Source organism: Tachysurus fulvidraco, chromosome 5 (assembly GCF_022655615.1).
Source record: "Tachysurus fulvidraco isolate hzauxx_2018 chromosome 5, HZAU_PFXX_2.0, whole genome shotgun sequence".
In the NCBI taxonomy this organism is placed as follows: Eukaryota; Metazoa; Chordata; class Actinopteri; order Siluriformes; family Bagridae; genus Tachysurus; species Tachysurus fulvidraco.
Genome location: NC_062522.1, coordinates 22400391 through 22472479, shown reverse-complemented (window position 1 = coordinate 22472479; position 72089 = coordinate 22400391). Strand labels below are relative to the sequence as shown.

At 37.3% G+C, this 72089-nt stretch overlaps 4 protein-coding genes across 5 annotated transcripts in view; 3 read left to right on the top strand and 1 right to left on the bottom strand.

Moving 5' to 3' along the window:
- The window catches only part of arl8ba (ADP-ribosylation factor-like 8Ba), a 15431-nt gene extending 8091 nt beyond the window's left edge, over positions 1-7340 (top strand). The window contains exons 2-7 of the mRNA XM_027146977.2: positions 745-825; positions 945-1018; positions 3359-3452; positions 3530-3597; positions 5420-5490; positions 6176-7340. Of these exons, the coding sequence (XP_027002778.1) occupies positions 745-825; positions 945-1018; positions 3359-3452; positions 3530-3597; positions 5420-5490; positions 6176-6225 (438 nt within the window). The 3' untranslated portion in view covers positions 6226-7340. The remainder of the gene's footprint in view (positions 1-744; positions 826-944; positions 1019-3358; positions 3453-3529; positions 3598-5419; positions 5491-6175) is intronic.
- Positions 7341-11439: 4099 nt separating this feature from the next.
- edem1 (ER degradation enhancer, mannosidase alpha-like 1) lies at positions 11440-25918 on the top strand. Its single transcript, XM_027147036.2, has 12 exons — positions 11440-12057; positions 13840-13912; positions 14175-14278; positions 15819-15990; positions 16504-16687; positions 17781-17955; positions 18607-18727; positions 19318-19488; positions 20391-20464; positions 20589-20685; positions 21207-21362; positions 23229-25918. The coding sequence occupies exons 1-12, from the start codon at positions 11597-11599 to the stop codon at positions 23316-23318; spliced, it is 1878 nt and encodes a 625-aa protein (XP_027002837.1). The 5' UTR covers positions 11440-11596; the 3' UTR covers positions 23319-25918.
- A 737-nt stretch (positions 25919-26655) lies between these two features.
- On the bottom strand, positions 26656-32541 carry gnat1 (guanine nucleotide binding protein (G protein), alpha transducing activity polypeptide 1). The gene is made up of 9 exons (XM_027147004.2): positions 32329-32541; positions 31011-31053; positions 30768-30909; positions 30476-30633; positions 29722-29850; positions 29412-29541; positions 29169-29322; positions 28631-28843; positions 26656-27554 (listed from the first exon to the last, which is right to left on the bottom strand). The coding sequence occupies exons 1-8, from the start codon at positions 32432-32434 to the stop codon at positions 28653-28655; spliced, it is 1053 nt and encodes a 350-aa protein (XP_027002805.1). The 5' UTR covers positions 32435-32541; the 3' UTR covers positions 26656-27554; positions 28631-28652.
- Positions 32542-37023: 4482 nt separating this feature from the next.
- On the top strand, positions 37024-58138 carry mst1ra (macrophage stimulating 1 receptor a). Of its 2 annotated transcripts, none has more exons than XM_047813312.1 (21): positions 37024-37423; positions 41577-42847; positions 45041-45211; positions 45306-45431; positions 45861-46037; positions 47360-47520; positions 47595-47730; positions 48063-48199; positions 48284-48460; positions 49336-49429; positions 49507-49716; positions 49851-49997; positions 50624-50777; positions 51018-51095; positions 51427-51633; positions 51785-51865; positions 52144-52325; positions 55046-55155; positions 55901-56066; positions 56222-56358; positions 56709-58138. In XM_047813312.1, exons 2-21 carry the CDS (start codon positions 41657-41659, stop codon positions 56953-56955), a joined length of 4089 nt encoding a protein of 1362 aa, XP_047669268.1. In that variant the 5' UTR covers positions 37024-37423; positions 41577-41656; the 3' UTR covers positions 56956-58138. The 2 variants fall into 2 exon arrangements, with proteins under 2 accessions (XP_047669268.1, XP_027002804.2); XM_027147003.2 differs by having other exon boundaries at positions 51015-51095.
- Positions 58139-72089: the final 13951 nt, after the last annotated feature.

Sequence of the window (72089 nt, the reverse complement as noted above, 5' to 3'; positions counted from 1 at the left end):
AGGCCCAAACATGTTCCAGCATGACGCTGCACAAAGCAGGCTCCATGAAGATATGAGTTGCCAAGGTTACTGTTTACAACCTAGAGTAGTCTACATACAATGAGCTGAAACTCCCGTGGCTTCATTGGCAAAAATCCCCAGAGCAATGTTTCAAAATTCAGTTTAAATCCTTTCTAGACGAGTGGAGGCTGTTACGGCAACTAAAATGGGACCAGCTAGTGTATGAACATATGCATGTATAGTGTTTGTGTACAAGGCAATGATTGTAATATATTGTGATACATACACATCAGGATTGAAACTAACTTCCCAATGATATATATGGCTTATAAAACATTTATTGTAGTCTAAAGACAATAAAAACTGTCTAAATAGCATCCTTAAAAACAATGTGGTGTAAAGTTTTGGATTATTGCTTATTCCCATCAGTTAAAATGCAGAGAAACACTCTGTCATGTGTACCGCTGTGCTAACAGGATATAGATAAGATCATGGTTATTCATCTTCAAAAAGAGATCAAGTAAATCAGAATTGTGATACTTTATATTCCTATTTGAGGTTAAATTTGGCAGCTGGAAAAACATTTGACAACTAATTGAGAATACCAATGTCATTATTTCTCTTGCAGTTGTTAGTATGTTTAATCATAAAAATAAGTCAACAGAGAAATACAAGAAAATACAGTGTTGAGGCTAATGGAACCTGTAATCAGAAGCCTTTTTCCCCCCTCCGTTTAATTTTTAGTCTGGACAATTCAGCGAAGACATGATTCCAACAGTTGGATTCAACATGCGGAAGGTCACAAAAGGAAATGTCACAATTAAGGTACGGTTTCCCACTTCATGTCTTCTGTAGCAAATCTCTATTGTAATGCATGCACAGGACTAGGACTTAAAAGATGATATGTATGCTTCAGTCTAATCTGATGTGGTCATTCTCTCAAGATTTGGGATATAGGAGGACAACCCAGGTTTAGGAGCATGTGGGAACGGTACTGTCGAGGAGTAAACGCCATCGTGTGAGTGTCTGGTTTTCTTCCATATTGCTTATGAATATACTATTGAAAATACAGCTCAGATTCTTAATGTACAGTACCAGTTAATTGAGTAAATAGTCATTTAGAAAATTTACAAAAATATTTACATTTACAAAAATATCTACAGACACTTATGTCATATTGCTGGGGGTAAAAAAACAACAGTTCTAAGAATACCTTGTTGCAGGTTTTTATTGGTACTGTACACTGTGTAGTGCTACCCAGAAGATGAAGTATTCACAGAAAAACGCTTGCTAGTTCCTGTTCTAATACCAAATTGCCTGGTGTGTGACTGGCAGTGATGCAGTAAGGGACACCTGAAAAAAGAAATACCTAGAATGCCTTGTAAAACTGTTCAACCCACAGATTTAGATATCAGTCATTCGTCACAAAACATCATGCTCTTAAAATTCAATTATTTGCCAGCAGATATAAGGAAAAGAGAGAGAAAAAATTAATACAAAATGATGTTTGCATCTGTTCAACCCCTTCATCATGTTTTTCCATCTATTTTAAATGACAGATTTAATCCAGATTCTGCAGGTTGGTTGGATGTTGTTTGGTGGCTGTAGTTTTCAAATGGAGCCACATATCTGGACTTTGCCTTGGCTCCTGTAAAGCATTCATCTTTTTGTTTTTCTACATTGATTTAGCTGTGTGGATGGAACCGGTATTCTGTGGAAAGGTGGAGATCCTCCCAAGCTTTAGTTTTTTTTTTTTTGTTTCCTTTGTCTTGGTCTCAGCACAAAATCTTGAACACCGGTACTTTCCAGGACCGTATGCTCAATCCTTTGCTGACTCATGACTGTGTTGCAAAGTGCAGTTCAAAGGATATTTTGCTGTAGACACCACAGGTGTGGGTCTCATCAGAATGGAGTGAAGGTGAATCATCCCACAGCCTGTAAGACACAGACAATAATCTGTCTCTACGTTTACATTCATAGCATTGGCCAAAGACTACCAGGCTGCCATTGTTTGGCCCTTGATAAAGGCCCTTAACTGCCCATTTGCACAAATGAGAATTAGCTTATAAGGTTGTCTGCCATATGATGTAAATGTTAGTGTACAGAGGAGAGAAAATAAAAGCTCCAAGTCTCTTTGTGTTCACATGAATGATGACAGCAATTGGATTCTCACGACTACCTGCCTAGTGAAAAAATAGCCAGCAGCTTCTCTAATTCATACAAAGGTTGAAGAAAGTTCATTCCTCCCATCCTCCTCACCTTCTACAGAGGGCTGATAGAGAGCATTCTTACTAGATTTCTCAGCATGTGGTAGGGAAACTGCAAATTGCCTGAACACAAGGCCCTTTACGAACAACTGTAAAAAAAAAAAAAAAAAAAGTCAAGTAGCTTTTATTGTCATTTCTACCATATATAGCTGACACAGTACATAGTGAATAAACAATACAATACATAATATAGAATACACAAAAACTGTTTTCTGTCCAGTGTACATATCGTTTCTCTATAAGGGTCTCTCTACCTATCATCATATTGAAAATGACCCCTCTCCTATGCTCTGTCATCTGGTAGAAGATACAGGAGTTTTTTTTTTTTTTTTTTTTTTTTTTTAATTTATTGACACCAGAAGACTCTGCAACAGTTTCCTCCTTGAGGAAATAAGTTCCTCCTTAGTTTATTCAGCACCCTGCTGGTAAATATGACTGCACACTGTACTTTACAGAGCACGTACATCATACACTTTTTATTACAGAACTTATTTTTGCGGTGGTTTAGAGTTTACAGCCCTGTGTATTGTCCTGAACTCATCTCACACATTTCTGAAGCCTTCTGTACTGTAATGTACTGAAGTCCTGTAAATTCGTTTCACCCTGGTACAGAGAAAATACTTTTTTCATTCCATTGTATATAGCTAAATAGAGGAATGACAATAAAAACCCACTTGATTTTTTTTTTTTTAAGCTTACATTTATATTTAGCCAGCAATTATAGAGCTGGTGATTGGTGCACCTCCACTGTACTGTCTAACCACTTCAGGGTGATTATCGGTCACTGTGATTTCTCTCACCGGGCTCTGTCTAGATTATGGGCTGAGTTTTGAGGGACATAATTGTCTAGGTGGTGCTTAGATGTTGTGAGACAGTTTCTACTTCTCACTATTAACCTAACAGTGCTTACTTTTATATCCAACCCCTTAGATAGAATTTTATGCCCGATTCCTGCATTTATAATTTGTTATAAAGACGAATCTGAAGTTTTAGGGGGGGTTGAATACTGTAGGATTACTTTAGTGTACTTGCATGCTATTGTAATTTGACACTTTGTCATATTTTTGACACTGTTTATTCTCCCACTAAAGGTACATGGTGGATGCAGCGGATCGAGACAAAGTAGAAGCTTCCAGGAACGAGCTGCATAATCTGTTAGACAAGCCACAGTTACAAGGAATCCCTGTAAGTCTCACAACTGTAACACTGTTGAAGATTCTGCCTCCTGCCAAGCCATTAATCTTTAAAACATTGTATTTCAGGTATTGGTACTTGGTAACAAGAGGGATCTACCTAATGCACTGGATGAGAAACAGCTTATTGAAAAAATGTAAGTTCAAAATCGATTTATATAAACCAGCTTTAACGTTGGCTTTATGTATAAATTCAGTGGACACTTTTATTAGTTTCTCACAAAACTACAAAATACAAAATTGAGGATACAAAATATATGCCCTTTGTAGGTATTAGACACTGAGTGTGTAGTCTGTAGTTATGAGCAGTGTGTCTGTACCACTGTGATTCTGGGGTTATTAAAAAACAGTGTCACTGCTTAGGTGAGAACAAGCTTTGAACCAGATATTATCTACAGTAGAATTCTAGATAACTACAGTGATGTACAATAAAAAGAATAAGGTGGACTAATAATATCTTGTATCTTAATACCATAATACATTTATATTATGTTTATGCTCTGTAAAGCTGCTGTGAGACAAAGTGCTATACATGTAAATTTTGAATTAGAATAAATAAGGAGCATTAACGTTGGCATTAAGAATAGACCAATATTTTGAACCATGGTTGATGAGGTGATTGGCATATATTCCAGTGAATCACACTTTCAGTAAGAGAGAAAGAAGAAGAGCAATGACAATGACTAGTGAACAGAGGTTTAAGCTGGGTTTATCTAATGCCGTCAACTAACTGTATGTAGATGTGTGTTTTGTATTTATGTATGTATGTATGTATATTTATTTTCTAGAAACACGGACAGGCTTGCTCATTGGGGATAAATACCAACCAATTAAAATCTAATATTAAATCGTGAATATTTTGTTCTATAAAGCTGCTTTGAGACAACGTCCATTTTTAAAAGCGTTATAGAAGTAAATTGAGTTTTGTTGGTTTTCACAACTGTAAATGCATTACTTACTATGCATTTATGCTTGTTGTGGGACTCAACTCTAAATTCCCACATCAAGAAATGTAGGCCTGTAGGTTTCACATCTTTCCTTTTCATTGTTTTGTCATTGACATTTAAGTAATGGTGAGTGGTGATTCAGATCACAGCACCATGATGCAGATTGAGGTGACTCTCAGCCTCTGGGTACTGTGTATCTACTGCATACATCTTTTAGCACAGAAAGAGAAAAAGTCTTGTTTTGAAAGGAAGCATTGCCATCTTTGGTTGTATGTAATATTTAAATATATAACTCTGCTGGGGGTTTTTAAACTACTATATATATATATATATATATACATATATATGTATATATATATATATATATATATATATAATAGGTTTGGATTGTTCTTTGGGTCTACATTGTCCGTGTTTAAACCAAAACACACTGTCCACTATGATGATGAAAGAAATTTGTGTCATGTGTATCTGGGAAGGTCTGCATGTAATTCTGGGATTCATCTATGGCTTGTGGTTGGAAATTTTCAGAAGCTCACAAGCAATATTCAGTACAAGAATACTGGTAGCCAACACTAATTGTGTTTTATATATATTTTTTTAGAGCAAATATGCTTTGAATACTTGCTCATGTACATGGGTCACACACTACAGAAGAATAAAAATGAAAATACATTTAGAGTTGCTTTAGAAACCTTATTTGTATCTTATTGATAGTGACATTTTTGCTAAATGTCCGCATGCTACAGGACAAACCCTTGTTGTGTGTAGACTGCTCAGAATGTTTTGCAGGGATGATTTTTCTTTCTTTTTTTTTGTGTGTAGAAATAATAGGCAAATAATTTCATTCATGAAAACATTGCATAATAATTAGGAAGAGTATGGTGTATTGTATATGCTGTGAATTCAGGCAGCTAAAACAAATTTATATCAACTGAAGAATACTGGCCCAAGTGATCCTACAAATATACATACTAATGGATTTTCTGTCATTTATTTTTTTTCCCACCAGGAATTTGTCTGCTATTCAAGACAGGGAGATCTGCTGTTACTCCATTTCCTGCAAAGAGAAAGATAACATTGGTAAGCAACAGTCAGCTTTAGTGTTAATGCTACCATTTAAGAAACTGGATAGGATGTTTGGAGAAATGTCTTAAGAATAGCTTGGATTACTATAGAGAGCCAATTGCTTTAAGCAGTTATCATTTCTCTCGGTTGCTTGTCAGAATCTTTATATACATTATACACTGACTGAGAGCAGTTCATTAAACCCTAACCACAGGCACGAACGAAGTTTGAGTACTGAGCTCAATATGTTGTTATGAAATGTTCTACCAGAATAGTATGTAAAAGGATTTTGTAACCAGAGATGGTGACATTTGAATTTGTTTTATCCAGCAGCCATAAGTCATTGTATTTAGTCTAAAAAATCTGGTTAAAAAGCAACATTTAATGAAATAAATGTAGAAAAATTGTCATCCAGTCACTTTTTGTAAGCTCTTATTTAATTGACAAAATACAGCTCCTGAAGATAAACAGCCCTCATTCAAACGACAAGAGGAAATCTTGTATTGGTGTTAGACGTTTGGTGATGCACAACCGTAGCATGGTTGTGGAAAACGGCCCTTGTGCAACTGTAAAATACAGTGCTGGATTATTCATGCTTTATGTTCATTATTGTAAATAAAGCATGAATTATCATTATCATGTTGGCTATTAAGCCTTTGTTTCTATCTATTGTAACTGTTCTTTCTCCTGTTCCTCCTAGACATCACACTGCAGTGGCTAATCCAGCATTCGAAAACGCGGAGAAGTTGAAAGCCGTGTTTAAGATTCACGTGCTGACACGTTCCTCTCACACCCATCCTGCTTACTCTGTGAAACTGTACAGTCGTCGCATCACACTATTTCCACCACAGTTGGTCGCAGATATCCATATCACACCCATCATTGCCAAGAGCCAGCCTTCTGAACCTATCGCTAAATGATGTAAGCCTGCAGTTTTCAGCCAACTCCTCCTCCTTTTTGAGAAGATCTCCCACCTGCTAAAACAAAAGCTCGGCTTTCTCTATTCTACAAACTAGCTTCATTTTCTTAAGGGATTTAAACCTCCAGTCAGTCCTATTTCCAAATCATGGGAAATTAAAGACATTTCTGTTTTTTCCTCCCCTCACTAAAGTATACCAGGTCTTGCTCATGTGAGAATGTAATTGTGTATGACTGTTGCCTCTCTCTGTCTTGCTCTCTCTTCTTCTGGCCAAAAGATTTCTCCAGAGAAAGCAGTTTATTATATTTAATTAAGGAGTGATTTGAGAAGTCAGCAAAAATATCTTGACACGTATGTACAAATATTGATCACGTAACTATTTTTTACTATGTTGAGCAGAAATATATTTAAGTGAATGTATTAAAGGGTTAGGTGTAGTCTTTCATTCAACTCAATGATGTCTTGCTGTGGGTAAGCTGGAAGAGAGAGGCAGCAAAGTTCAAAGTGCCTTGTGCAGCAGACGTCACCCTGAAGAGTAACAGTATGCTAGGTGGGTCTGCCTAGAACCCCATTCACCTATAAAGAAATCAAAACCAATATAATCGGCATGCTTTTAAGGTAGATCGTTGTACCAGTTGCTAATCTGAACATCTCTGTGAAGAGAAAAATATTTGAAGCCCTCACTATCAATGCACTTTTGTAAATATATACCAATAAATAATTCTTGACATCTGAAAGAAAAGCATATTTTGTAAATTAACTCAACCTAAGTAAATCTCTTACACAACCAAATTAACAAAGTTAAAGATGTGTTTCTTGGAGATTGTTAAAAATGTTAATTGTTATTTTAATAGTCCAACACCTGTTGATGAAGTGTCTCGCATAACTCTAATAATTTCAAATGTTGAATCCCAAAGTACATATGAATAAAGAAAAAGGCACATGAGACGGGTACTACTTTTTCATGCTGTTTATAGCACTTCTTCACCAAACGGCACAGCTTTCCAAGGCTTGGCAACATATGTGAGCTTGGGACTGTAGGTATACTGGCCGAGCATGTTGCTATAACATTAAACATAAATCTGCTTGTAAAAGTATGATTTCTTCTCAAGGGTAGTGACTTGATGTGCACAAGTACTAAAATAATGCATTGGAAATTGAAACCAGGCATCTCAGTTGATGTATACAATAGATGGGGCAAAAATGCGTACAAAAATCCACTAAGGGACCACTAAGTTGAGGGGAAGCCCACACAGACTCAACACATGCAAACATGCAGTTGTGTGTAATTTGTGGCTGAATTCTAAAAAAATTTTTATATACTCTGTCAGAGGTAACATTAGACATCACATTAGATCTGACTTGCTCCAACTAGTGAGATTTTACTAGGACTGTGGGGAAAATGTAAAATCATGCTACATAGCATATAAAAAAAATTTATATGCTACATAGCATATACATTTTTTATTGTAAATAAATATAATGAATAAAATATTGAATTGCTGTTTCAAACTGTACATTTTTGAAGAGTGAGATGCTTTGATGGATACCACACTAGCCTGCTATTGAAGGTATTTTGCCTGTGAGAAGCAGAGAACATTGTTCACATTCACTATATTTTGTTGAAGAGCAATGCAGGTGAGCTTCAACTAGTGTCATGAAAACAATCCAGTAATCCAACATTCGAAGTAATGCAGAAAACAGTAATTAAGCAATCCAAAATCAGTTACACAGGCAGACACGGTGCCAGTGTGCAGGCTTGGACAGGTTTGAGTCTGGCCACATGAAAGGTAGGATGAATCCGTAAGACCCTGCGGAACCTGAGATGAACTGCCACAGGATTGAACACTTTGGAGATAGGGAATTGGCCAACAAACCAGGGTCAAGCTTTCTGCTGACCAGCTTCAGGGGGCGGTCTTTTGTGGAGAGTCACACTCGTCCAACACAGTAAAGAGGGGCTGGGCAGCCCTTGCAGTTGGTCCAGCATGCATAATTCTTGGAAGACGTAAGTAATGCGATGCCAGCTCTCCTCCAGACCCAGTGCCAACATCTGGCAAGCACCAAGGCAGAAGAAACTGAGGCTTCTAAAACTTGACCCAGACCAGGTTGGAAGACCAGGAAAAGGGATCCTTGGCACATAGGAGGCGAAGCCCAGTCTCTAGCTCCTGGTTGAGATGCTCAGTCTGCCCATTGGACTGGGAGTAAAGCCCTGAGGAGATGCCTAGGAACTGGCAAAACTCCCTCCAGAAGTTGGAAGTAAGCTGTGGAACACGGTCCTAGAAGATATCTCGAAGGATGCCATGGAGCCAAAAAATGCTGTAGGAGGAGCTGAGCCATCTCCTTGGCCGACATGAGTTTGGGGAGGGGCATAAAGTGGAGTAGCTTAGAAAAGTGATCAACAGAGAGTATATTGGAAAAGGCAATGCAGGGAGGTAGAAACTGGAAGAAAAGTTTCTGAAACCACGGCTGACAAAGGATAGGAAGAGGACGGAGGAAGCTGGATGGAGGAGTCCTGAAACTTTTGTGTTAAGCACACCGGGCAGGCGCCGACAAATTCGTGAGTGTCCCGTATAAGTGAGGGCCACCAAAAATGTTGCTACAGTATAGAGCCGCTGGGGTTTGAGGAAAACCAGCGTGGCAGAAGAGTCATAATGCAGCTCCATTTATTTAAGTATCATAAGGTAATACGTTTGGGAACTCTAATTGAATAAACTTGATTATATCGTTAGTATGGAGCAGCAGCAGGGCATCAAGTCCTGCCACTAACAAATGGTCTATGTGACCGTGATCACCATTTAAAGTGACCATTTGGGTGATAACTGTAACAATACCAAGCCAAGGTGTATGTGACCATGATTAACATTTAAAGACATCTGGCTAGTTAACAATGTGTATCCCACCCATTTAGGAGACAATCAGTTCTTATGCGCAATAAACATTTAAAGGGAAACCTCATTTAAACTACAAAGAGGAAAAACAGTATAAAATGCTTGAGCGGGATTTGTCCTGGGTTCTTCTTGACTCCGATGAACCCAAAGTACTTCATATATTTTGTCACTGCTATGCTGGAATAAACTTATTCTTCTTCATTAAGATCTTTTTTATCTTTATTTTATTTCTTACAGAGGGATAAATAAAAAGTTTCCAACTGCAACATAAACCAATTAGTTCTATATTAATGAGCTATTCAAATTTTAGCAATACTAAGTTAAAGCTGGTCTGTAAAGGTCATTTATTGTAGGTTAATTAAAACAGGAAAAAATAACATATCAACCCTAATTTCCTAATTGTAGTTTTACTCACACCTTCACTATATGCTAACTATGCATGGTGCTGCTCTTTGTAAACACACTATTCAACTCGACTTAAAAACCAGCGTTTATTGGATCATTTACTTGTTAATTAATGACCAAAGTAATTTTGATGTAATATAAATAAAAGTAAAATCAAATTTCCACCACATTGTAGTGGTCTGTATCTGGGGATCGCTAGATCTTCACGATATACTCTCAGTGCCACAGAAATTTTATCTGCGGTGGGGGCATGCACCCAATGATAGGTTCCAGAGTGGAGTTTCCCATGTTTGTTTAATCATGATATTAAATAAAATAATGGGACATTACCAGGTGAATGCAGTGGAAGCTGTGCTATTTTTAAATGCAATCTTTATGTCACTAAAACAAATTCCTCGCATGTGAAAACATGCCTGGCAATAAAGCTGATTTTGATTCTGATTTATTGTAGATTGATATCGAATGCTATTAGTGCATTGTGATAGTTTCTACAATTCGCAATAGTTAACCAAAATGTTTTAATAGATTTGTGTTTTTCTGAGTGAATTCATATTTATATATCATAAATAAATTGTTGGACTTATTACTTCCTATTTTAAGTGCATAAGCTGGGAAAATAGACTCTGATTGGTCAGTTTGAAATACCTGACCGATCACGGACAGCTTCAGGACAGTTTATGCCAATGTACGTTAATTTGCCTCATCTGACGGCAAGTGTGTGCATGCATTCGGACTTTTATTTAGAGGGCACTATGCAACACCCTTTGTGGGTGGGGTTCACACAAACTTCTTAATTAAATACAATTTGGGGAGATTTTCATTCTAGCATACATTTTTAGCCTCCCAGATGCTATTAGAAAGCTTAAAAAATTGGGGACCTGAGTTTTGGTCCCCATTTGCACAGAGGTCCCAATCAACTGATTTGTCCCCAGTATGAACCTTTGCACACACACACACACACACACACACACACACACACACACACACACACACACACACACACACACACACACACACACACACACAAAGATGCACACGAACATGCACACACATACACACAAACACAGACACACACAAACTCATATACATTACATTTAAGAGATTTATTGCTGTTATTTTCTTACCATTTAATTGAAATTGTTAAAGAAATCTCTTTAATTTAACGTTACCAATTCTACATCTTCGTATTTTAAAATGTTCTTTACATATGTGTACTTTCTTGTCATAAAGTCGCCCTCTAGTGACCGATTGTGATTAAATTTCGGGTTTGGCCACAATGTGTCCTGTGGACTACGTATTGTAAAGTTCATAAAAAAATGGGAGTTTGTATTCAGAACATATGGACCTTTTAATACATACATGCAATGATTTTTACTTAAAATAAATAAATAAATAAATAAATAAATAAATAAATAAATACTACTACTACTAGTACTACTAATAACAACGACGACAACAACAATATTATTATTATTATTAATAATAATAATAATAATAATAATAATAATAATAATAATAATAACAGTAATTATAATCTTTTTTTTTTTTAACTTTATTTCGGATCCAGCCTCACGTTCTTATGTAATCTCGCGAGACTTTGAGCCACTTGCTCCATTCTCTATGGCCCAAAATTGAGCAACGCCACGACACCCGTGATTTGGTTTCAATCTTGATTGACACTCAAATCGGCCAATCACCGCCGTCCCTCGTGATGGCTGAGGCTGTGCACCAATCAGCTCTGGTAGTCTAGGAGGGCTTGGTTTGTTGACAGGAAGTGTGACTGTGCGTTTGAAAAGCTCGAAGCGTAAAGTAAAACTAGGTTACGGTTCCTCAGTTAGCGCTTCGATACGTCGGAATAATCAACAACGTCAACGTGAATTATGATGTTGACAGCAACCGTCAAGCAAAGATGCAATGGAGGTCAATAGTAGTGGGTCTTCTTGTGCTCCGTGTGGCCCTGAACTGCATCCTGTGGCTCGCTTTCGGACTCGGACCCAGCTGGGGCTTCAACTTCCCGCTCCAGTTCAGCTTCAACCTGCACAAACACACAGAACCTCCGACAGACGGAGACCAGAGGGTCAACAGCTGGTCACAGCGTGTGTACGACAACAACAAGGACCATCCAGTAGGAACCTGCTCAAAGATCAACCATAACACGCCAAAGAAATCTTACCTCAGCGTCTTTAAAGCCAGTATAGACGACTATGATAGAAAGTACGGCTCTTTTCCTGACGCCCTCAGGATTAAAATGAAGGGAATGGCCAGGGACATGTTCTACTTCGGCTATGACAACTACATGAAATACGCTTTTCCTGAAGATGAGCTAAACCCCATCGACTGTGAGGGCAGAGGACCTGATGTACTAAACCCGTAAGTCACCAGTGTGAGGAGCAGACAGAAGGCTTTGCAGTCTGTTCCAGGCAACAGTGAGCTGAACAAACACAGAGGAGTGTGTGTGTGTGTGTGTGTGTGTGTGTGTGTGTGTGTGTGTGTGTGTGTGTGTGTAAAACCACTATATAAACATGGGTTATTAGGGGTAAACATGTCTTTTGTGGTTAATTAATCTCATACTAAAATGAAATCCAAACTTTATACCCAAGTCATGTTTAGAAAGAGAAACCATGATGTTTTTTGTATAACAAGGTTCCCAGTGCTGCTAGAAGAAAAACATCCCCACAATATCACATAACCCACTTATAATTGTTATTGTTGTCTTTCTGTATGTAGATGCTTTCAGTAGATTGGAGCAAACACCAGGTGTTTAGGTTTGTGGTTAGATGAAACACAAAGCTGACGATAGATCACATATCTTACAGAAAGCTGTATGACGCAGAGGTGACATCTGTTTGTAGATTTGGGAGACTTTGCGTCTCCAAAACGCTTCAGTCTTCTGCAAAATTTATTATAGATTCATTATTACCCTAAATGTGAATATGGCCATTATCTACTATGCCTAAACTCAGGTGACCAATTTTATGCCATTCCCACCATTACTGGGACCAAAGGTAGTTGGACAAATGAACAATCATAAACTAAATTGTTCTTTTTAATACGTTCTTGCATATACATTTTAGTTAAGGACCTTTCAAGGATTTTAAGGTTTTCCATGCTTAGTGGTTTCCTGGTCTTCTGCCATTCCCACTTTTAACATTGCTTTTTTGTTTGTAGGCTTGACTCAATATCTTACAGTAAACGAATTAGCAGGTATGACAGAAAGTCAGATGAAACAAGGCTTTTGCATTTAAGGTAACTGTGTGAACAGTGAAGTGTGTGAGGTTAAAGGACAAATTGCGACGTGTTTGCAGGTAGGCCAACTTCCACGCTTTGTGTGCTAGTTAACTTCTGTCCTCAGGCAACAGCTGGCCCTTGGTTTGGACTTTAAACGTCTTTTTTTCAGGCAAATAATTTAGACGTGTGTTTTCTTTTCAAGGGTTTTTATTTTTCAAAGCAATACAGTAGATTTCTCTCCTAGTTCTAGCATGAGATTAAGCCAATTAACCACCACAAAATTTTTCCATAACCTTGTTTTTACCCATCATGGCTATTATGCAGTGTGCCTGTTTTGTGTCCCAAAGAGACAAAAAGGACCACATGTCTCTATGCCATTGTAAGGTTGAGGTAATGCCACCTAAGACACTGGTCCTTCCTGTTTCCTCGGTCTTTAAGTGTTTGCATTGTAGTGTTTTCCCTGTTCTTAACTGTGACTCAACTTGTCTGGGATTAAGAGCCACAATCTTCCCATAAATCCTGCTGAAGCACGACCACAACTCTGTAGCTTGCAGTACCCGGTTTATTTTCTTTTGAGTCCCACACCAGCCTTGTGTCCTGTGTCGGTCAAATGAGGCATTCTCAGAATGATCTGACTGCAATTGTTAAAGCAGAGAACACACTCACGTAGTACATGGCATGCCCTGGGACAAGAGATAATGGGCACCATTTCTAATTCATATTGTCATCTTTTGCAGGTTGTAGACATTTTTTTTTATGCTTTCTTTACATGATGTATCTTGAAGACGTTGTGGTTGATCTGCAGAACACATCTCTCTTCCTGCCCTTTGCAGGATCGAAATAGGAGAACACCTGCCTTTCAAGTCACATGATTCATCATCTGGATTAGAACGCTTTCACTTACACCCAGTGCTTTCATTTTAGGTCGAACATCAACATCAATGACGTGCTTGGCAACTACTCCCTGACACTAATTGACACTCTTGATACTCTACTGGTAAGTTGAGGTTATGAAGCAAAGTGACATTTGTTACAAAGGCCTAATGTTAATGGGCTTTAAATGTAGGCTACTGATATCGTGATATCCTTGTCATTAGTTTTGTAGACCATTTACTGTTTATCAAATTTAACCAGTCTTACCATGGTCTTCTTTTCAGTATTTCACTCCCTTAAACATTGCTAGTCAGAGTATGCTGAATGTAGAATTGTGCACAAGTTTGCTGTGAATGACAAGGTTGGGACTGTGCTCTTTTTTACAGGTGCTGGGGAATGTGTCAGAGTTTCATCGTGCTGTCAAACTGGTTATAAACACTGTCAGTTTTGACAAGGATTCCACAGTACAAGTGTTTGAGGCCAACATCAGGTGAGCATTATGTATGATTCCATTTGTGCTTTTATTTCCTTAGCATAAAGTGCTGAAGAGCAAAAATCGCTGCAGAGGAAGATGCACTTCTCAAAGTCGTAAAGCTTTTAATATCGAATTATTATTTATTTATTTATTTATTTATTTATTTTATTTTATTTAATTTTATTTTTTTAACAAGCAGTCAGTAATGCCAGATGCATTCGGAATAGGCGCAATGTCTCTTGAATGAACAGCTGCAACAGGCCTGCACAATAAGACTGATGCAATGTGTCCGGTGTGTGTTTGCGTTGCGGTTGTGCCTGAGAGGCAGGAGGAAGCCCGTGTTTAAATGTAAGGTTACACCATTCTGTTATCAGACAGAATAAGTGATCATTTTCAACTTTCAGGAGTTGAATAGACTTCTATCATCTCTGTGTTTTTGTATGGTTGTGCATGCTGTGTGTACACATGTGTTTGTGTATATACTAGAGGGTGACACGGGAGTGGATTTTCAAACCTCTCCGGTCCCACTCTCCCCCCAAAAAAAATTCCCGTCCCATCCCAATCCCGAAAAAAAAAAAACTGGGGAAAATCCGATCCAGTCCCAATCCTAGAAGAATGACTCATATTCCCTCCCACTTTTTTTCATTTTTAAATTTCGCGGCTTCTAGAGAGTGCATGGGGAAGACACCTTCTCTTATATTATTGTGTGGACCACAGGTGTGTGGAGCATGTCATTCATTTGCCCAGCCATACCAAAGCAAAAAGATTATATTTTTATTTGTATCAAAGGTATATTTGTGTATTCCCGGTCCCGCCCACTCCCGGTGACATTTTTCCTGTCCCATTCCAGTCACGTGATTTAATAGTGATTTTGTTTCCCATCCCACGGGAATCCCGAAAAAAATGTCAGCCTCTAGTATATACGTGTACGGACGTGTGCGCATGTCTGTGTGACACACTGATGAACAATGACTCTAGTGAAGTAGATCATTTCATTTTATTCCTGAAGGTGGACCCAGTCATCCACACTGTGTCCTTATACTCACACATTTTTCAACATTTATTAAAGAATTTTAAAGATCATTTGTATTTATTCAACCAAATGCAGCACTCATGCATTTGTAAGTAAGAATTTTCAACTGTGGTTTCGAACCCGGTCTGTATTTTCCTGTCTTTTAAGATTCTCACCCAGGCATTGACACCAGGCTATGGGAAAAAACATTGCATTCCTCCTGAATGAACAAATGCTGTTAGAGTCTGTACATGAATGCCCTGCTGTAGGGTGTGAGCTCTTACTCACATGCCAGTGGGTGGCAGGGAGAGCTATCCTGTTCTGTCCTGTCCTACCTACGATGTATTTTTTTTTTTTGGCAGTGCATCCAAGCGTGTATGGTACAAAGCCAGTCTGAATAGAAAATTAAAGCATTTAAGCTTTTAAATGTTATACAGTGGTGCTTCACTTTTGTTTCTCCAAATACTGATCTCTCGTTTAAAAAGTCTGTGCTTTTATTTATTATATGCTTCAACTGTGAGGGTCTTCAATTTCCTCCCTCAGAATCCTGGGCAGCCTAATCTCTGCTCACATTCTCCTGACCGATTCCCGGCACCCGTTTGGAGACGCGGGGCTTGAAGATTACGACAATGAGCTCCTGCATATGGCCCATGACCTGGCGGTGCGGCTGCTACCCGCGTTTGAGAACACCAGCACCGGCATCCCCTACCCCAGGGTCAGACATCTGTTCACATAACAATCTCATTTTAGTTTATGTATATCAGTTTCCTGATGTATAATTAATACAGATTGTGTGTGTGTGTGTGTGTGTGTGTGTGTGTGTGTGTATGTGTGTGTATGTGTGTGTATGTGTGTGTATGTGTGTGTATGTGTGTGTATGTGTGTGTATGTGTGTGTGTGTGTGTGTGTGTGTGTGTGTGTGTGTGTGTTTTGGAAGCTTTTTTGGGCTTCCATGTGTTTATTTATTTATTTTTTGTTGTTCTCATTTCTCTTCCCCTTTTTGGCTATTATTTGTATTTGTGTGCAGACGGGATCGTTTATCAGCGTGTACTGAGCATATATAGTAGTGTTATCTGAATTTGTCACGCTTTGCAAACTTTAGCTGACTTTGTTACTGTTCCCATAATTTGGGCCCTGTTCTCCCCTTGCATTACTAATGTGCAGAATGTTATGAATTAGCTACTAATCCTATTAATGCGAAATAATTTGAAGCAACTTGTCTGTGCAGGTGAATCTGAAAAGTGGCGTGCCTCCTGACAGCATAAACGAGACGTGCACAGCAGGAGCGGGCTCTCTTCTGGTCGAGTTTGGCATCTTAAGCCGACTGCTTGGAGACTCAACGTTTGAGTGGGTGGCAAGGAGGGCTGTCAGAGCTCTATGGAATCTGAGAAGCAACCAAACGGGGCTGCTGGGTAAGTCCATGTTGCATTCTCTGTAAACGTAAACTTTTATCGTAAATGTTATTTTCAATAAATCTGTCAAGAAACACAACTACTGTGAGCTGTTTGTGTACTCATTTGTCCCAAAAATGACAAATCTGTTTAGAGCTATTATGAGAGTATCAAGCACAACCAAATTGTTGTTTTTAAAGGTACTATATGTTCTTTATTTCTTTTTCTTTTTTTTCTTTTTTTTTTATCCTCTTCTCACCAGTCATGCCAATTTACACACACTAGATAACACTCCTGTCACACAAGGTGTTAAAGCTTTCTATGAGACATGATATGCCAACCTGCATATTGTTTTGCTTATGCTCAGCATCACTGGGCAGCCCAACACACTTGGAGGAAAGCGCTGGCTGTACTCCTATGTATACATGAACTCAGATACCTGTCATTGGCTTGTGTCACTGTGATTTATAGCATGGCCACTTTTATTTGTTCTCTTAACTCTCGACGAGATGTGTGTTCATCCGGATTCACCTAAATCTTTAGTCCTATAGCTGTATCGTGAAAAGCCATTTCCCAGGTCTCACTCACATGTGACTTTATCAGACTTTACAAAGATGTAATTTTGATTAATTTATGATTTTTTTTTTTTTTTTTTTGGACAATTTGTCACATCCCTTTACTTGCAATTACTTACAAATTTCAAGATAGCTGACAACACTCTGTTTGAGAAGATATCTTACAAATGGCTTTTAAATTAGTAAGATATCTTCTCAAACAGAGTGTTGTCAGCTATCTTGAAATTTGTAAGTAATTGCAAGTAAAGAGATGTGACAAATTGTCCAAAACAACAAACAGAGCTTGCAAAACGTGCAATAACAGAAATTTTGAAAAATGTGAAATATTTGTGCAAAATACATCTTTCTTTATACATTTTGTTTTGTATATACTGTATATTATATTTTATATTATAAAGGTATATCTTATCTGAAATAGAAAAATGATCATTGTGCAAGGTTAAACGCATTTCGTAAAGCAGGAATGTTATAATTGGCAATGAGGGGAAGGAAGTGCTTGGACTCCGTGTTTTAATTTGTTTTCTTTCTCTTCTTTTTAGGGAATGTAGTAAACATCCAGACGGGTCAGTGGGTTGGGAAACAAAGTGGCCTGGGTGCAGGCATGGACTCTTTCTATGAATACCTGCTGAAGTCTTACATTCTCTTTGGAGAAAAAGAAGACTACAAGATGTTCATGGCTGCTTATGACAGCATTCAGAGCCATCTGAGGAGAGGGTGTGTTTGTGTTCCTGGTGTGATTGTGTGTGTATAGGGTGTGTTAGTTTTTTCTGGAAAGAGCCAAAATGCTTAATTAATATTTTTTAAAAATCTAAAAATGAAAAAAACTACTGTAATACTGTAAGTAAAAATATATAAATAAATTTAGTGTCTCAAATATTTATGGTAACTGCTAAGAAAAGGGACTGAAAACAGCAGAGCAAGCTTTTTTAAATTGTATTCTAAAATTATGTCAATACTTTGGCTGTTTGCGGTTATGGGCCTATGTAGTTCCTTCCTAGTTAACAGATGGCTAGCTGTCACTTTTGGTGTGTCAAGATATTGTTAGTTGTGCTTGCTGAATATTTAACTTGTAGAAATTAATAACATACAACATGGATCACCTGTTGTATATTTATGTAACAACAGCCTCTGTTTGTAGCAGTATACATTATAATATACTGTAGTATATCAGTATAGCATACAAACACCAGTGTAGTAGAGTTAGATAGAGTTAAATTTGGTTGGATTGTGTGGAAGAAATGCTTTACTCTTGAACAAATATACAGGTATATATTTAATGATGGCTCTTAAAAACTAGGAAAGAATAATGTAAAATTGTGCATGACTGTGTTGTGTGTTGGTTTGTTGGTATTGGTTTTTGTACAGGAGAGAGGCTTGTAATGAAGGAGAAGGCGACCCTCCACTTTACGTAAACGTGAACATGTTTAACGGACAGATCATGAACACATGGATCGACTCTCTCCAGGCATTTTTTCCCGGTCTGCAGGTGCGTTACTCTGATCCGCACTTTCATTTCTAGCAGGCGATGGATGCAGTGAAATCCCACTGTACACTTTCGCCCGTTTTTGCAACCAAACATTTAATTTTCTGTCCAAAAGAATAACAGGAGCAATTTCATTGTATTTTATTTGTTTTAATTACAGCAGGGACTGGAGACTGTGGTATAAGACAAGCTATTTTATTTGTATAGTGCTTTTAACAATGGACATAGTCTCAAAGCAGTTTCACAGAAATTTGGAACATATATTAAAAATGATTAAGTTTAGCATTTATGAAACAAAATTGCTGATGTTTTCTGACCAGCACTAACAGTGCATCATAGTTTCTAGATCAAGCACTAGATCAAGATCAAAAGATTGCTGGTTTACAGAAAATTGGGGTTGGTGATGTGGATTAGGTTACCTTGGATCTTGCATGCTGGTCATATGATTATTGTTGGTTTATTGCACTTGTGGTTTTGGGATCCTCATTTGCTTGTGTACCCAGGATGTCTGTTGAGCTGGAGGACGTCCCAGTGTATACTAAGATCTAACAAGCACCTTTTTATTTATTTATTTATTTATTTATTTATTTCAGGTTTTAAATGGAGATGTGGAAAACGCCATTTGTCTCCATGCCTTCTACTATGCAATCTGGAGGCGTTTCGGGGCATTGCCAGAAAGATACAACTGGCAGCTGCAGGCTCCAGATGTGCTCTTTTACCCTTTAAGACCTGAGCTAGTTGAATCTACATACTTGTTATATCAGGTACAAACACTTGCTTTCGTTTTCTCTTTGTTAGGTTGCCTGTGTTACTCTCGCAGGAAGTTATTTATGAAAGTTAAAAATATCAGATTCCAGCAATGGGAACAATGTATGACTCATTTTTTGTCTGAGTCCTAAGTCATAAGATGTTCAAATGAGCAGTGATTGGAATACAGTCTGGTGAGTCTGTTTGGCCAAGTGGAAATAATCCTAGTTCATTTGCATGTGATATGAATATGGTGCACCCTGTTTCACCACACATGCAGAACGTTCAGAAGAAATGAGCCCTAACACTGCGCCACTGCAGGAAAACAATTGAAGAGTTACCCATAACATTTTAGAACAATACAGACATTACATATAAAGGAAAAGTTGTAATGTGAGTAAAGTTACATGATTGAGGCTGAAAGTTTGGAGCTGTTAGGAAACTAGTAGTTAACAGCGGTCTGTCATCAGGCTGTGGAGGATTCGGTGAAGATATATTTTAGTGCAGGTTTAAATCCAAAATCAATAACTTCTACAAACAGTTTTGGACTCAAGTCTTCATCAGTGACCAGTTGATGAATTCAACAAGATAGACTTCATATTAAAACTAGAATGAATTTACAAAATTGTACTTCTTTGATAATGTAGTGCACAGTTAAGGGTAGAAGGGAAATGATTTATATTCACATTATTTTGGTGTCAACCCAATGAGGATTGGTTATGTTTTAAGTCTGGTTCCTCTCATGGTTTCTTCATCATTACATCTCAGGGAGATTTTCCTTGCCACTTTGGCCTTTGGCTTACTCATTAGGGATAAATATGAATATTCAATTTTATAACCTGAATTTAGATATTTCCGTATTGCTGCTTTGTGACAATGATAAATGAAAGATGCATTTGATATATACATTTTTTAACAGGCCACCAAGAATCCTTTCTATTTACATGTCGGCATGGACATACTTGAGAGCCTTGAAAAGAATACCAAAGTCAAGTAAGCTTTCTGCGTCACTGAGATTCTATATAACACACAAGTGTCTTGATGTGATGCCCTTAAATCTGTTCTGAACAATCTGTATCTGGATACACAGTATGTTTATATCTGACTGCTATTGCAGATGTGGCTATGCCACACTCCATCATGTTGTAGACAAGTCCAAGGAGGATCGTATGGAGAGTTTCTTTCTCAGTGAGACCTGCAAATACTTGTACCTGGTATGTGCCTCTCTCCCTCAATATATTTGTCTTTTTCCGTTTTAAAGCTAAAATTCGTTGAGGTAAACTGTATGTTTCTGTTCAGTACCATACACAACATTATAGCACATAACCTTTAGAAGTATTCCACAGTTCCACACATGTTTATAAAACAATATCTACAAATAGAATTGATGTGTTTCTATTGGGCTAGGAGCTAATGAAGCAAAGTAAATCTGTAAGTTTATAAATGCCTCACAGATCCAAAAATCAAGGAAAAGAGAAATTCTTGATCTTCTTTTCTTCCTGCAACACTTAACAATATGCCGAGACTAAAGTAATTCCAGACCGATCAGCACAATTCAGACCACCAGCACATTTTGTATTTTTCTGGTTATACCTGCCTCCATTCTCAGAAACCATTGAAGGCTAGTGAATTAGAAACGGGGATTAGGTTCTCAGGATTAAATCTGGTTTGCAGCCCACATGTCTGCAGCCCACATGTCTGCAGCTACTCACTGATTTCTGTTGACTTTCTGCAGCTCTTTGATGAAGACAACCCTCTGCACAAGTCTGGGAGCAAATATATTTTCACAACAGAAGGCCACGTAGTGCCCATAGACCCACGTTTTAGACAGAAAAAGTGGGAAGAACATGTCTCCAAGTTCACCAAGGAACCTCCAGCCAACATCAGCAATGTAAGAATGTAGTGTGTGAAATGGTTAAGAAATGCTGGGTTCTGTTTGTTAAACAAACATGACTGCTCGCTGGCTGAAGTTTACAAGCGTCGGATACCAGCAGTTGACTAATAACTAGGGTTGCAAAGGGGCAACTTTCCACGGGAACTTAATCTGGGGAATTTTGGAAATATTCCAAATTGGAAATTATGGAAATTTATGGGAATTATTTGGAAATATGGGTAAATTTATATAAACTATATCATATACAAACATAAATAAACATTTTGTTTGGTCATAAGCAGACATGCATGCAAGGTAATAAAAATTTTAAGAAATGACATCTTGACAGATTTAATTGTAAGTAGAACTTTAATTGATTCTTTCATTGAGTAACACAAAACCATAATAAACATTATTATGCTTGTAATAAACATAATAAAGGTAGTTATTAAGTTTAGGTATTGGGTACAATTAAGAATGTAGATTAAGGTAATGCAGGATAAGGCATTAATATGTGCTTAATAATTACGAATAAATAGCCAATATTCGATTAATATTCATGCTAATAAGCAACTAGTTAAATGACCCTAAAATAAAGTGTTACTGTGCATGTTATGGAAGAATAAAGTGTTATAAAGTGCTGCAAATAAAGTGTTTGGGAGCAGTCGTGGCCTAATTGTTAGAGAGTCTGATTCATAACCCAAAGGTTGTGGGTTCGAGTCTCGGGCCGGCCATGACCCCCCAACTGCTCCCCGGGCGCCTCGGCATAAATGGCTGCCCACTGCTCCGGGTGTGTGTTCACTGCAGTGTGTGTGCACTTTGGATGGGTTAAATGCAGAGAACAAATTCTGAGTATGGGTCACCATGCTTAGCCGTATGTCACGTCACTTACAAGCACATGCAGGGGGTTTGGCCTCAATGGCCCTCCATATTAAGCAGTGTGCTGTGTGCAAGTGACCGAGGAATGCATGGTATAAAATTTAATTAAATAGTGTTATTTTAAACAAAATAAAACTACATTTAAGTTCCTTGTTATAGTCAACTCTGCATTTTTTTTTTTAATTTCCAGTTTATTTCCATATATTCCCGTTAATTCTCATGGAAAGTTTCCAGCCTTGAAAATTCCCGTAATTTTGCAACCCTACTAATAACACTACAGTGTTGTGTACTAGAACAGTGGGGTTTCATTTTTTTGACCTACAGTAGTGGAAACAAGGTTAGTATAACATTTTGAGGCGTTAGAGCTATTAGACTGCTTCCTTGAATTCAGTGGTTTAAATCTCAACACTTTTTTCTCCATATTTAATGGAATGTTCATAAATCAGTCCCAGGAGGATTCATGCTTTTGAAGACCTTTGTTTGCTTTGTAGATTCATTCGGAAAGCGAAACATTATGAATACTCTTTCATGAACGTTAAGGATTCCTGCAAAATGTGTTTTTCATTCATAGAAATATTAGCTAGCTAGTCAAAAGTGGTATTTTACTTAAGTAAGGGTTTAGATTATTAGGGATAGCGTTTTAGATTAGACCCCCAGAGTTTTATCTAGACCGTATCGTGCAGCAGAGTGTCTGAGAATATTCTTCTGAGATTTTTGAAAAGGTTTTGAACTTTATTACCTGTTCTGTTTTGTTCGTTACTTCATCCAGTTATTAGTGATATAATAAATAGGTTTTCATTGCTATAGACACACAAATCACCTTCAATGTTTGAGGGGGGAAAAATATTTAAACATCCCTGATCATTTCATCTAAGCACATACATTTATGATAAAAACCTTTGTGATGTTTCACCTGAGCAGAATGTAAGGGTCAAAGCACATGTGAAGTATTTTCTGCTCTTTTATGATTTAGATAATCAGCGTCTCATTATGTGTCTCTTGTAGTGCGAGAGGATCCCTGAGGAGCGGCGCTACGGTCTTCCTCTGAAGAGCGTGTACATGAGACAGATTGACCACATGGTTGGACTTTCATGACCTTATCAGTTGAGGTTTAATACAAAGTCTCAACTCTCTGGAGAGGTTTAGAAGTGTTGGCTGTCCAAACTGAGAAATTGTTGTTATTATTATCATTATTTTGTGTTTTTGTTTTTGTTTTTTTTTTGCACAAGAACCTCATAGGATGCATTTAACATCTCAGTGGTCTAGCACCTTTGTTCTGATTTGTTAGTCTGGATCAACACTGTATTCAGTGCAAAGAATCTTTTACAAGGAAACACTTCAGGGGACGTGACACAAATCCGTACAGTTCCTCAATGATTTTAACATTGTTAATAGTGAATTGAGACTGCATTCCACTCTTTTAATATACTTTTGTCAACTTCACTCTTACCAGTTCCCAATCTGTCACTGTTTTAAAGGTCATTCCAGTAGTTTGTCTCAAGTGAAATTTGATAACGAATGCCGTGGCAGTCTGAGGGATCAGAGTAGGGGAATGTAGTAGCCTAGTGGTTAAGGTGTTGGGCTACCAATCGGAAGGTTGTGAGTTTGTATTTTAGGTCCACAAAGCTAGCAAGCAAGGCTCTTAACCCTTAATTGCTCAGTTGTTTAAAATGAGCTAAAAATGTAAGTCGCGCTGGATAAGAGCGTCTGCTAAAAGGCCATAAAGGTAATTGTAGTAGACTTCATCTCACCCATTTTTTTTCTTTTCAAACTTATACACATAGCCCATCAATCTTGTTCCAAAGGTATTAGAATTTTTACATCGATCTGTAAGAAGCTCATCGTGCGATGCAGGTTAGGCACGTCTGACTCGTGAGGGGAGGCCTCTGAGAACGTGCTTAAGAACCTTATTCATAGACAACGTAGCTCTGTAAGATTGTTTTCAGCATTTGATTTTATGTCTTTCTTCAGGGTCTGACTGGTGCTCTAAGAGTAGCAGTGTTCTTACTCCATGATTTATAACCAGTATTTCAGTGCCAAATTTTATCCCATGCGACGGACCCTTGACAGTTTTGTGGTATTTTGTTGAGCTTCCTTGTGAGTAGCTGGTCTTAGCTTGAGCTTCCGGTTCAGATGTTCTGACAAACTTGTACCGTGTGCCTTCCAGAAACATGCAGCAAATAAAACTGTTTACAGGATCTTTGTTCACTTAGCAATACCTTGTTATTCTGTGCTTTTGCTGATGAATCTTACAGTAGCTTGCATTCTGTTGCAGTGCCACATCATAGACATGATGGTTTTTTCCCCTCACTGTAGTCAATCTTTTAACTTTATCCCCACATTAGATTTTCTTTGCACTGCGGCTGGTAATTTAGTGACAATATTTTGTTGTATCATTATTATTATTATCCTTTTTTTCCTCTTTCATTTTTTTAATCCAAAGTCTCATATTTATGATGACGGAATAGCCACACTATGGCGCAAGCGTGTGCCTTATACAGCTCTGCATAGTCCTCAGGATCAACTGTGTTTTTTTTTTTGTTTTGTTTTTTTTTCCTCCATGAAGTATTCATACAGTAATATTTGGTATGAAAGGCTGACATGAATTCTGTGCGTAAGATGACTAACATAGAAATCATGGGATAACTAGCAAGGTATTTGTAAAGATTTCAATGTTTGTACTGAGGTGTGATTTCAGAGCAAAAGCCATAAAACAGGATTTTGTGTTTTCTTCGGGGCTCTCGATCAAAATATTCTCAGAGAACAACTTTTCTAATGTTCTCTGTTGTTGATGGACTTTTATCTTGATTGATTTTACTTAATGGTTGGTTTCATTGTCATGATTCCATGACCATCACTGAATAATGTGATGGATTATATATGTGAAAATTAATGTGTGATGTTTCAAAAGGAGTTGATTAAATGTGCAATGAGACATTTTAAGGACTTTAAGAGTTCCTGAAACTGAAATGACACTGAGTGTTATTCATTACTAAAACGTCATTAATTTGAGAAACTATTGAACAATGCTTATGTCGTGTATTACATACAGTCTGACAGACTGAAACAATTACACATATATTTCTTTTTTCTTGTTCTGGTATTGCAAATTAATCAGATCACCTTTTGATGAATCATCTCTATCCTGATGGAAGTGACCTCATCCACAATGATAATGTCCTCATCTACATGGCACGAGGGCTTTCTGAACGGTGTAATGAGTATGAAAATGAAGTAACTTGCACGCTAGGGTGTTTACAGTCACCAGACCTTAAGCCAGTGGAAGCACATCCCCTGATCACTGCTGAAAGGAAGATTTTGGAATGAAATGTTAGTGAAGAGGGAATATCATTGTGTTCATCCATCCAGTACAGATCCAGTGACTTGCAGGATCTACTCTGATGGAGGCCCAATCGTCATTTTATGTCGGGTTTTGCCTTTAATATGTCAAATGTCTGTTGATTAAAGAACCAGGAATTCAGTTTTGCTGGAATTGAATGACAACTTTTAAAAACTTCAATTAAAGGTTTCAAAATGTGATTTGGTTTAATTGTAATTAACGGTTGCTTTTCTTGAACCAAACGTTTTTTGGTTGTTTTTTGTTTTCTCATGTTATTCATGAGACTCAGGGAAATGTTGTGTTGGTCTGCTTATAACACAATTGTAGCAAAATAAACATATCATTTCTGTACATATTTGTTTTGCATGCTGCAGATTATTATTTTTTTTGTATAGCTATAATAATATATACACTCACCCATGTGAATATAACCCGCTCATTTATGCAGTTACCTAATTATTCAATCATGTGACCGCAGCATGAATAAAATGATTCCGATGCAGGTCAAATCTTAGTTTAATGTTCACATCAAACATCAGAATGAAGAAAATGATCTCTGTGACTAACCGTGGTATGGTTGTTGGTGCCAGGTGAGCTGGTAACCTTGTAAATGCGATAGATCAGGGGAGAATTACCCGACTGGTTTGAGCTGACAGGAAGTCAATAGTAATTAAAATAATCACTCTTTACATTCATGGTAAGCAGAAAGGTATCTCCAGAAAGCATAACACATTAAACTTGTTCAACCTGGACAGAACTTTCTCCTCACCATGGTTGTGAGTTACTATACCCTTCCTGCCAGCTTTTATTCTGACCTCTCATCGTCATCGAGGTGTTTCCGCCTACAGGACTGTTCTGCTCTCAGTGTTTTCCACCCCATTCTGTGTAAACTCTAATTATAGTGTGTGAAAATCTCAGGTGATCAGGAGTTTCTAAAAACTGAAACCAGCCCATCTGGTTAGAACGACTATGTTAAGGTCACAGTGATCACACGTTTCCCCGGTCTGATGTCTGATACGAACATTAACTGAAGCTTCCGAGTATGCTTTGTGCCGCCGCCACGTGATTAGCCGATCAGATAACTGTACGACTGGACTGGTGTTCCTAGTAAAATGGATAGCGAGTGTATATTTGTAATTTAATCAATGACAAGTTCTACCTTTTGCTGCTAACCCAGGACATGATGCTTTGAGAATTTAACCATGTTTGTTTGTTTGCTACAGATTTGCATCTGTATCATATTATAGACCTGCAGCTAGACAGACAACTAGACGTGGGCAAAGGAACACGCAAAGGAATATCATACCTCAAGTTTTGTGTCTACAGAAGCTTTATTGTTCATCACATTCTTATTTATTTTTTTCATATAAAGCCAAATATAGAAGCCTTGATATTCAGCATAATGTCTTAGCTCAAACTACACAGTAAGACGGAACAGCTCTTCATGAGCGAAGCTTCATTAGAGCTTAATAATTTATATCCGAAGCTCATCTTTGTTGTCAGTCTGCTCATTGGGCAAAGTACATAATTGGAAAATGGGAAATATTTATAAGCCAATAAATATGACCTATGCTGCTTGCCATACATCATATGTAACTATGTTTATATGTCGATTACTTTTTTTGTGTGAAGTGCATATGCAGGTGTTTAAAGAGATACCATGCACCAAAATCAGAGACTACGATATAGAACACTGCATGTAGTTACAGTATAACTGCTGAGTCACATAGTCCAAACCCCCGTAATCTGTTGAAAGCTAAGATCTCAAAGAGCGTCTCAGTGCCACATCGTGCAGCTGATTAAATGCTGCTGTAATTATATCTCTTTCTGTTAAGACACTATTGGGACCATGGTACCATGTGCAGCATCTTTCTATGTTAATCAATTGGCATAAGAAAAGACATTAGCAGCAGTATATACCAGTTCCTCATTCTAGGTTCTAGGTGTTTGTGTGAAATTTAGAATACTTCATCATCTTGTGTTCACCTCGCCTAGGGAAAAAGAATAGATTTAGATTTGAAGCGTTTCCACAGCTTAACATCTTACAAGTTTGTAAATCTAATATTGATACAAAACGGATGGGTAGATTATTGCACGGTGCATAAATATTTTCTGAGCAACACGATATGAAAATGTATTTATTTGATTTGGTGGTTTTTATATAATACTTGGATCTACTGATTTCTAAATATTAGTAGTATATCAAATGTATATATATAATGTATATTTTTTCACTAATTTGGCTACAAGTTTTTTGTTACCAGCCATTCATATATTTTACTAGCCAAAAAAGAAAAACATTAACTATGTCAGCTTTGGCTTACATGAAACCCAAGGGTAGTGTTAATTACTTTTCTTTAAAAAGAAATAGCTGTAAAATGGATTTATTATTTGTGTGGTTTGGTGGTTTTTATGTATTTGCCTGTATATACTGAATTCTAAAAAAGAAGAACAAGAAGCTTGTAGCACCACACAAATGTTTACAAATGAACATTATTAAAGCATGTGACAAAGTAATAGATTAATAATATACAGTATTAATAAATAATAGAATATTATTTAGACATGTTAGCTAGGTGCATGACTCAGCACTAATTAAAATCAACTGATTTTCTGTTTTTTTTTTTTGTTTTTTTGTTTTTTTTTATTATAATAAACGTTATAGATTTCCACTATGGGTTAAGATGCATTCACCTTGCAGGTCTAAAACAAAATTCTGCTATTTATTAATGCTCTAAAATGTTAATTTGTACATTGTAGATATTATTTAGTACTAAAAGTAGTTTATTATTATTATTATTATTATTATTATTATTATTATTATTATTATTATTATTATTATTATTATTATTATCAATTAATCAATCAATCAAGTGATTAATTTATCACTTAATTAATAATGAAAGTAATATTAATCAGAATTCAGTATATAATACGTATCATTACATATAAAAGCAACCAATCCACACACATAAAAAATTCTTTATACAGCTATTTTAAATTTCCTTTTCATACCGCATTGTTTTAGCAGTTCTATCCTAACAGCAAGCATTTAGAAGCGTCTTACCTTTTCTCCAGACTGGATGTGCTTAAAAGAGACCACAGTCCTTGAGGTTTTCTTTGATGATAATGTCTGTCACGGCATCGAACACAAACTTGACGTTCTCGGTGTCTGTAGCACAAGTCATGTGCGAGTAGATTTCTTTGATGTCTCGCCGCATGTTCAGGTCCAAGAACTGCATCTTGATGTAGTTACCAGCGTCTTCATACGTGTTTGGCCCTGGAAAGAAACAGAGATTTAAAACAAGTTGGAATTAAATAACTTGCTAAGATGAGCAATATCTTACCATGTCTGTGTTAAACATGCTAACAAACTAAATGATTTATTAGAAGATGCTACATCATAAGAGAAGGTAAAACAAGTTACTTGAAGGATCGAGTTGCCGAGTAGTTTTTGGACAGTGTTTATACATTTGCATTTCCAATCTGAATGTATTATATATGAGAATACTAGTAAGAATTGTTTAATTAGAGCAAAAATCTCCATCATTTAGAAGATCTACAGGGTGGAGAAATGCTGATTCTTGAGTATTTTCAGGAATTACCATCATATTCAGGGAAGCACATGCTCAAATGTGCCTTCTTAATCTTCTCGACGAAGACGTCTTTCTTGTTGAGGAAGAGTACGATGGAAGTAGTAGCGAAGTAGCGATGGTTGCAAATACTGTTGAACAAGTGGAGACTTTCGTGCATTCGGTTCTTTAAAAGACAAACAGAGAGATTGGAATTGTTTCCCTAACATCAAGAAACTATCAGATAGCAATCACAGAAGCTTGTATATATCTCACCACTTCGTCATCCTCCACCAGCACCATGTCGTATGCACTCAGAGCAGCGATGAAGATGATGCAGGTAACACCTTCGAAGCAATGGATCCATTTCTTTCTCTCAGATCGCTGACCTCCTACATCAAACATCCTAAGCACAGTGGATATAAGGTATATGTAGATGTTCTTTAGATCTTTCTTCTTAATACATGGTCTTATAAAGCGATTCAGTTATGCCTAGTGTTATCATTCCTAGTGCTTCCCTCTGCAGAACATCCATTATTAAATCCATTTAGAAGCAAAATTCATATTGTGTTATGTTAGTTTGTACCTGAAATTGAGATCTTTAAAGGAAAACTGGGTTTCAATGATACCGGTAGTCTTCACTCGAGATCGTAGTACATCCTGCTCGGTGGGGACATAGCCAGGCTGGACCAATCTCTCCAAATCATTTAAGTAGCTAAATAACAGAGGGGAAGTTATTGTTTTTATGTCACTGCTAACCATTTTTTGGATAGTCAAAGTATTTAAAGGGAGCAAGAGTGGCCAAAAGTATGTGCACTTGATCATCACATAATTTTCTCTAGACTATTGCCAAAGCACACAATTTTGTAGAATGTCTTTGTATGCTGTGGCATAGATTTCCCTTCACTGAAACTAAGAGGCCCAAACATGTTTCCATTGCCCCTGTGCACAAAGCGAGCCCCATCATGACATGGTTTGTCAAGACTGGAGTGAAAGAACTTGTGTCCTGCACAAAGCCCTGACCTCAACCCCACTGAATGCCTTTGCGTTGTATGAACTGGACTGTAGACACTTCTCCAGCTCTCCTCAACTGTCATCACTTCCTGATCTCATTAATTCTCCTGTGACAGAGTGAACTAAATCCCCACAGCCACACTTCAGCCTTTCCAGAAGAGTGGAAGTGATTGCAGTAAATTTTGACTAAATTTGGAATGGCAAGTTCAAAATTAAGCATATAAAGGTGTGATGGTTAGGTATTCACTAACTTTTGGCCAAACAATGTCTGCTTGAGATTATTATTTGTTAGACAGTTACAGTTAGACAGTGACATTAGAACATACTATCCAGCTGAGTCGTTGAGCTGGTATTCTGAGGCTCTGTCAAAGCATGCTTGAATGCCAGTGTCTTTCCACAACTGCAGGATAATATCAGACAACTCCTTGGGCATGGTGCCCTCTTCAATAGTGTCGGCTAAGTGCATCAGCTTCCGGGCATTGTCCTGTAGAACAAAACCCATACACACAAAGCTGGTAATGTAGTATACAATCATAAGGATATTCAGCATACTGTATGTATTATCCCAAATTAACCCTATAATCATAACAAATTAACTTTGACGTGTCATGCCAGTACCTGCTGGGCAGCGTCTCCATAGCCAATGTTGAGCGTGTTCATAGCTTTTACAATAGCCATGATCGACTGCAATGTGTTGCTGTAGATGATAGTAATGAACTCCAGGCACTCTTCTAGGGAGTAACCATCTTTGTGGATAATTCTGTAGTGGAAACAAACATATGTTTTGTTTTAAGTGATTAAACGTATGATTATTTTAAGACCATGTGGAACAATAATGAACAATAGTTCTAGCCAACTTACTTCATCTGTTTGACAATTGTGCTTTTCCCTGACTCTCCTGCACCTGTGAAAAGGTAACACAATACAATGAAGGCATTTGAAAATGAATACATTTAATGTAATTCGATGGTATGTAAGATTACAAGACAGAGGGAGGGGGGGGCAAATGATAATCAGTGAGTATTTATATAAAAGCACATTCTGTTTGTAGAGGTCTTTATTCTAAAACAATCATCGTTCATGATATATGACTATTAATATATTCTATTATTTCAAGACAAACTTGGATTTAAATCCATTTTAGACAAACATCAAGAGCTGTACCAAATGCAGCTGTGTCTAAGGTAGCATTGTTGATTTTGCGCTAGAGTTTGTTTACTGTAGGTCAAGGCCTGAAATGTCCGAGGTACACGAAACAAGGGCAGTTGTCCATTTAGAAAAGTGGACCCTAAATACCAGGTCACGTTCCTAACTAAGTCTCAACTGTCTACTGTATATGTTCAATTTTTTTCTTGTACTGAGTGATTATTTAAAGGACAATCACTCAGAATCACTTTTTATTTTGATCAAACTAGAAATAATTGAGAATTCCGTTAAATGAGCTAAGCATAGGGCTTGTTCATTCCTTAATGTTCCCTTGTTGATTATACTGAAAAATAAGGTTCCTCACATTAGAAGCCACTTTCTAAAGCTCATTATGTTTATCTAATAAAATATACATGTACACAGAAAGGTCTTTTTTGTATGCAGTCAATTTATATCAGTGGCATGTAGCTTTCTCTGGTCTCTATGATTTATACTCTTTCCTTATTACTGGAAAAAAATTAATACATTATTGGTGCTATCGTCTGGAATTCTTCCAATCTGGAAAAGTCTCTCTCCTTCCCTCATCTATAATACATCTCCAACAGGACCACAATAAGAGGCTTGAGGATCATTAGTTTAGCACTAAGCCTCTCAAAGCTGATGTGCACAAGAACTCATAGAGTTTCTTATCCCTGACCCAGATCCAACACAAAGTCAAACTCAATGTAGTTCTGAAGTACTTAAGAAAGAGTAGAAAATCTGTCTTGAGTCATTTTTAAGATGGATTCTTCAGTAAAGCCTAATGTAATATATATACAATGTAAATTATAGAATTAAAGATAAAGTCTTGCTATTTCAACAATAACCAGTGGAAATCTCTGAACACATCTAGTTTCCAAAATGCTGCCATATCATTCAACAGTATAATGTAAGTATACTGTAATATTTAGAATATTTAAACCAGTATCTGTATCTCCATAAACTCGGGCTGTTGCTGTTCTATGCCCATGCATTTTGGCTCAGTGATCTTTACCTAGTAACAGCAGTTTGACAGTCCTGGCATCCTTGTCAGCATCCTCCTTCAGCTTCTTCTCTAGCTCACGGGAGTGTTTTTCCTCAGCGCTTGCCCCAGCCCCCATGTTCACTATAAAGTCAGTGTGAATGCAGAACCACTAACTTGCCACTGAGGCCCACCAAGTGCGGTCAACTACGCAGTTCTCACCTACACTGGCTGCCTCTCTATGGTGAGTTGACCAGTTGTTTCAAGTCTTAGAGGGATTTTGGATTTTAGGGATGTGGTTGACCACCTGGGGTAGATAGCCAATGAGGAACAAGGACAGACACACAGGGTGGGGGATTGACACCAGGTCACCTGAGATTTAGGTAGAATATGATGTTGTCAGCGAAAGTTGCTAATCTGAATACAGTGTTCTCAGGCACATTGAGGCTAGTTGAGGAGAGGCTAGGAGATACTGTATGCCTATGCACTGTTATCTATCTATCTATCTATCTATCTATCTATCTATCTATCTATCTATCTATCTATCTATCTATCTATCTATCTATCTATCTATCTATCTATCTATCTATCTATCTATCTATCTATCTATCTATCTATCTATCTATCTATCTATCTTATTGAAAATATCATTATTATTTACATAAACCAAGAATTAGGCATTATAAAAACAAATGTCTAACATAAAAAAAATGTCTAACTATGCTGATAATGTCAACATTAAACTTCAGCCCCATAAACATTTTTATTATCACAGACCTCTTTCACAACTTCTTGGTGTTTTGTTTGAAAGATTGACCTTCTCTCTCTCTCTCTCTCTCTCTCTCTCTCTCTCTCTCTCTCTCTCTCTCTCTCTCTCTCTCTCTGTGTGTGTGTGTGTGTGTGTGTGTCTGGGTGTGTGTATGTGTGTGTGCATGTGCATGCGTGTGAGTGTGTGTGCGTGTGTGATAGCTGAATATTTGAAGAGTGATATAACTCTGCCATTTCTTTGATTTACAGGTATGTTCAGTCACTTCCTTATAGACATTGTAACTATTCAGCATATCACATATACTGTATTTTATTTCGTATTTTATTATGTATAATCTATTTCCCATAGTCTCTACATATGAAATTACCCTGTATATGATCTTACTTTCTTTTTAATAACTTAAAGACCTGTGAGAGTCTTTCTTTTGACCTGTCAATTATTTCAATATTTGACTAAAAGTACTTACACTATATCCATTCACGGTATTTGTTTTATTTTATCATAGTGCTGTTTAATTTTCCACATAATTCAAGTCATACTGAAACTGCTCTAGGATCCCAGTTTCTATAATTACACATTCTTACTAACATATTCCCTGCAACAGCAGTGGATGTATCTGATTATTTGGTAGAGAAACTGCTAGAATACTTTTAAACAGACGAGGTAAGATCAGGATTAATTTCAGCCATAAGCTTTCGGTGATTTTGGCTAAAAACAATTGCCAGTGATTTGGTGATTTCGCCTATTTCCGGGACCCAAACAAAACTGCAGTTACAGATTACAAAGCGTTATGTGCCCTTTTACTGCATGAGTTACTATCTTTGATCCATGTGTTGTATGTGTTTCAACTCAGGCTTGCTCTGGATTCCAAGAATTAATAGTGAAAACCAGCAGGTGGAGACCCTCCTCTATTTTTGTACTACTCTAAAAGATTTCCATATACTGTACACACGTGGACAAAATTGTGGGTGCCCTTCGTTCAATGCAAGAAAAACTCACAATGGTCACAGAAAAAACTTTAATCTGACAAAAGTAATAATAAATAAAAATACTATGAATGTTACGACAGCAGACATACGTAGAAGTCTGCTAGATAGATGTCAGACATTGCTTTTCAACCATGCTTCAACGGACTTATTTAAAAGAATAAACTCATGGAACAGGCCTAGACAAAAATGATGGTACCCCTAACTTAATATTTTGTTGCACACCCTTTGAGGCAATCACTGCAATCAGACGATTCCTGTAACTGTCAATGAGACTTCTGCATCTCTCGGCAGGTATTTTTGGCCCTCTTGTTTCCGGTTTGAAGGGTGTCCTTTCCAGACAGCATGTTTCAGCTCCTTCCAAAGATGCTCAATAGGATTGAGGTCAGGGCTCATAGAAGGCCACTTTAGAATAGTCCAATGTTTTCCTCTTAGCCATTCTTGGATGTTTTTAGCTGTGTGTTTTGGGTCGTCCTGTTGCAAGACCCATGACCTGCGACTGAGTCCAAGCTTTCTGACACTGGCCAGCACATTTCTCTCTAGAATCCCTTGATAGTCTTCAGATTTCATTGTACCCTGCACAGATTCAAGACACCCTGCACAGATGCAGCAATGCAGCCCCAAGACTTAACAGAGCCTCCTCCATGTTTCACCTTAGGGACAGTGTTACTTTCTTGATATGCTGCATTTTTCTGCCTGTGAACATAGAGCTGATGTGCCTTGGCAAAAAGTTCAATTTCTGTCTCATCTGTCCACAGGACATTCTCCCAGAAGCTTTGTGGCTTGTCAACATGTAGTTTGGCATATTCCAGTGTACACAGGTGTATGACAAAAAAATGTGGCTTTGATATGCTGTAAGGCATATTTGGTTGATGTGTTTTAGGCCCACTTGTATTCTTCTAAATGAATGGGAATAAGGAAAACTCCTGGTGAAAATCAATAAGCACAATATTTTTTTTTGTTATATATATATATTTACGTTATTTACTGGCCTCATTCACCCAATTGAGGATGGGGTTAATTCTGAGCCTGGTACCTCTTAAGGTTCCTTCCTCATATAATCTCAGGGACCTTTTCCTTGCCACTGTCACCTCAGACTCGCTCATTAGAGATAGTGTGTAGCGACACACTAGCGATATAATGTTAGCGATAAATTGTTCATTTTAGCAATAAATTGTTCAACAACATTAGAAGGATTCGGCCATTTTTGTCCACACAGACTGCTCAGGTACTTGTTCAGTCTCTTGTCATTTCTAGACTGGATTACTGCAATGCACTGCTGGCAGGTCTACCTATGAACGCAATCCGTCCTCTGCAAATGATCCAAAATGCAGCTGCCTGGCTTGTTTTCAACCTGCCAAAGTTCTCGCATACCACCCCGCTGCTACGATCCCTCCACTGGCTTCCGGTAGCTGCACGCATCCGATTCAAAACACTGATGCTGGCCTACAAAGCCAAAAATGGACCAGCTCCCTCTTACCTCAAAGCCCTCATCATTCCTCGCACTGCACCCCGCACCCTCCGATCTACCAGCACTGCTCAACTGGTTCCACCATCTCTCAGGGTAAGAGGCAAGTATACTACAAGACTCTTCTCTGTTCTGGCACCAAGGTGGTGGAATGAACTTCCCCTAGAGGTCCGGACAGCTGAGTCACTGGCTATTTTCAAGAGGCGGTTGAAGACCTACTTATTCAGGAAACACTTCAACTAGCACTTCTTTCCTTATCTTTTGCATTAAAAAAAAAACAAACAAAAAAAAAAAAACCTGAGACTTTTTCATTGTAACTTTGAACAAATGTTTTAAACTCATGGTATCTTAAGTACGTAACCTAGTAAACCAGCGTTAATGTATTCAGTGTTAGAGATTTAAGCACTTATGTACGTCGCTCTGCATAAGGGCGTCTGCCAATTGCTGTAAATGTAAATGTAAATTGTAATTTTATTGAAACTACCATTTTTTTCTGTTTCTTAGCTTCGTTAAAGCTGCACTGACAATGTAAATTGTTAAAAAAGGCTATAGAAATAAACAAAATCATGTAAAACATGTACTGTATGTATGTATGTATGTATGTATGTATGTATGTATGTATGTATGTATGTATGTATGTATGTATAAATAAGCACTTAGGCATATCAACATGGTTCTTTGTTCACTATTCAGCTTGGTTTACTGTTCCCTGGTTTCTTCATTGTCCTTTCACCTTCCAAAAACGTGGCATCCCATGAGTGTAAATAAGCACACAAAAGAATGATATCTATCTCTCTCTCTCTCTCTCTCTCTCTCTCTCTCTCTCTCTCTCTCTCTCTCTCTCTCTCTCTCTCTCAGAAGAAAATGTCAGAATTGTTTAAGCTAATAGAACATTAGAGATTGATAAACGACCAGACAACATGTTTCCAGTCTGTTTTTTTTGTGAACCTGTCCTTACTGTAGTCATCAACAAGGCATTTCTACCTACATACCTGCTGCTGACTGGATGTTTTCACACCATCCTGTATAAGCCCTGTAGACGGTTGTGTGTGAAAATTGCTGGGGATTTGCTAAAAACTCAAACCGGCACATCTGGCTCCAACAACCATGACACCATTGTTAAATCATGTTTTTTTTTCTTCCTTTACTCAAATATTTGAGGTTTGATGATGATTTCTGATAATGATTTGATTATACACTGCATTGCTGAAACATAAGTGGATGATTGGATGACTATATATAAGCAGGTGTTTCTATTAAAGTTGACTCTGTGTGTGTGTGTGTGTGTGTGTGTGTGTGTGTGTGTGTGTGTGTGTGTGTGTGTGTGTGTGTGTGTGTGTACGTGTGTGTACGTGTACGTGTACGTGTACGTGTACGTGTACGTGTACGTGTACGTGTACGTGTACGTGTACGTGTACGTGTACGTGTACGTGTACGTGTACGTGTACACATTGTAGTATACATACAGCTCTCTTTCTCCCTTCTTCCAAAAACACCTTCCATTCATGCTTGTAGAAAGAACTTTATGGCACTGAATGCTAGCCTTGGGACATATCCTGTAACTAATAAAGCTCTAAACCCATGTGCTGTAGGGTGGGACACGTGTAAATCAGATACAATACTAAGTGGAGGTGAATATTACGCAATCTCAGCATTACAGTACTTCCTTGTGAAGCTCAGTCAAGGCGTGGGCCAGTCAATGAGGATTTTGGGAGAGAAAAAAAACGAAGGACGAATGAAGAAGCGTTTACAAGTTCTGCCTCTTCAGCGAACTTTATCTAGCAACTAAACTGATTAATAATACTTTTCACATGGGATATTATTGAACCTCCACGCCAAAGGCACCGGATGTTTTCCTTACAAACAATTTTTTTTTGTCATACGAGCTGTCATAGTGCACTACAGGTAAGTGTTTCATTACAAACTACTATTATTTATCCATTCGCGCTCATATTAATAGTGTAACTCGTGTTTACCCGTAATAAAACAACTGACACAAATCAAATCAGAGAGAACTTTACGGTCTTGACTTTATTTTTTAAAGTTTAGGGTTATAGTGAGCGTTAGTGATGTGTCGTACGAGTCGGCTCTTTAAAGTGGCTCCTAACTCCTGAACGTTGAGAGTTTAAATTGAGATTTAAATTGTAAATGTAGGCAGGGTAGTATAAGTACAATGCTTCACTTGACACCTTTAATCTGACCCATTCATCTTTAGTAAGAGCTTCACCCAGTCAGGGTTGCGGTGTCGTTTGGTTTTAAGTTCGTCAATTGAATAACATTAACTTTCGATTCTTCGGCTCTCAAATCATCGTATGAATGTCCTCTTCGTTAATGTTTATGTTTAAACATATTTCTCCTACGTCACCTCCGAATACTGTCTAGCTGTTTGTGCACAAAACATCGTAAACTTTGGTCAGTTCAGGACAACATGCAATCGGGGTTTGGGAGTCGGCTCATATTGTTGAAATGAACCGAATGATCTGAGTCACTGAGATTTCCAATCACTAGGCTACGTAAGCTACAGGTAGGCCAAATCCCCACTGAGAGGCTAGTAACCGGTTTAGGCTGGATACTGAAACTATTTAAAAGTTACAATAGCAAAGAAATACCATAATTCTAAGATTTTAGCTTGGATATTTTTTTTTTATAATAAATTATGTAATGATAAATGCCCATTAATGATAGAAAACATGCAAACAATACACTTAGACATGACTTAGACATTCATGCTTATTTCTGTAAATACATTACTTTTTATGATACACATATGCAATGCAATTACACTAAAGCAGCACCTTTTAGTACTTAAAACACCTTTAATCTGCTTATTCTGCACATTGTTCTGCACAGTTTGAAAAATAACCAATATTATAGTAATTACTCTTTGGTAAATTAATTCTAGCTGTTACATTGACATACATTTTTATAAAACGTTTTCCATGGTCATAATTTCACTTATTGTTATAATAAAACAGCACCCAATGTGTTATTAGTAAATACACATTAAAAATTATTTTATTCTTTTCCAATAACGCTCATAAACAAAATCATTTTGTGATTTTAAGTATCATAGAAAATAACACCAATATTCATTAAAAACAGAAAGAGGACCGTTTTAATTTCTAATTTCCGTTTTTCAGAAAGACAAACTCGTGAATGCATTACACTAGTTTCATATGGGATGTGGTAGCTCAGTGGTTAAGATGTTCGACTACTGATCGGAAGGCCCCACTGCAGGGCCCCTGAGCAAGGCCCTTAACCCTCAATTGCTTAGGTGTATAAACTGAAATAAGAAAATGTAAGTAACTCTGGAGAAGAGCGTCTGCTAAATGCTGTAAATGTAAATATATGTACAATTTTTTCAATTCTTGCCAATCATACGTGTGCTACAGAAGCAGTAAACAGCAAAGAAGTACGGTCGACAGGTTGAAAAAACTTAAGTAGATGCACATAACCTTAAAGTCCTTATAATTAAAAAGTTCTTCTATAAAAAGTGAACATGTAGTGATAAGATCATAAAGGGATAAAAACAGATTATTGTGTCAAAAAAATTCAACACAGTAAAACAATGACATTAAGAAACGTGGCATTTGAGGCACACACATACATGCACATAAACATTAACTAAGTCTAACATATAAGCAAAGTGAAAACGTAATTGAAACAATGTAGATGGAATCAGACTGCTGTTATTTGGAGTGCTGAAGATTGCATGTATCACATTGCATGTGTGCATTATATATTAGATTACACTGTTAAGGTTACTTTCCAATGAGCAGTTGGCTTTTGGCTTTACAATTGACTGCTTCTAGCTGGTAACTTGGTCAGGTTTAATGTGTGTGGGGGGGGGGGGGGAGCATCTACTGAGATGCATTGGGGGGAAAATATACATACTGTATTAAGGCATTAACTTCAAAATTCCTACTACATATATTTAATAGATAGTCTGGTAGTCTTTAGTAGATTGTCTGTTTACGTATTGTGTTTATTCTAGCTGTCCCTAATATTAATAATATACCATGACACTTTTATGTATAGTCAGATTAGATAGCTCAGAATGAGATATTTACATTTACATTACGGTAAAAAAAGAGATGTAGAGAGGAAATAAACAGCTTTTGATACTGGTTAGAGAGAGTTCTCATTTCCCATAATATACCATGAGCACAGAAGAAATTTTATATGTTTGTATTTAATACTCTAACAAGCCTATGTAAACATGCCGAGCATTATTATCTATTGCCTTTAATTAGACGTGTCTCTTGTAAAAGCAACACAAGATTGTCAAGATAAGTAACAAACTAACCTAATCAGCTACTGCTTATAATAACAGTAACACTAATGTGTCTAGTTTGAACTAAATATAAACTTTATAAAGCTATATATTAGATTTGTTTCTAATATCGTGTTTTGACCAGGTCAAACTCAATGTCTTCCTTATGACCTAAATACATACAGGTGTTATAGCATTGAAGGTTGTAAGGTGTTTTCCTAATGTTTGCCTAATTGATGTACACTTTATGATTCTTAACAGGTTTAAGACGTTTCTCAAAAACCTTTTAAACTAATTTTAATTTCAAGAGATTGAAATAATATATCACATGCCTTGCTTTAATGATCAACAAATACTAATTTGAAGAATTTCATCCAATTTGCAGTAATATATAGACTAGTTTATTCAATGGTTTGTGATATAATTTTAATATAACAAACCTGTTTCTTTGAAAAACAATGAATATCTAACTAATCTACTTAATCAACTCTAACAAACGTAAATTGTTTTTTAGATTTTTTTATTTAAAAATATGACATTCTTCTAATCAGATAATTGTATAGTATCTAAAACAGGCACTTACAAAATTTTGTCCAACAAAATGTGAAATTAATAGAAATAAAAGGCATACTCATATATAGCATTTTGTTATAAGACAGTGGTTTTCATTCCTTTTAATTCTTATAAGTATTTATACGCATTAAACTAGTAAGAGAGACGGCATTTTTCATAATACAGCTACATTCATATATACATTACCAGGTGCTGTACTGTGTGTGTATGTATGTATGTATATATATATATATATGTATATATACATATATATATATATACATATATATATATATACATACCTACAGGTGACTAAAGTGTGTGTATATGTATATATATATATATATATATATATATATATATATATATATATATATGTATGCATGTATGTATGTATGTGTGTGTGTGTATATATATATATATATATATATATATATATATATATATATATATATATATATATATATATATACACACACTTTAGTCACCTGTAGGCGTTCCTGCTACTGGTTGCCATAGTAATATTGTTTATTAGTGGCTCGTGTAATTAGCGTTTTTGCCTGCTAAAATTTTTATTTTCTAAAATTAAATATTCCTGAGGGAGAGCATTGTAAATATAATTCACCAGTGTATATAGACTGTCTTTAATCCAGTGGTAGTCGCTGCACTAATTTGCTAGTTTAACGATTTTAGTTTGTCGCATAGCTGGACACGCCCACATCTTGTCGCAAATGGTCATTGTCACTCATGTTGCTCATGTTTGGAAGTCACAAGCTCTCATTTAATATGAATGATCCCCAGCCACTTTGCGACTGGGAGTCTTTTGTATGTTTAAACCTAGTGTAACAGCATAATGCTGTTGCTATTATTATTTTTTAACGACAGTCGTGTTCAGTCGCAGTTGCATGTTAGATATGGTTGCATGTTAGACATGTTTTTATTTGCTGTGTTTTTCCCATGTCCTAAAGTGAACAGTGCGATTTGGGCTTCACTAAGTACTATAAATGTGATCTTCACAAAAATACTGTAAAACTTAGAGTAGCACATTAGAACATGATTGTGCCTTTGTAACATACAAATGTAATAATGGTATTTGTTCAGTGGCATTTCTGACTTCCTGACTGTTGAATTTCACAAATTGTGGTGACCTGTGATTGCAAGTCATAAAATAATGAATATACTACTTGACTTGTATTTCCTTCCACTGACTTTGTCCTACTGTTTTATTCATAGATCCTGGTGATGATCAAGAGGTTTTGAGGAACAGTGACTGTTGTTTTCCTTAGGCTGCACAAAGGACAGCAGACACAGAGATGCTATTCAGGGCTTGGGCATTCTTAGCGTGTGTCTGGCTACAGATTCAGGTGACCTTGAATGCTGAAACCTGTCCTGTAGACCAACAGAAATCTGTTGATTTTACGGTGCCATATTCCTCGCGTCATTTCCAAACTTCGAAGCCCATCCAGAACATTGTGGTGTACCAGGATTTGTCTGAGGTATATATAGCCTCACAGAATGTCATCGAGGCCCTGAACAACAATCTTGAGAAGATATGGGAGTTACGCACCGGGCCTGTCGGCAATCCAGATTGTAAGACATGTCAGTGTGGTTTCGAAGCTGATCCAAATGCATCAGCAGACACGGATAATCAAGTTTTGCTTTTGGACTCTAAACCATTTTTGCCATTTCTGTACATATGTGGTAGCAATCAGTACGGGAGCTGTACATTTCTTGAACTTGAAAAAGACATGCAACCATCTGTCACCTGTCTTTTCAAACATGATATTAACTCACTCACACAGTGTCATGATTGCATTGCTAGTCCTCTAGGCACAAAAGTCAGCATTGTAGAAGAAGGCCAGGCCTCTTACTTCTTTGTGGCTGCTACCATCAACAGCACGATTGCAGAAGATAATGGCAGACGTTCTATCTCAATCCGACGTCTGCTCGCAACAGAAGATGGATTTGAGGCCGAAATCAAAGGCCTGACAGTACTTCCTATGTTGCAGGATTCCTACCCTATTGAATATATTTATACATTCTCCACACAGGAGTATACATATTTTCTGTCTGTTCAGAGAGCAAACCCCTTAGACAAAACATCTGAACTTCAGACTCATTTGGGGGTGCTGCCAAATGGGGATAGAGAAGCCTGGATGTATCGAGAGGTGGTCTTAGAGTGCCACTTCAGGCCCAAGCGGAAGAGGAGAAACACTGACAATGTTGTGTACAATGTAGCTCAAGCAGCTCATTTCAGCGTTGCAGAGAAGGACCTGGCAAATCAACTAGGCCTGAATGAGAAACAGAACAGCGTCTTGTACATAGTATTTGCAATTGATGGAAAAGATGGAAATCCTACTGGAAGGTCTGCCCTTTGTGCATTTTCTATAGTGAGCATAAAGCTAGCCATCAAACAAGGTATGGATGCCTGCTGCCAAAGGAGAGCCGGACGACTTTCCAGGGGCTTGAATTACTTTCAGCCGGGTGCTAGCTGTCCTCATGAAGTAAATAATTCTCTTATTCAGTTTAAACAATGTATGCTTTTTTATTATAATAGACTTGGCAACTGATATATAGCTGCCACATTCTTATATACTACTTGACCTTGACCTAGTCATTTGCTAAGATTTGAAAAAAGAAGAGTCGTGTTTTCACATAATGTTTACAATATGTAAGAAGATAAAATAATGGCCGATTACAGGAAATGACTCATTTTATTATTTGTTAAAGGGTTGTGCACCTGTGCACACTTATTGCATTATAAAATACCAAACCTTCAAGCTGGAAAATGTCAGTATATTAAATATCCGTATATTAAATGTATGTAGTCAGATTATTAGATAATTGCTTACAGACCCAGACACAGGGTTGCTTTATGAATGTTCTGTCAAACTTAACAATATTTGAATGTCATGTGTAATGCAAACAATATATGGCTTCTGGGTTACAGTAAAACATGCTAATCTTAAAATGGTTACAATAGATTAAAGTAGAATGGCAAATGGGAACTAATGAAATAATTAGTTCGAATTTGTATTTATTCAGAGACTGTTTCTTTTAGGAAACTGAAGTGTTTAGGTAGAGGTCTATTATGCTAACATTATAGTTTAGGATTTTTATTAGACGCATTTTATTCTACGTATTAGATTCTAAAAATAATGTGTTACATATATATATATCAGATTTTATTCATGAATTACATACATTTATTCATTAGATTACTAGTATTAAATAAAACGGTTATAACTTTGTGTTAGGTATGCAAGTCTACATGGTGGTAAGGAGTATTAAAAACTAAGACATATGCTGTAGTGTATTACGAGCATGTGGAAATCGAAACCTACACTTAAATGATACCAAGAGTGCATGTTTAACACATCGTTCATGTCCAGCTGCTGTTGTTTGACAAGTAAGCAGTACGTGTTTTTTTGCCTAATAAGCAATCCTAGTGACATTGTGTACTTCCTGTGACTGCTACTGCAAGAACATCGGGTCAGGACACAGGATTGCTATTCAAGCCATGTCTCTTATACAACAGAAATAATTCAACTAACTTTTAGTGAGAAGCAATAGGAAAATAAATTCTAGATTGTATTTACAAAACCATATTTACAGGAAGGTATACTGAAGCAACATGTGAATATACACCGATCAGCCATAACATTACAACCACTGACAGGTGATCAAACATTGATTCTTACATGGTATTTGTCAGTGAGTGGGCATTGTTCTTTTGGGAAACCTTAAAAAAATCCATGTGGATGTTACTACTGTACCACCTACAGTACCTAAACCTAGACCAAGTACACCTATTCATGGTTTCAGTATTCCCTAATAGCAACGGACGCTTTCTGCAGGATTATAAGTCTTGCCACTCTGCAAAAATGGTTCAGGAATGGCTTTAAGAACATGAGAAAGGTGTTGACTTGACCTCCAAATTCCCCAGATCTCAATCCGTTCACCTGTGGGATATTCAGGGAAAACACACCCTATCCAAATAGGCTCCACCTCATAACTTACAGGACTTAAAGGATCTGCTTATACAGTCTTAGTGCCAGATACTGTACCACAGCACACCTTCAGAGGTCTTGTGGAGTTAATTTCTTTGCAGGTCAAAGATTTTTTTGGTGACACAAATTTAATGTTCTGGCTGATCGGTGTATAGTGTACAGCCATGGATGGCTTTAATGTAATACACCATATACTACAACCTGTAATATAAATGACATTGTCATTGGCTATATCCATTCCATCCTTACCTTATTAGGTTTATTGAAAAGTAGCCATCTGGCCTTTATAAACTTCCTGACACAAAGTTGCTTCATCCTGTTTTAGTGGCTACTATCCAGTTGGCTTGAATGTGAACTTTATAAATGCTATAAATCCTGGGACATTTTCTCTCTTTTCCCAGTTTCTGTAAACCTTTTTTTTTTTTTTTTTTTTGCAAACAAAAATGCACTGAGTCAACAATCCTCACTTTTAAGGCATTTATTAGGTAAATTCTATCATTTGTAGTGGAACTGTTGTCCTTTTGGGAAGCTGCACAAGTATGAAATGCAGTATAATTATCATACTTTAGGGAATAGGCAAGGCAATTTGCTGCAAATGTTTCCTCACCAAAATAATCAATATGTTTCAAAGTAAAACTGCTTTTAAACGGCATTTTATTTAATTGTGTTTTTCATTTTTCACTGAAGGGAGAAGACAGACAGCTATGTGAAGCTATGCCCACCATGATAGCTACTCCTCACTCTAGAGCAGACTTCTTCAGTGGCCAGATGACAGATGTGTTCACCTCTATTTTGGTTACCACTATTGGTAGTGACACTATAGCTCATATCGGCACTGAACGTGGAAGACTGCTACAGGTGATCTCTCAATCGGATGTGGGGAGTTCATTGATGGAATGTTTTATACCTTTGTCAATTGAGTTGTTTCTAAGGGTATTCATTTTTGATGCAGGTCATTCTGACACTGTCAAGCCCCATTGTGTTTGCAAACTACTCTCTTGTGGATGAGGAACAGAGAGTGTCCCCCATTGCTGCAGTGCAGTCTGAGGACTCTTTGCTCTTTGTGGTCGGAAACAAGGTTCAAAGTCTCTCTAACTCTTTCTCTCTCAATCTCTTTGACAATACTCATATTACTAAGGTCATGCTGTGTTTTGCTCGCTTTGTGTATCTCTTCCTCCCTCTTTTGCATACTTATTGTTGTGGACCCTGACTGATTATACAGGATTTGAAAGTAATTTGTAAGTAATTTGACTAACTTGCACATAAGCATGAGAGCAAAACGACTATGCTTTAAATATGTGAAATATCTAGGTGACATACTGTATCTGTAAAGGTCAAGATGCCATATTTGTTTTGTTTTATCTAAAATCTGTCTTTAGATTGTTTCTGTTTTTATTTATCTCCTATTTACCAACTCTTTCAACCAACCTCTTTTGTTTTTTGCTTATAAGGTTAACATGTATGTAAGTGTTTGTAGCATTGTCTCTGTTTGTTTGTGTTTGTTTAGATGGTGACTGTGTCTCCTAAAGGACCAGGCTGCACACATCTGCTAACTTGTTCAGAGTGTATGCAGGCCCCGCGCTTTATGGGCTGTGGATGGTGTGATGGGACTCAAAACTGCTCAAAAATGACTGAATGCCAGGGCCAGTGGCGTAATAACACTTGTCCGCCAATTATCACCAAGGTGATTCAAAATTCTCAAATGACCTGAAACAGCTATGTGCTTTATGAAATGACAGTATTTTGAATGTGCTGCTCGATGCTGTGAAGAGAAGGGTTTCTTTCTTACCTTATTGAACAGATGTTTAAATTGGAATGTTGCAGTAGAAACTAATGATTCAAATTCAGCATCTGTTTAAATTTAAGAAAACATGGACTATCAAAAAAAAAGTTAATGTAACACACTCATTGAAGCATTTGATAGACATCCTTATTCAGAGCGACTTACAAAGTGCTTTTAAGTCTCTATCGATAAATACATTAAAACTGGTTAACTATGTTACAGACATAGGACACCATCAACCTGAACCTGTTCCTTTTTTTTAACGTACACATGGCAAACAAGGGAAAAAGTGCTAGTACAAGACAGTTTTAAGTTTGGAACAGAAACACAAACAAAGATTGTATTTCAGTAACAGCCAAGATGATGCATGTTTGAACTTTTTCCCAAGTGTCAAGGATAAGAGAACAGTGTTCAAATGTAAATTTAATATCTTGAAGTTATCTTGAAGTTGAAATGCACTGTTCCTGTAACTTCTACTATTAAATAACCACACATAGATAAGAACAGACAAAAATGCATTAAAAGGCTGCCAGACAAGTCAGACCAATGGGAATGATACGGTGTTTATAAAGTACAAAACAGTCGCTGTCTGCTTTAGGGGTGCCAAAAATGTTCCTATTGTCGTTCCACTTGGTTGGAAGGTTGTGTGAATTACAGGAATTAAATTTACTTGGAATCATAGTCTCTATGAAGCGTGAAATTATGCTTCTGTTGGTTGGAAGGGAATCTTTCCTTTGGTAGTATTCATGCTCTCATTGAGGAAAGGAAAAGTAGTTGGCAATGACGGGAAGGGAATCATGACTTCATTGGGGGAAGGGAATTATTATTTCACTGAGTGGGAGAGAAACAGTATTTTACTTGGTGGTAGAGGATCGTGCTCTTTTTGAGAGGGAGGGAACCATGTTGCCATTGCATTGCAAAGAAACATGCTCTTATTGGGTGGGAGTGAATCATGATCTCATATATCCATGACTATTTGGTTCAGCTGTAAAATAACAGGGCTTAAAATTCAACAGAGCTGCTGTCATAAAACAAGGACAGTTTTAAAGTGAAAGCTACTGATTTATAAAATCTGAAACTAGTCAAGTGATTATAATTGTGATTCCAACCATTGGTGTTGTTTTGTTTTGTTTAGTTTAGGTATTTTGCCATTTTGGTTACAACTTTAATTACCCCAAAGTCTGTTATTCCATCTCTAACCATTTTCTACCATGCCTGTTTAGTTTTTTCCAAACACTGCACCACCTGATGGTGAAACAGAGATTACACTTTGTGGCTGGAATTTACAATCTCCCATGAAACCTGTTATCACTTCATCTACTCACCAAGTCATTGTGGGACAGAGGAACTGTACCATAATTCCAACAATGAGCAAAAGCACACAGTGAGTAGCACACACTCAGAAATATGTACATACATGCACAACTGCAATAAATCCATGATCAAATTTCCTTTTAGGCTGGTATGCAGGCTCCTTCCTTATTCCTCAGATGTGATGCAAGATGTAGAAATTTACCTGAATGTGAATGAGGAGAGAGTGGCGAATGGTTACTCCATCTCTGGACAGGCTCGCATACAAGGATTCAGCTTTGTGGTAAGCAGGGATGTCCAGTGTTATCCAGAAAGTGTCAGTGTGGCAAATAACCAAGTAGTAGCCACACCTGATCTATTGAAATTCAAGATAAACTGATTAAACATGTGAAATCAGGTGTGGCTCCTTTTGAATTGGAATAAAAACCTGTACCTGCCTTTTCTGGATAAGATTGGATAACCTTGTTTTAAGTCTTTGTAACCCATACCAGATAAAAATGTATTAGAAAGTAAATAAAATTTAGTTATGATTTAATTGCGATTCAATTGTATGCAAGTCTATTGATTAAGAGTTGTTTTTTTTTGTTTGTTTGTTTTTTTAAATTTCGCATTTAGACTCCAGTTGTCACTGATATCAGTCCCAACTTTGGGCCCAAGATTGGAGGCACCAGAATTACATTGACAGGAAAATATCTGGATTCTGGACAAACAAGAACGGTCCGGATGGGCGAGAAGATCTCCAATGTTGAAAGGTTTTTAACAATACAGTATGTTTGTGATTATGGAATGTGCCTTAGTTTTGGTCTTCTATCATAAACTGAAACATATTTCTACAGCGTTTCTAGCAATGAGACCTGGTCCTCTGTAGTCTTCATGTCTGAGGCAGTGGAGGATCTGACATATGTGAATGTGTCACTTGTAATTGACAATTCACTTGTATATGCAACCAAGCAATTCAGCTATAGGGAGAATCCTAAGGTGACCGAGATAAAGCCTAACTGCAGCTTCAGCAGGTGAGGCCCACAATAACATTGTGTATGTATATATGTATGTATTTATGTATGCATGTATGTGCTGGCATAGCTAATCATTCCCTATTCATTTGCTCTTTAATCTGGTGGTTTAAAAAAAATCTGGTGGTCTGATAAAAGCTTATGGGCTAATGGTGGCTGATGGTGCTATTGAATTAACCAGATAATCATTAACAATCCACTTACAGTTTTGCACTTTCATGCATTATGCCAAATGTTAGCTTGCCTTTGTCCTAAGCATGGTTTAGAAACCTCAACGAGTTTTCATAGTGATTAATTTACATACTCTCTTCAATGCCTTTCGGACAAAAAAGTTTTTAAAAGAATTTTGTCGCTAAGCCTCAAGGTTGTTGATTGGTCCTTGGACCCTTAACAAAGAGATACAGATCACAGTCTAGGAACAAGGCAAGAACTCATGCTACTAATGTGTAACAGGATTTTGTAAAGACATTGTTAAGTGCTACAATTTTTTCAAATACTTTTAACAAATGAAAAATGACAAGATGAACACCTGACCATCATACCCATATGGTGCATGCTGAATACTCCTTTTCAGATCTGTTCCCTCTTTCAGGAAGGCATTTCACAGGATTTTTGAGCATGGCTTTCTGGAATTTTCATTCAGCCATGAGGTCTGGGCATTGTGCAGGTCACTCGAGTTCTTCCACTCTAAGCTTCTATCCTCACAATCTGCATGCTGGAACGTATTTGAGGCCTTTATTTCCAGTGAAGGGAAATTGTAATGCTATTTGGGGGAAACAACATAAGGGTGTGATGGTCAAGTGTCCACAAACCTTTGGCTGTATAGTTTGAGATTTAGCTAATTAAATATACTTTTTGGCTGTCTTGTTATGCAGAGGTTCCAAAATCATTATACTGGGGGAAAATCTGGACACTGCATCCCAGACTACAATTTATTACAAAGCCAAGAACTCGAATCCCATCCAAACTGTAAGTGTTTAAGCACATGTTTTACATAAGGTTCTGTCTATGGTGCCTCCAATATTAACTCAGCTGAAATCCCTCAGGTGTGTTCAGGTCCTGTGAGCCCGACACAGATGGAGTGTGTGAGTCCGGCATGTGAGGATTCGGATGGTATCCTCTCTGTGGACATGGATGGAGCAAAAAATCTTATTTCAATGCCTTTTTTCTGCTACCCCAATGGCAAGCCAATCCCCTTTGAACATGATGACAACATGCTTCTACTTGAACCTGGAAAAGACAGAGTCTCATTGCATGTGTGTCCGCATTTTCTTATATTTTCTATTTATGAATATTTATTAAATTGATCAGCCATATTGTAAAAGTGAATATATCACGTGCATTATTTGTTAAGAGTGCTTCTGAGTATGATTGTGGTTATTGACCTCAGCATGAGAGACTCAGCTTAGTGAGCCATTGTATGGACATCATCATGACAATAAATGGTGTGAACTGCAACGCTCAAGTCCGGGACAATGAAATCTCCTGCCGAATCCCTAAAAATGTTGTGATCCCAAACAATGGGGCACCAGTTATGGTAAGAAAACCAACTTAGGCTGATCTTTGTCTGCTGCTGTGTTTAATCCTCTCTTCATTGCTTTGCAACAGATATCCCACCAACTTAAGCCATATTTGTTAATTGTACAGCAGTGCAATTATAAGTGTTTACAATACAATATGTCATAGCTAGATTTTGTGTTAGTAATGCAAACAGTATGTATGGGAATAGACATACAGTACTGTATATGTAAATCCCCTTCATATACATGCACATCTTCACATAGCAGGTGTATGTGCAAGTTATAGCTGATCATATGACAGGGTCTAAACAGAATGTGTCTGGATTGATATTTCATCTATTTGAATTATTTTTGAACCTTTAGGTATTGTTTCTGTAATATGAATACAATTAAACATTATTTTCCGTATTCATTAGAGAGACTGAATCAAGCATATTAAGTATTGTGTTGGAAAAATAGAAGCATTGTTCCACTTTTAGGAAGGTAAAGTCAATTAATTAGTTAGTACCTGAAATTAGACCAATTAGTTGAGTCTGTAGAGGATCACAGTAATTCATGTTTTTTTTGTTTAATCCAGTTGTATTTATGTGAAAGCAAAACACATTACTACATCTCTCTAAATTAGTTCTTCTGATCATCACAGGTGTCAGTAAACGGGGAGATTTATGATGTTGGCCGGGTGGCATATTCCAGCAGCCACCTTCCTGTTGGCATTCTGTTGGGTATACTTGCAGCACTGGCAGTAGGGGCCGCTTTAGCATTTGCACTCATGAACCATTATCACAAGAGGAAGAAAGGTGAGACTATGTATTTGGTAAATTCTACCGATTTGAGGTTAATTAAATAAATATCTGCAGCATACTTATATCAGACTATATGATGTAAAATAATCCACTGAATATGTTTTGTCTTCGTAAATTCACCATGTAGATCATTAAGCAGCCAATTTAAGATTTAATGTTGAGATTATTGCTTTTTTATGTAATATTTCAGTTGTAATCAACAAAGATTTTTTTTGTGAAAAAAAATTCTAGTAGCTAGGGAGGCAGAGCTTCGGTTATCAATGTATTCCATGCGAACTGAGGAAGTGTCACCAGTGGGAGACTACAGGCGAGGTACAGTAGACATTATTATGACAGTCATCTCAGCTACACCTTACTAGGTTTCAGAGTGAAGAATGAATACACTGTGAATTGAACATGATTCTGACGCTTTTATGAAAAGTATTTTTGTCTTACAAAATGTTATACAAATCACTTTGGCATTTGAAGAAAGTGACCGTATGATTAAAAAACTGTCAGAACAGTATATTACAGAATCATTATATATTTATTCATTCATTTATTTAATTTTATAAACATATTCATTATCACAAATATGTATATGATGATTATAATCAGAAATTATACAGTATAGTAAAAGTTAGAAGTTTAATCTGTCATGTAGAATTTTCCACCCGTACCTCACATGGATCAGGCATGGCATTCTCTGGGTTGGTGTATGCCCGTGGTGTAGACCCTGCTGCTCTTCCACTGGTATCGCCTCAAACCATCTCCCTATCGGCTCTAAGGCCCGAGCTGCTGGAGGAGGTAAAGGATGTGCTGATCCGTCCTGAGCAGCTCACTATCCAGCAGGACGACATCATTGGCAAAGGTACAGGTCTACATACCTGTATGAAATATTTTATGAAACTTCTCTCTACAGTAGTTTATCTAGTAATATTGATTCATCAATCTCTCTCTTTATCTGAAACCTCATATTCGTTTGAAGTCTTGTAGCATTTTCTTATTTCTTTGCTCTACAGGTCATTTTGGAACAGTTTATCATGGCTACCTTAAAGACAGCGACAACCATGAAAAACACTGTGCAGTTAAGTCATTAAACAGTGAGTGAATTCAGATCTTACAGCATCAGATACTTTACAGATACTAATTAGTTTGAATTAGTTTTACATCACTATACTATTCTGTAAGACAATAACAATATAATGCATGTGACAGATTTGATTTCTGAACATTTCAAAAGTACAAATAAAAAAAAATGAATTAGGTAACAATAATATTGCAAAATTTAAGATAGGTTTATTTTAGTTTTTGATAACTGATGATAGTTTGATCAGTGATATTGTATAAAACTATAATGGATTTTGCTCTGTATTGCCAGGCATTACAGATGTGGAGGAAGTGGAGCTGTTCTTGAAAGAGGGGATCCTGATGAAAGCCTTTCATCACCCTCATGTGCTCTCACTTTTGGGAATCCTGATACCCGCTGATGGCCTTCCTCTTGTTGTCCTGCCATACATGAAACACGGAGATCTCCGGCACTTTATCCGCTCTAAAGACAGAGTAGGGATTACTAGCTTTCTTTTTTCTTTTTTCTTTTAACCCTTTCCACCCTAGGCCTGTTTTTTTGAAGTAAAAAAAAACATGCTCTAATTTAATCGAGTATATCTCAAATACAAGTTGAATTTGAATAATTCTGTTACCAAAATAAAGGTAACGCATGAGATTGTTAAAATAAGCATATATATATATTACCAGGTCAGAGTAAAAGCTGAAAAACAGCACAAAAATATAAAATAAATTCCGCATGACAATGTTTTCCAATTCCAGAGAGATAATCACTGATAATGAATCCTAAAAACTACAGAATCTATTTTATAACATCTCACCATTAACTGTTTCAAGACTGATTTATCAATTGTGTATCAGAGATATTAGAGAAATCTTTTTTTAGAAAGATGTCTAGGCAGACTCCCCTGTGTGCCATGATGGTACATGTTGGCATTCTTCTGTAATATCTGAGGTTTTCAGTATTTGAATAATTCTGGTACCAAAATAACACATGAGATTGCTGCAGAAGTATATATATAAAACCTAGAAATCTATTTTATAAAACCCTAAAATTAACTGTTTCAAGTTTGATTTACCTCTTGTGTATCAGAAATATTAGAGAGAGGTTTTTGAGGAAAGGGGCCATAGAACATGAGGGGGACTCCGGCTTTTATAGCTGATAATTTGGTTTTCCCAAGAAGGTGGTTCTGCATTTTGGACCTGTGGGCTCTAAACTGTACTCTTGCCCTTTTTCCACCGGAAAGATCTGGGTGCTGGTTCAGAGCTAGTGCAGGTGTGTGCTTTCTCCTTCTTAGAGAACCACCGTTCTGGAGGTAGTTTGGGACTCCACCATGCGGGCATGTCTGTCTTCCTGCTCGGGTGGCTTCCTTCTTGTCAGCAGTGAAAGCTATTCGGCTAGGCCGAAGCCTCTCTGTCACCGAGACGTTTGGGTCTGCTTCACATGAGGCCTTTCCAGCTCTGGCTCAGGGGTGCGGGCTTTCATCCTAGCAGACATCCCATCAGGGTTATAAGGGTTATGCACCATGGTCTTCGTACCCTTCTTATGTGGAAAAGACCCCGGTTCCTGGCCTTGGGTCCCACTCTGTGGATGTGTTATCATCGCAGGACTCTTTTGACAGATGCCTCGCTTTTGGGCTGTTGAGCGAGCTTGGATGGCCACCCTGCCCATGGTTTGTGGGAGGGCCCTTATCTCTCATGGCACATAAATTGCCTGGAGATGAGGGCCATGTTTCTAGCATCTCCCACACCTCAGGTGCTGCCATGTCTTAGTGCGGACAGACAGCACTGCGGTGGTGTCCTATAACAATCATCAGGGTGGTCTGCATTTGCGCCTCCCTGTTCAGGCTGACACAGCAGATTCTGCTCTGGGCAGAGATCAGGTTTATTTCGCTGAGAGCAATTTCCATCCCAAGAAATGTAAATTGGGAGGCAGACTTCCTCTCGAGGCAAGTGCTCAGGCCCGGCGTGTGGCATCTCCACCCCCACGCGGTGAAGCAAATTATGCAGATTTTTGGCGAGGCAGACCTTCTCTTGGTTGCTCCTCGTTGGCCCTCTCAAGTTTGGTTAACGAACCTAGTCTCCCTCCTGAACGACACTCCATGAGAGTTTCCCGTCAGGAAGGATCTCCTCTCTCAGGCACAGGTTTCTATCCTACACCCCCACACCGAGATGTGGAAGCTCTGGCTATGGCCCCTGGCGGGGACCAGTTCCTAGAGGCAGGTCTCTCATCTGACGTGACAGAGACTCTATTGAATGTTAGGGTTCCCTTTACTAGGAATCTGTATTAGTCGGCGAAACAACAGGAGAGGCTGCATTTGCTTTGCCTTGTAAGGGCCTTGAGGACTTATGTCCATAGCTCAAGCTTGTGGCGTAACTCCTCCTCCCATTTTGTCTGTTTTGGGAGCCGGAACAGGGGTAATCCAGTTACCAAACAGCGCTTGGTGCACTGGGTAGTGGAGACCATTACTCAGGCCTATGAGGCACGTGGTCTTGCCTCACCTCCTGGCATCAGTGCTCGCTTCTCTAGGGGTATCACCTCATCCAGTGCCTTAGCCAGAGGTATTCCCCTTAAATATATAAGTTTGGTGCTTCGACATCTCATCCAAAAACAGTCAGTCCTCACATCAATTCCACTGAGTGAAGTCGACACAAGGTAAAGTTAGAGTTCGCATTTAGCCAAAATCATTATGATTCCTAGTTGAAATGAAGTCCTGTAAAAACATATGTTGATTGTGGCTCTAAGTAGTGACTATTTAAGACCACAAATCAATAAGGTGGTTAGTTATGATGTCCCCAAATTAGTTAGGTTTTGTGAAAGCCTAAGCATCTTCATAGTCTCACTCTCTCTGTATCACACACACACACACACACACACACACAGTCCAGGATGCCCCATGAAGAGAGAAACACAGCTGCAAATATTGCAGAGTGGCTTGAAGACATTATTGCCAAATTTTCCACCAGAGAATGCATTAAATGCGTTTAATTAATGTATGTAATTTCAGCAATAATATTGTCCATTTTTTTAAAAATTAAACAAATTAGTTGTTCATTTTTAAGAGACCTTCTTTAATAAAGATAAAACACTTATAATCCGAATACTCAAAGGAATACTCGATTACTAAAATAATCGATAGCTTCAGCCCAATATGCACAGTATTGCACAGTACTGCAAATGTATCTACATTATTTTCATATTCTTTGTTTTTCAGAATCCAACAGTGAAGGACCTGATTGGTTTTGGGCTTCAGGTTTCTAAAGGAATGGAGTATTTAGCACAAAAGAAGTTTGTGCACAGAGACCTGGCAGCACGCAACTGCATGTGAGTTTCTATTTTTGTTCCCAATGTGGTAACGAGAAGGATTGTTAAGTAGTAACCGGTACAAATGAGGTGCTGTTCAGGCTTAAAAAAAATAAATAAATCCAAACTTGCTATAATATTTATATGGACAAATTTGCATGTAATCAGAGTTTTTTTTAGATATTAAATATATGCACAATTTCTCTATATAGTGACAATAGGATCTAGAATTTCATCTTTAAACACAAGCGATAGAATAAGGGATAGAAAATGTGAAGCCTTTTTATGGTTTTTCAAATGAAATACAACATAAGAGATAATGGAAAACAATTTAAAAAAACAGTTTGCAGTGACGATCTAGGAGTGATGAGCATTGCATTTAGTTCATGCATAGAGGTTTCGTTCAAGTCAAATGCTTGTGTCTTCTTTTGTGTTGAGTCTAGTCTTGTCTAGAACATATTCTATATCACAAAATAACATCATTGATTAATTTACTATTTTGATTGTCAAATGAATAAACTAATAGCAATTTTCGGTTATAAAAAATTCTGTACATGGGAAAAAAGTGGTGAAAAGTCCAAAATAATTAGTATATTTAATATTGGCCTCAAAATGACATTCTATAGGTTTATGAATGTATTTAAAGTGGCCAAAAAAATCTTTCAGCGAAACGTGTTGTGGTTACATCAAACTGTCAGACAATAGCTTTGGACTTAATAATACTGCTGTTATTTACGTAATGCGTCTGGCAAAATTGTTGTTCTAGGCTGGATGAAAAATTCACTGTCAAGGTGGCTGACTTTGGCATGGCACGGGACATCTTGGATAAAGAGTATTACAGCATTCAGGACCACAAAAGAGCCAAACTCCCTATCAAATGGATGGCCATAGAGAGTTTACAGACTCAGAAATTTACCACCAAATCTGATGTGGTAAGTCATTGTAATCGATTTGTAAGTGATTATAATGATTTTTTAAGTGAGCAATGCATTGGTGCACTATTGGTGCAATGCACTATATACTGATTATCTTATTATTCTATATAAGATTATCTTATTTTAGAAATTGTCTCTGGTGTGTTCTTTAGTGGTCATTTGGTGTGTTAATGTGGGAAATGCTGACCAGAGGAGCAAGTCCATATCCTGATGTTGACCCATATGATATGACACCATATCTATTACAAGGACGGCGACTGCCACAGCCTCAGTACTGCCTCGACTCCCTGTAAGAGAACATTCCAATCTGCTATTAATCATTTTTAATAAGAATTAAAATGTCAATTCTGTTCTTATGAGCTATCTTGATATCTTCTCAGGTCCAAATGTTAGAGTGAATGGTCATTTATCCTAATTTATAGAAAATTGAATATTAATATACTAATAACTAATACCTTTGTTTAGCGATCAGAATATTTTTGTTCAGATAAGGGCAGCATCTAAAAAAAATTAGTCTTCAAAAAGTCAGCACTAATTGCTACTGTATCTCTGCATAACATCCTTTCATTATGTTTAAATCGAAAGTGAATTCTGCTGGCTCTGTGTTAAGTGTTATTACTATTTCTTGGATTCCTGCAGGTGGTGTATCCTGTTGCAGTGCTGGAACCCCGAGCCTGATTTCAGACCGACCTTCTCCATTCTGGTGAAGAAGTTGCAGGAGATTCACTCTATGCTGGAAGGAGAACACTATGTGAACCTACAGGTGAATTATGTGAACCTCGACCAAAGACGTGCATACCCCTCCATTGCTTGGGCCTCTCCATCACTACCTGAGGGCCACAGCACTGAAACACTGGATCGGCTGGAGAACAGTGGAGACACCTAACCTTCAGCCAACTTTACTCAGGGCTTCATCTAAAGACATTTGAGGAATGTATGAAACATAGTGTCATTTGGACAGAGTTTGCATCACTAAAGAATCCAGCAGTGTGTCAGTCTTCAGGATGGAGTTACTGCTGTGCGAAAGTGTATAAATACGTAAATAAGATCCAGATTATTCAATCATGCTGGTTAAAATGCAGCTGTCCCTTTTAGTGGGTGTGGCTAAGGTTCAGAGAACATGTCGCTCCAAATTCTAACTGACCGTTAGATATTTATGGTGCCTTGCATATAGACAAGCTCGCCTGTGCAAAATGTGCCAAAAGTTAGAAACACAAGCTGAATTTAAGAAATAAAGGAAGGTTTGAAGTAAAAATTAAAATTAGAGAAATAGCTGGGGTATTGTAGAATTCTTTTTAATTTAGAATTGATTCTTATTTGTTAGAGATTTTGATGCTTATACCTTTGACTATATTTAACTTGGTCATTTTTGTTTCCAAACAACTTCCACTTTTGGTAATTAACTCCTACAGTTTACAGTAACATTGTATGAACAAGCCATCACTGAAACTGGAATACGGTACCAAATTTGTTCTCAGGTTAGCACTAGTCAGTCTGGATTAGATGTTTACTGTGTTTAGAAGACATATGTAATGTTATCTTGCACTGACCAGTAGTTAATTGATTTTATATTGTTTATGTTTTTATATATATATATATATATACATACACATATATATATATATATATATATGTGTGTGTATATATATATATATATATATATATATATATATATATATATATTTTTTTTTTTTTTTTGTTGTTGTTGTTTTTTAGTGTTGATTCCCGACTGTATTTGAACAAATGCCTTACATTTACCTCTTCATGCTTTTCATTCACACGCACTAAATGTTTAAAGAGAGTGTACTGTATGTTTATCGAATGTAAAATTATTGAGCAAGTACAGCACACTGAAATAACCTGTGATCACATAAACCTGATATTTATTCACAATGCAATACAATTAAACTACTGTTCTCTCCTGCTTATACAATGACATCATCTATGTCACTGTTTTTCTCCTCCAGTTTTTACCTGGCCCAGTTCTAATTATCTGATGATCTATTCTGTTATGTATTGTTCAAAAGAATTCACTGAAAACATGAGCAAATTAAAATAAGCTTGCAAAATTTTGTATAATTATTTGAGTTTATTGCTGGATTCCTTGAGAGAGGTACTGTCAAGGCCAGAGTTTTAAATCCAGGCTATATATAAACAATTTCGGTATTTTAAAACACACGTGTTACCGTAAGTTTCTTTTTTGATCTTCTTTCCCAAATCAAAGGTAATTTTAAAACAAATGATTAAAAACATTTATTCTTCCTCTTTAATTCACTATATCAAAATTCCAAAAGGTCAAACTTCCGTAACTTTGACATAGAGATCCCAGAAATTGTTGTAATTACATTTAGAGGCTTTGAATTTTTCAGTTTACATGATTAGGAGTTAAGTAGCTGTGTACCTGTGACTGAAAATCCTTACCTTTTGTGTCAGTAAAGACAGTTAAGTAGCTAGCTAATATCCGCTCGGTCGAAAATAAGATGGATGAGCTGAGAACCAGAATTACAACCTGGTGTGAGATAAGGGAATGTTGTGATCTTATTTTCACAAAAACCTGGCTCTTGGACAAAGCACCAGACTCTCAGCCTTCACACACACACTATTCATCGCGGAGGTGGAACACCATACATCAGTCTCAGGAAAGACCAAAGGAGGTGGTGTCTGCATGTATGTTAACAACAGATGGTATGGAGGTGTTGTTGAAAAGCATTGTTCTGTGGACATTGAATTTTTAATGGGGAAATGCAGACCCCCAATGAGTAAGACTGTTAAAGTGTGGAATGAAAAACCACTCTGAGAGAGGACTCTACTGTGGACTAGAGTATGCTGCAGCTGTAACCGGCTACATGAGCACATTCACTTAAAACATCATTCCCACAAAACACTGCAAGATCTGTCCCAATGATTCAAGATCAACTGTGAGGTGCGGGCCATGCTACGTGCCCACTTCACCACATTTGTCTCAGGAGACATAGGGGAATACAAAAAAGCCAGATACCACCTACACAAATCAATCAGTAAGGCCAAGAGAGACTACAGTCTGAGGCTGGAGGGATAGTGTACACCACTACAGACTGACAGCACATGTGGCAAGTTCTTCAGCACATCACAAAGTACTGGCAGAGAAGACAGGGAAACATAACTCCCAAGATCACACTCCCAGATAAGATGAATGAGTTTTATGCTCACTTCGAATATTCCAAACACCAGCCAACAGCATACTGCACACGCCACTCACCATTTTATCAGTAGAGGTGTGCGTGGCTCTGAGGTATACAAACCCACGGAAGGCACCCGGCCCAGATAACATCCTGAGGCGGGCACTCGGGGTTTGCTCGTCGAAACAGACTGACATGATCACGGACACCTATAATCTGTCCCTCGTTCAGGCCTTGGTGCCCACCTGCTTCAAATCCACCACCATCATACCTCTACCAAAGAAGAACATTGTGACCTGCTTGAATGACTATCATCCTGTTGCACTCACCCCAATAGTGACAAAGTGTTTTGAAAGGACAGTCATCATGTCCCACATAAAAAGGAACATTCCAACCACCTTTGGACTCACTTCAGTTTGCATATCGACAAAACCGGTGCACTGAAGATGCTGTCAACACTGGTATCAACATAGCCCTCATACACTTGGACGGTAAAGACAAATATGTGAGAATTCTATTCGTCGACTACAGCTCGACATTCAACACAGTTATTCCACACAGGCTCTCCTAAAATCTCCTCACCCTCTGACACACTCTCTGTAACTGGGTGCTTAACCTCCTGACAGACAGATCTCAGTCAGTCAGAGTAGGAAACCGGACATCAGGCATCAGAACTGTGAGCACAGAGACCCCCAATCCTGAGCCCACTGCTGTACACCCTCTTCACCTATGACTATGTGGCCTCTCAAACCAACACCAATATAATAAAGTTTGCAAATGATACCACGGCCATTGGACTTGTTATTGGTCTAGAGGAAACATCTTACAAAACAGAAGTAGCAGCTCTTGTAGCCTGGAGTCAGGAAAATTGATAATCTCTCCTTAAATGGAGATAAGACCAAGGAGATGATTATTGATACTAGGAGAAGGAGGAAGGAGCAGCACAAACCCAATCTACATTGGTGAAACAGAGGTAGAGTAGGTGATACATACATACAGTAAGTAAGGACTTCACCTGGTCTCACAATACTCTGAGGAATGGCTGAGGAAATTTGGCATGCCAACTGAGATCCTCAGCAACTTCTACAGATGTACAGTTGAAAGTGTGATCACCAGCTCATTCACAGTGTGGCACGGAAGCTGCACTGTTCAAGATAACAAAGCTTTCAAGTGTGTCATAAAAACTGCACAGTTCATCTATGGAGTGACCGTCCCATCACTCCAGGAGATTTACTGTACAACACCAGGATCATCAGGAGGGCCCATAACATCATAAGGGACTATACACACCTACAACACACTTCTGCCATCTTGAAAAAAATGACAGAAGTGTGAGATAAAGGACAAAAAGACTCACAAACAGCTTCTATTCACAAGCAATCAGACTCTTGAACAACACCACTACCTCACAAACTATAACCCCTACTGGCTGCTGCCACACAACACACTGAGCACCTTACTGAGTCTTATTTGTATATACCTTATTTCTTTATTGGATTTTTCAAGTATTCCTATAGTTTATTTTGTATTCTTTTTTTGTAAAGGAGATGTGTTTCATGGTAAAAAAAATTCATGGTATGATCTAAATCATTGTTTGTTTGTTTTTTTACTCTGCACATGACAATAAACCTCTTGAATCTCTATTGAACTCTATCCATAATGTCTTTAATGTATAGCACAAAATTGTTCTTTGCCTTTCCAATACTTTCAGAGGAACTGTAGATGTGCCATGTCTGTTTAACTAAATAAATAAAGGTTTTCCTGTCAAAGTATAAAATATAAAATTAATTAAAATAATTTAATTAATAAATATTCATATAAAATAGCCTGTATTGCTGCTATGTGATTTGTTCTTGGTATCCATGCATTGTAAATGTTTGCTCACTTCATAAAGATCTTCATTATTGTCTGGTGAGTTCAGTGTGATATAGAAAATAAAAAATACAATTTAACGAGTCAAATTTGTTGGACAGGTTCCACTTCGCCGGATTACTATAAAAGCTTTAAAATGCACAAATAGTGAAAACCATTTATAAATTCCAAATGGTATAAATAGAATAAGGAGATCTTTTTTTATACTTTGTATAATATCAGGAATAACACAAAACAAACAAAAAAGTAATTTTTTCAGACCATGAAGTAGTGACATTAAGGATTTTTGTTCGCTGCACCAACAGAGGTCAGTAAAGACTAAACCATGTTTTACTGTGTAGCATTGAGTGTGTTGTATTAGCTGTTTCTCAGATTTTTATTATCCATTATCAGATTTTTATTTTATCAGAGCTTGTTGTCCTGGCTGCTTCCTGTTCCCATTTGCCAATCCAATCCAAATCAGATTTTTTTGCCATAGGTTTTTTACACACATGTACATCCTGACACAACCCTCCCATTTGATCTGGGTTTTGGACTGGCACTGTCAGTTAACCACCACTGTCTATGGCGGTGAGAGAAAATGTACCAATTAATTTTGGTCAATGTGAAATTTTCACAATTATTTTACACGATTACTCACTGACTTTGGAAATTGAACTTCAATTAGATTGAATAAACATGATTCAGGCTAACACATATAAACAACACAAATGCTTTTAGCCAGAAATACCAGCCTGTCAACATGATTTGGTTTCAAAGATGAACGCAAGCAGGAGACAATATTTCCACCAGTGACCCTATAAAGACCCTCTCTGAAGAACAAATTGTGGCATGAAATACACAGGTATTTCCTTGCCAGGTTGGAAAGCCGTGGGTAGAGCTTCTGAGATTCCCTCTACCATTTAAATGGGTCTTCCTCAGCATCTACAGTAGTGTCTCTGTCTGCGGGTACGACTGTAGCTCGAGAGCAATGGCCTGGTGCTGTTGCAGAGGAGTTGGAGTCTCGTTGCCTGGTGGTCACCTTGCCAGGGATTGATCTGCCTGGTCAGCCAGTCACTCATGGGATTGTTGTGTATCTGGCCGCACGGAGACTGTCAGGACTTCTTTGAAACAAAGTTGTTTCAGTCAGCTGAATGGTCTGGTCTTTATCAGCAATCATTTAATGACTTTGACAGGAAGGAATTAGTGTTGGGTCCATGGTGAACTTGTTATAGACAAACTGTTATAAACAAATTATAAACTGTTGTAGAAATGACATTATTTACATTTACATTATTTACTGACCAGTGTCACCCAAATGAGGATCTGAAAGTAAATTGAATTTGAATTTGATGTAGCCACTTCGGCACGGCATTTTTCATATAAAGCAAAGGCAAAGCAACTGTTCCCAAATAACTGAACTGAACTGCTATTTACCTTTTTTGTTGAGCAAATGCTTTCTGGCTGCTCCCTTCACTTGTGCTGATTTTTAAATTTGTGGTTCTATTGTGTATTGTGGTGAACTTTAGAGTAGCACTCACAAGGACTCAGGCAAGGATATTGCTGACAGCAGTTCTCCAGTGAAAGTTTTTGCTAAATTCATACTTAATGACTTTGTTACATGGCCAACTTTGCAGATGCTGCGAATAAAACTAAACTCACAACTGACTGTGTGTGTGTGCAAGAATATACAGTGACACAATGCAAAAATTTGTTGTATTATTTGCAATGCAACTTCTTCTTGTTGGTTTTTTAGCAGCTGCCTGTGTAGGGTTACCACAGTGGATAACATGGTACGCATATTAGATTTGGCACATGTTCTACACTGGGTATTAAGATTTAACACTTCAGTGGATAGGTTAGCTCCCTGCTCAAGAAGCAAATCCAGGTCACAGCAATGAGAGCGCAAGATTCTGCCACTGGACCATCAGGAGGCAACTTGTGATGCAACTTAAATTGGTGAAATTGGCAAGTACAGCATTCTTCCTTTAAACTACTGCCAGTGAAAACACTTATGTAATAACTTTTTATGATATCTGTACTAATGTGAAACAAAGAGTGCTTTGTATGAATGTGTGTTGTGCTGATGTCACATGACACATCTTGGCCTGAATTTGCAATGATATAGAAAAATGGCAAATATTGCAGAGTTTGCTTATTTTTCTTGCTCCATTTTTTGCTGCAAAGTGTTTGCTGCAATGTTTCGCCAGTTCATTAGTTTAGCTTGGTTAATTCTTCTTGCTCAATTTAGTCTCTGTGTCCGTGACCTTGAATTGTTTTTTTTTTTTTTTAATAATTAACTCTGTGATTTAGTATTTTGGCTGTTGTAGATTTTGTTAACCTCTAAACTCTGCACATGAATCCGCTTAACTCCACTGCACACTCATGAGTACACTTGAGTTACCTCCACCTTTTCTTTTCAGATTCCATTTGTTTAGCCTTGAGCTGGTGTGTGACTACTGAATAGCAACTGGAGTAGAACTGTTATTTTATTTATTTATTTGCTTTTACCTCCTCCACATATTTTCAGTATTATCACATAATGGTGCGTATTTAAAAAAAAAAAATCTCAAAGGTCACATGGAGCCAAGGCTGGTATTGACATATTCTCAAGAGTTGAATGTGTCTGTAAATGTGAGTTAATTGAAAAATGCTTGCTGCACCATGAAAAGGGGCTTTTGAAAGTTTCAAGGCCGTGCAAGCTGATGTGGGCACTGTGGAGTACAGAGAATAACTGCAGTGTGGGGACATTTCTACAAAACTTATTTATCTAATTAGCAAAATGCAGGCTTATGTTTCTCAGAGCTGATTAAAATACTACCACTTGCACTGCAAGGATCCCAGATGAATGGTGTTGAAAAAATTGTGAATTATTAGAAAACATTTAGTTCTTATCTTGATGTCAACTGAATAGAAATGATTTTCTATGAAAGAAGAATTCAGTCTTATCCATCATTTCCCCTCTATTCCAGCTTACATACTGACCAAAACATAAAAAACACATTAGTCAGAAACCATTACAAGGCATAGAATTGAAGATCTATGGGGACTTTTTAATAATATTAAAGAAAAAAGAAAAATACATTACAGAAGACCATGTTATGTATTTACATTTACATTATTTAGCAGATGCCCTTATCCAGAACAACTTACATTTTTATCTCATTTTTATACAAGTGAACAATAGAGGGTTAAGGGGCTTGCTCAGGGGCCCAGCAGTGGCAACCTGGTGGACATAGGAATCAAACTCACAACTTTACAATTGGTAGTCCAACACCTTAACCACTAGGCTACCACATGTAGTTAGATAACCAAATGCAAATAGATTATCCAAAATGAATATGTGTTCTAAACATATACGAATAGTTTGGTGCAGTATTCTTTTTGTAAAAGCTTGCCAGAAAAGACCAGAAGGCATCTGGCTGAGGCTAGAGATGCTTATTGGAACTGAAATCCATAAAAAATTGAAGATTTATACTTTCAATGCAGGTGTTAACAAGCAGTTCGAATATGAAGCTTACACCACTGACTGCACTGAAAAGGTTAATTCACTTCCCCATGGAGAACATAATAGTGCAGTATGCTGTTAAACCATATAAAACAGCCTACACAGGGTGCTTTCTTTGTGCAGCCTCTCTACCAAGGTCTGAAGTCAAGCACAAAAAATGTAAACTGCTTCTTACTGGCACTCCTGCTGCAGATGAAATATTTTTATTGCAGGTGATTATGACCACCAATAATTAGTGGAAGGCACAGAATCCTTGGGGTTTATGCCCAATAATACTGAAAAAGAAAGCATCTAAGATGTCCATGTGGAATGTGACACAGAAAAATAAATGTAAATGTCACTCATAAGACAGTAAACCTGCCCTATAGACATTACTCTAATGACCATAGTCAAATCTTGCGTCATGATCAGAATCTCAAAAACACAGAAGGAAGCACTGTGTGAGTTATACTTAACAAGAACGATACCATTGTTATGTCTGGTGACTGCCTATGGGTTGTCTTGGTGACAGTTTGTACAGATCACTACGTAGTTGTCATTAGGTGCCTAATATTTTTCCCTTTTAGTGTATCAGTCACTATAGGTGCATTAAATGATACAAATATTTCAAGAAATCCTTTGCATGTCTTACTTTTCTACTTGGGAAATCATCTTGACTAAGACTAAGTAAGCAATAAACAAAAATCTGTTTTTTTCTTTCTTTTGAGTCTTGTGACTATTATTTATTTATAACATTGCATTCAGAATAACAACCTCTCTGCATTCCATGCCAAAATTCCACACCACGAGGCCACATTTTTCTGTGCAAACCCCAAAATACAAATATGACTGGTTGAATTACTACAAACCTAACCCACAAGATAGTTACGTCTCTATTGTCAGTCTAAGGATGTGACTTGGAACTTGCTAGAAAAAAATTAAATAACATAAAATTAACTTCAGTTCAGACATAGGATAACTTCAGTTCTATTTGAAGAGGAGATCAAGTTAAAGATCAAGTTAAAATATTTGGTGGCATGCAGGGAAAAATATGCTCACTGAGCACTTTATTAAAAACACTATACTCATTCAAGGTTTTGAGGCATGAATTTCACAAGAGGATGAAAACGTTCCTGGGAGATTCGGGTCCATGTCGATATGACTGCATCATACAACACCTCCAGATTTTCCAGGTGCACTTCCATGCTGTGAATCTCCAGTTCTACCACATGCCAAAGGTCTTCTACTGGATTCAGATCCCTTGACTGGGAAGAGCACTGAAGAACACTGAACTCATCGTCATGTCCATGAAACTAGATTGAGACAACTTTTGCTTTGAGACATGGTGCATTATCCTGCTGGAAGTAACCAGTAGAAGATGGTAAATTGTGGTCATGAAGAGATGCACTTGCGGCATTGATTGATTGGTATTAACAGGCCCAAAGTGTGCCAAGAATGCATCCCCACACCATTAATTACACCACTTCTACCAGCCTGGACAAGGTAGCTTCGGTTCATGGATTCATGCAGTTGGAGCCAAATACTGACTCAACCAGACTAGACCAGACTATGTACAGTTTCTCTTAGTCAGTGCCCTCTGCAGCCTCAGTGTTAGGAGCTACTGGGACAGAACCCTGCTGGTAGGTGTTTTATCATAGCCAGCTTTTCTGTGTGTTTCCTACGTGATTTGTGCTTTGCCCTTTCCTAATGTTCCAATTTCTTGGGATTCAAGCTCCACTTGTTACTCTCAGCTTTCTGGTCTTCTTTGAAAGAAGTGAAACCTGACATGATCGCCTGCCTGATGGATTGACATGTTACACAATCTGAGATGCTTTTCTGCTCACCACAATTGTACAGAGTGGTTATCTGAGTTACAGTATACCTTTTGTCAGCATGAACCAGTTTGGCCATTCTCCATTGAACTCCATCCATGCAACTAACTCTCATTGGATTTTTTTTTTGTCTCCCAAACAGCAACAATCCAACAGAAACACATTGAGCCGCGTCTGTCAGTTCACATTGCTCTGTGCAACAATGCTCAGAATTTCGAGTTGGAATTCTCAGTCTATAAAAAATCTGTATGCTTGGAGATTATCTTGCTGACAATTTAAAACCTGAGAAAACCTTTTTTTTTTCTTTATTTCACTATTCTGAGTAAATTTTAGAGACTTTTTTCAGATTTTTGTGAAAATCCAAGGAGATCAGCAGTTATTGAAATACTTTAAACAAGCATGCCTGATATCAACAATCCTCCAGGCCCACATCTGCATTATTTTTTGCAATGCACTGCTGTCACATGATTGGCTGATTAGATAATTGCAAGAATATGTAGATGTACAAGTGTTCTAATAAAGTGCTCAGTAACTTTATGTTCCTATTCGTAAAATTAGCAGAAATCTTGGTTTGGAAATATTTGAGAAAAATGTTGCTTTCAAGAATGGAAATGAAATTAAACGTTGATTAGGGCTGTGTGTGAATCTCTGCAGACGTGACAGCTCTTATATTCTGTTGACTAAACCAAACTACTGTCAACCCCCCTCTGTCGTTAGTCTAAATATAAAATGGGTGCTTGTCACTGCTCAAAGTGACAGTTTGATTTCCAGGTCTGAGCAATGGCACAAACACTTTTGAGGTAAAAAGCTGATTTGCCAACTCCTTCTCCTGCTAAAAATAGACTAAGCAGGCAAAACTATGCACAAACCATACCCTATTTACAGCATGACTTCTGCTGAAAAATGCAATGAAATATTTAAAAGGAACATCTCGCAATACACTCTAATAAGGAGGTATTAAAAATACTGACAACAAAAGTAGGCCATGGCAAAACCAACCTGGCAAAACCGCAATTTAATGAAATCTCCTTAGCTCACACAACACACTATGTCCTAGGAATATGTAAGCAGTTAAATAAACATCAACATTGCTTTAGATGTGCTTTTCCTTTTAATTCTTTCATTGTTTGAAGTATACATATAGCCTAAGCATCCTGATAGTTATGCCATGGGCATTTAATTATGTTGGATGGAGATGCAGAGGACTGGTTCCATATTGTGTAATGGTTTTGCATATTCCCAAAAAAGAGTCATAAGCATGGACTTCAATTATGTGAGATGATTTTTGCTGAATAATGGAATCCATCTTAAACAAAGGCACTGCTCTGGTCCATCAAAGTGAGCCCCAAGTCTCAGCTCTCTGTCCACTTATTTTCTTCATGAAAGTACAAATTCTGCTGGCATAGTGATTAGGACATTTGTTTCACAACTCTTTCCTCTCACACCTCAGGGGTTGAGGTTTGATAACTGTGATTGTGGAGTCTGCATGTTCTTTACCTTCATGAAAGGTAAATAAAGCAAAAAACACAAAATACAATTCACAAACGCTCTATTTCTTTCCCCAAAATAAACATTTTGCTAAACCACATCATTTCACATTCAAACACATATACACTCTATCAACCCATTCTGTATGTTTAAAATCAACCCAAATTGCAAAATAACTGTCTTCTGAATTAACAGTCATTTTTTTTTAAACAAACGTTGCGTTTCGTTTTACTCACGCAAAAGCAACAAATTAACATTTTCCAACAAATTATCCATGTGTCTCTGTCCACTAGCAATTGACAATATCAACAAAGTTGTCTATTTTTTGTCTCCCAAACAGCAACAGTCCAACAGAAACACATTGAAATGGTCTAGCTAAGCGCCTCTGTCCGTTCACGTTGCTCCGTTCCTCTCAATGTACGGGTGGGTCAGATACACCAATGCTCGAGTTGGAATTCTCAGTCTCTTGCAAAAGTCTGTAGATCAGATTATCTTGATCTAAAACCTGAGTCTTTAAGATTTTAAGTACTCGACTTCATAGTTTTCACCTCACAAATGCTCCGTTAGTCTGCTATCACCTCGTTTCACGGTTCTCTCTCCCCCATTGACCCCAGAGCATCCAGTTGTAACAGAAAACAACAAATTTACATTTTTTACATTTAAAGCATTTATCAGTAAGAACATTTTAACCCATGAACTTGGCATTTCAATTCACAATAGATTTCAAATAATGTATGCACTTTTAACTGGTAGATGTAGATATTATAAGGCCAAAAATTTGTAGACACCTGACTATCGCACCCATACAGTATGTAGCCCATCGTTTTCAGTGAGTTTAACAAAATAGCTAACACAGAAGGGTGATATCAGATATGCTTGCAATATTATTGCCATTGTTTTATACTTATATTTGTTCTGTAGTTCACTAGCCATCAGCTTCATATCCAGACCTTGAGAGTTTTGTGAGAATATTGGTAGAAGTTTCTGATTGTAGCCAGATTGGTGCTTTAAAATTCGTATAACTAGCAAGTTACTGTAACTACAGTCCTCTGAAATCTCCTTCTTATGAGAAAGTGAATGTATTTACAATATCATTAAGTAACAGGTATTCTGATCTAACTATTCTCTGTTATTTTCTTGGGAATTAATAGAAATATTTGGTCCTCAAGTATTTTAGTCCTGCTCTTTCTGTCACATTTTTTAACTTACTGACATTTCAAAATATTCCAATTTCCTGAATCTTCCTAGCCAGATTCTTTTTATGCTGTCTATTATTTGTGGAAAGTACAGTAGAGACACAGTGAAATGTTGTTGGTAGTTTTTGGCTCAGGATTCCTTCTTTGAGTTATATTTCAGACCACTGCACAATACACTAGAGAAACAGCACCTGAAGGAGACAGCAGTATTATATTTTTATTCTACCTAGAGGTTGCCACACAGAGTTAATAAATTATGGATGTCATATTCACTTAGAAGTGTTGATTTTGTAGATTATTATGTGCAAATAATGTCATCTATTTAATGTGCCCTTTAATTTGTTAATGTACCTTTCAAAGTATTGGTCACCGTGGGACATGATTATCTTATCTAAAGGCTTATCTAAGCTCTTTATTTCTCCCAGGGAGACAAGCAAGGATGAGTCATAGTCATAATCAACCAGTGACTAAGAAACACATTTTTCACAGCTCATATCTTTATTAAACATGTCTCGCTATTTTCATGTTCCTGACTTCTTCGATCCAGGAACCAATGCCAAAATCCAATTGTAATATGTATTTTATAAATAAAGTCATTATTAATGACCTGCTCCTAGTTACATAAAAACAGCAATAGGGCTTTGAGATTAGAGACAATGAGCCCTGTTTATATTATAAAGTCCACTTTTATAAAGGAATATATTTCTCTTAATATTTCCTTGTTTTGGTAAAAATGAACCCTCTAGGACCTAGGTGAAAGCAACTTGGAGGTAACTATTTGAACTTCATGTTCTATGAGTAATCTCGTTGTGATTGATGTACGTCTGTCTTAACCCATTTTATGTTTTGCGGGCATAATAGGAATTAATTTACCTGATATTTTCAGTCAGTATAAACAAATGAATTATTACAGTCAGGACACTGTTGTTTTTAAGTATCAGACATTTTTACCTCTGTTTGGATGACCTTACCTGGGACATTGCAGAAATAGGTTTAATATCATAATTTACTTTAAAGATTTCTGTGGAAAAAAATATCTATTTTGGTATCAGATACAAAGAGTTAACTCTGATTTTGACCTGTAATAACTATCCTAACTTTCCTTAAGCCTGGCCTTGAACTGTACTGATGGAAAAGAAATCCCCAATGCCAAAGGCTCTGCACATGCATCTTATCACTACACAATTAAAAAAAGTGTTAATAAAATGTTAATGAAAGCCTTAAATATTTGATCATATTTTTTAGCTTTTAAGTTAAAGGGTCTTTCATCTTATCCACAGGGGGTCAGTGTGGCTGTAGATTTAATTTCAGACAATCAGGTGCAGACCATTGGTTTTGGTTTAAAAATTTTAAAAAGAAAAAACTCCAGCCTTGCAAGGTTAATATTGAAGACCCTTGTTATGTCATTGGAATATGAAGTACTGACAGTATGCTGTAAAGGACAGTAAAGGATTTTTCCCTCTCCTAAAAGGGTCTTTGTAAATTATACATATTGAATTAAAAAATTGTGATGGTGTAATTAAATTATTGACTTAGTATTAATTTAAAATGCTTAAATTGCTAAGCAGTTAAGTGAAATATGTCTCATAGCAAATGAAGCAAAGTTTCTTGTGCAGGGCTGTATGTAGCAGGGTTTATGGTTTTAATATAAAATATTCATAGATATTATAATGATTAATAAATAACTATATTATATAATTTTGCCTGGTAAATGAATCTGGTCAGGAGCGAAAGCAGATCAACAGCAAAATGGACAACAATTTACTGTAGATAAAAACTAACCTGAGCCAAGCTGCAGTATCTAGTCTGTCCTACAGTATGTGTAGCAAAGCTTCTCACAAATAAAGTGAATTTATCAAACTTTAAGATTTGAGTCATTTATTTGACCTGAAATACCTTAAAGTACTCAGGGAGGTAGGGATGCAGCAAGATCTTAATTCTGTTTCCCTTAATCCTAGTCTACTGTTTTACTTCACACACGTAACTACACAAGCACACTTGTCATCCAAGGACCCTGTTTTGGCTTCCAAGCTCATTGCTATGGCAACCTTGCTTTGACTCTGAATACGTAGGAAGGTAAAAGCAAAGCTTTACAGATTCTTATGGCTTTTCCCCCCTCAAATATCTGAGGAACTTCCGCATCTGGAAACTTAGCACCTTTTTTAGAAAATCAAATCCAATCTAAAAACAATAATACCGGTTAACATATGGACACTTTAAAAAGAGTTCCCATTAAAACCATGTAGAAATGAACTGTTAAAGAGAAAAATTTTATTATTCATAAGCTTTAGATTTATGTTTTTGAAGAACTGTAATGATTGAGGCTTTCAGTGCTTCACATGGAGAAGTACAGTATAGATACTAGAACTAAGAAGCTGGGACCATGATGCATTGAGGTGGATCTATAGGAGCAACCATGAAATATTTATAGGCTACAGGGAGGGCAGCTACATTGTCACATATAATGCGGGCGTTTTGTTATTGAAAATTCAGTGAATGTGTGACAGAACCTCACAGGGTGATGTAATTTGGATATCCACATAAAAGTTACTGACAGAATATTCAACAGAGGTAAATGCACAGCTCTGTATAATACAGGCACTTTGTCAGCTATTGTAAGCCATTTGAGCTGGCAAAATATTCTGCAGTGTTCATTAGTAGGCCTAAATTAATAAAGATTCTATGACTTCAAGACTACAGTACTACTGTACTATTGACATTTTGCATAATTGTGTATACCATTAGCTGTTTTGTTCATGGTCATGTGTAACAGATTTCTCCTGATTAGAAAACTATTCATGATTTGTCAGTATAGCATCTTGTTTGCTTCTATGCATTAAATAGATCATTGTTTTCTATTTTCTATTAATCTTTTGCTGGTAGCTACAATGTGATGCACATCATACGATCAGAAGTATCTGGTCACCTGACTACAACACTTATGTGCTTGTTGAACAGAAAATTCCAGATTTAGTGAACCTTTTGTTCATATACATTTCCACTCTTCT

What these genes read in the sequence shown, in the direction of transcription:
- edem1 (XM_027147036.2), top strand. Translation starts at nt 11,597, where the DNA reads ATGCAATGGAGGTCAATAGTAGTGGGTCTTCTTGTGCTCCGTGTGGCC. An exon ending in ACACTCTTGATACTCTACTG is followed by an intron (nt 13,913 to 14,174) that starts GTAAGTTGAGGT and finishes TCTTTTTTACAG; the next exon opens with GTGCTGGGGAATGTGTCAGA. An exon ending in GAAAAGAATACCAAAGTCAA is followed by an intron (nt 20,465 to 20,588) that starts GTAAGCTTTCTG and finishes CTGCTATTGCAG; the next exon opens with ATGTGGCTATGCCACACTCC.
- mst1ra (XM_027147003.2), top strand. Translation starts at nt 41,657, where the DNA reads ATGCTATTCAGGGCTTGGGCATTCTTAGCGTGTGTCTGGCTACAGATT. An exon ending in ACAATGAGCAAAAGCACACA is followed by an intron (nt 47,521 to 47,594) that starts GTGAGTAGCACA and finishes ATTTCCTTTTAG; the next exon opens with GCTGGTATGCAGGCTCCTTC. An exon ending in TACAAGGATTCAGCTTTGTG is followed by an intron (nt 47,731 to 48,062) that starts GTAAGCAGGGAT and finishes TTTCGCATTTAG; the next exon opens with ACTCCAGTTGTCACTGATAT.
- gnat1 (XM_027147004.2), bottom strand. Translation starts at nt 32,434, where the DNA reads ATGGGGGCTGGGGCAAGCGCTGAGGAAAAACACTCCCGTGAGCTAGAG. An exon ending in TGTCAAACTGCTGTTACTAG is followed by an intron (nt 31,054 to 32,328) that starts GTAAAGATCACT and finishes ACCTTTTCACAG; the next exon opens with GTGCAGGAGAGTCAGGGAAA. An exon ending in GTGCTTCCCTGAATATGATG is followed by an intron (nt 28,844 to 29,168) that starts GTAATTCCTGAA and finishes GTTTCTTTCCAG; the next exon opens with GGCCAAACACGTATGAAGAC.